At 37.6% G+C, this 69,983-nt stretch overlaps 2 protein-coding genes across 6 annotated transcripts in view; both read left to right on the top strand.

The window, feature by feature from the left end:
• LOC114454298 (thiosulfate:glutathione sulfurtransferase) overlaps positions 1-8,325 on the top strand; it is a 10,847-nt gene extending 2,522 nt beyond the window's left edge. For both annotated transcript variants that reach the window (XM_028434655.1, XM_028434654.1), the window contains exons 2-5: positions 4,191-4,374; positions 7,517-7,639; positions 7,737-7,899; positions 8,030-8,325. In XM_028434655.1, coding sequence (XP_028290456.1) covers positions 4,227-4,374; positions 7,517-7,639; positions 7,737-7,899; positions 8,030-8,084 — 489 coding nt within the window. In that variant the 5' untranslated portion in view covers positions 4,191-4,226 and the 3' untranslated portion in view covers positions 8,085-8,325. The remainder of the gene's footprint in view (positions 1-4,190; positions 4,375-7,516; positions 7,640-7,736; positions 7,900-8,029) is intronic.
• A 2,597-nt stretch (positions 8,326-10,922) lies between these two features.
• Positions 10,923-40,898, top strand: drd3 (dopamine receptor D3). Of its 4 annotated transcripts, none has more exons than XM_028434428.1 (8): positions 10,923-11,152; positions 13,345-13,635; positions 23,701-23,813; positions 27,898-28,034; positions 31,342-31,535; positions 34,821-34,886; positions 37,763-38,138; positions 40,349-40,898. In XM_028434428.1, the coding sequence occupies exons 2-8, from the start codon at positions 13,354-13,356 to the stop codon at positions 40,543-40,545; spliced, it is 1,365 nt and encodes a 454-aa protein (XP_028290229.1). In that variant the 5' UTR covers positions 10,923-11,152; positions 13,345-13,353; the 3' UTR covers positions 40,546-40,898. The 4 variants fall into 4 exon arrangements, with proteins under 4 accessions (XP_028290229.1, XP_028290227.1, XP_028290228.1 ...); XM_028434426.1 differs by having other exon boundaries at positions 40,288-40,484; XM_028434427.1 differs by lacking the exon at positions 10,923-11,152 and having other exon boundaries at positions 13,354-13,635; positions 40,288-40,898.
• Positions 40,899-69,983: the final 29,085 nt, after the last annotated feature.

Raw genomic sequence — 69,983 nt, 5'->3', positions numbered from 1 at the left:
CAATAATAAGCTGTTGTATTCATATAAATTAGCAATCTGATCATGACAGTCATATATATATATATGTATATATATATAATATATTAATCATTGGTTGATTTTTTTAATCGATGGTCGACTAATTTGATGTTTTAAGCATTTTTAAAATCAGTACAGCAGTCTCTGTATGACATTGCATGGTAATTCCAGCATGGGTAAATCTCAGTGTGTAGCAGTCACGTACTGAGATTATAACCTAACCTTAACCCTGAAATTTGTTACGATATTGGGTTATAACCTAACCCTACCCCTAAGACGCTACGTACGTGCACTTCGGTAACCGTACCAACAGCACCGGGGGTTGTTTTTTTAAAAATTTGAATAGTATTATTTTTCAAGTTTTTATAACTTTTGTGTTTTTACTATCTTGTAATTTTAGGTTCTGTTTGAGCCCATTTAGATTCATGAATATAATATCTGCCCACTTTAATAATCAAATTTGGTTTCTTCCAGGACCATTCAAAATGCCATTAATTTTACTGTATTCTTATTAAACATTATTCAGCGCAAATCCAACTTCTACTGCTGTTGTCAAAGGGGCTGATGTTTGTGATAAACCTCATTTCGGACCTGCTAACATGCATAAAATGCCTATAACTTTTCCATTTAGTTAAACAAAACACTTTCGTAGATTTGGAAGTTGGCGTTAGAAAGGAACAATCTGCTTTACCTGAACCTCATTTTTTGTACAGACTGGTTTCAAAACTCATTCGTCAAAAGCTGACGCTGTCATTTAGTGGCAAAATAGTATTTTAGATTTAATACCTGGTACATGCTGAGAATGAGCTGCTTTACTTTTAGAAAATGTTCAATGGCTCAAGATAAATTTACTTTCACTGGGATTTAAGTTAAGCTCCTCTTGAAGATATTGAGTATTAAATATTCTGTGCACAGGTGGATGGATGAACTTAAAGGAAGCACTACTACCTTTATCTACTGCGTTTGAAGAGGATACGTGTAGTGTGTAAGAGAATGAGAAATAAATACATTTACTTACAAGATGGTACTCTGGAATCGATTCATAGACACACGCAAGAAGAAGTTAAAATCAAATGTATAGGAGATTCATTTATTGCTCAATCTGACATGTTTAATGCATCACATGTCTATTTTGAAGAGAAATCTCTATAAAAGCAAGGAACCTCTGTCTGTCTGTCTGGCTTTTCCTCAAATATCTCTGTGAATGAGGCTCAGATTGACCTGAGACTTTCAACATGGCTGCTGCTTGTTTCAAAGGTGTGCATATATAAAACATATAGATGATAAACTTGTTTGCTTTCACTGCATCATAGTTTTTTTTTTTACATTGCTTCTAATTCATTGGAGTGTAAGAAATACCTGCAGCTATTCCCCAAGCCACAACAGAGACAACAAGGCGTTTTAAAAAATCCCTAACATTCCATTTTCCTTCCCTGACTTCCTCTTCCCTGTTCCCTTCCCCTCACTTAGGTGTAACACTGCCCTCTCTTTTTATACTGTCCCTTTAATAAAGTGTTTCTTACCCTTCCCAATTTTCCCATGGCGATGGTCACAATTATGCAATAAAATAAATTCATTCATTAAATTGCATAGCCAAAACATGCATTGCTGTCTTAAAAAGATTGCAGTTCTTTTAATGTTGACCTTGGACAGCATGTGCAAAGCGCGAAAACAAAAAAAACCCCTAAATTTTTATTTTCCCAGATTAGACTTCAATATTTCAAAACACATGTAATAATATTTTGATATTTGTTACACTGCTATAAAATACAAACATGTAGATTTTCATTAAGGTCACATTAAAGCCTTTCTTCTGCAGTCACTGAATTACCCCCAAAATAACCCCATCAGTGCTGTGATGTGGTTCAGCATCAACGCAGAACATTAAAATTAGCATTTCATACGCTGACAAACACAACATATTGATCTATTGAAGAAATGTAAGTACAACGGTTGAGCTAATGCTTCATAAAGTTATATTTGCTCAGGTGTACAACTTGTGCTGAAGGCCATATTAATTCAATTGAAGGCAGCATTTTTGTGGTTGTATATCCTTCTTTTATTTATTCCTGTTTCCAGAATAAAGGTTAGATGCTTTCTTTAACGATTCCTCCTTTAGATAGTAAAGCAGGTGCGCTTGTATTGATTAGTAACCTGAAGGAACTGGAAACAACTGTTTCTAACATCCATCGACAGACAAAACTCATGTTTGAATAATTTCAGCCAAACAAAAAATCTTGAGTATTGATTGTCGCGTTAGTTGGAAGCTGCTTTTAAAGAACTGCTCTCAGGCCTTTTTACGAAGTTTGTTGCTCAGCTGCTAAAAGCGCAATTGCACCGTTTTAATGAAACTGTCAATGCAACACATGAGCTGCCATAAAAAAAAAGAATAAAATTCATTGTTATTGTTGACATTTTAGTACAACAGGCCTTTTTTGAAATTGTAGTTTGATTTTACTCCTTGTCATCTCAGAAAATGGTTATTTTAGTGATAAATAATTAGGATTACATTTTGAAAAGGACACTGAGCGATTTAAAAAAAAAAATGTTTTGTGTCTCTTCAGGAGGTGGTGCATTATTGGATGAAAACACTTTACCAACGCATGATTAATGTAATGTCTATTAATGTGAACTCCAAAAGCCACATAGCTGAAAGTAAAAGCAGATAAGAAAATAATAGAGAGCACTGTATATGTAGTTTCTGTTTATTATTGAACTTTTGTCAAAACCGACGTTTCCCCACATCCCATTAACTGTGGGATGATTTATCGTCTTCTGCTTTCCAGCACTAACATTGCCATTAATTGGCCTATTTAAAAGCACTGTTTGAAGATGAAAAGACTAAAAAGAAAAAGTCCAGTGCATGACGCCCAATAGATTACTCTGCACTTGGGAAAACTGTAACTACAAAGGTTTTTGAAAGACGTAAGAAGTGGAATTCAGAGTCACTTCATAAATTCTTCTTTTTTATGGCTTTTGTCTTTAGGACAGAATGTTTGACTTTAGCAGGTGTTTTATAAAGTTTTATAAAGGACCATCCATCCTTCTTCTTACTCTCTAAGTAAGCCACCTGTTAGTTTATACCAAATCATTTTATTTTTTTAGGTTAACAATAGAAGACAATGGCTTCAATCTATGTTCAAGCAGCTGTTGATGAATAGTTATTGCTGTCACTTGTGTGCATTTGATTCTAGTATTATTTATAATTGAATTTACTGATGTCTAACTCTGGAACTGACTTCATCAAAAAACAGTCATTCTTTACCCCTTTTCAAGACTAAAAAACCTGAACCATCTGAACGCATATACCAGGGGTCTGCAACCTGCAGCTCTGGAGCCTCATGTGGCTCTTTGACTCTTTTGCAATGGCTCCCTGTAGCTTGGAAAAAAAATATTAAAATAATGAATTGTTTTTTCTTACAGAGGGTAATGATGATTATTGACATTAACGTCAAATAAAATTCTTATAAAGCAAGTCTCTGCCACCTTCCTACTTAAATTCCTGCAACCTCTACAGACCATCAACATTCCTGTGTGTTAACCTTAAGTTTTAAATCCTTGGTAAGATAACAAAACTAACAAAAAAGACTATTCTGGAAGAAAAAAGAGACTTTATTTAATTGCCACCATTCAGGTTTAATATGCATGCTTGATATGTTGCAAGAAATTAGAAATTGTCATCACATGATTGTGTGTTATCAAATTCAAGTAATTTTTTGTAGCCCTTCAAATCCATTATTTGATACTATTTTAACTGTATAGAATTTAATACACTGTATTGTCTTCATTGTGAAGGTATTTTTTCCGGCTCTGGAATGACTTTAATCCAGGCGAGATTAGGCAAAAAGGCTCCTTTGAGAGTAAAGGTTACAGACATATATATTAATTAACAGTCTTTTATTTAATTATGTATGTTTTCTCTTCTTTCTTTCCTATGTTTTAGTTTTTCTTCTTTTCGTTTGAAATATTTCTGGAGCATCTGTAGAAAAAAAAAGCAATTTCTCCCTTGTTGTTTATAATAAGTTCACCCAAAATTGACCAAAGACTATTACCAAAACAGTTTGACTCACTCACTCTTATCAGGATTGATGAACATTGCTGCTCTGATCTCCTGCAGTGTTTACAGAAGGACTCAACTTTGTGCGTATTTGTGTTCACACATCTTTTAACAGTCTTGGCAGAGCACTAGGACGCCCGCAGTCTTCACCATGATCTCCTCGCTGCTCTCATACAGTCTGTGTGCGGCGGTCACCGCAGTGACCCAAGGATCTCACTGTGCAGCCCACTCCAGCCTCCGGGCATTCATCACCTCCACCGCCCAGCGTGGCCCCCAGTGTGGGCATTCTGCGGACAGCGGTAAATAACCTGACACCTTATATTTAAGGGTTAAGCATTAAAAGTGCAAAAAGGCAGATAAAAGTGTAAAATACAGGGCCGGCTTTAGGTCATTCTGTGTCCAAGGCAAGAGTGGATATATATACAGTATATTTATATAGAAGAGAACAAGATTAGCAGGTATAGTTACGGATTTTTAATATTAATATTCAATTAAGAGAAAATAAAAGTGATTGTAAAGGGTGTGTTTCACGTTTATTATACCTTTTTAAACTATATTTAAAAAATGTTTAAAAAAAATTGGTAGGGGCGTAATCTGGCACTGGTTAGATAGCAGTGAAAACAAACATATGTGCATTTTTATGTTGGCAAAAATACAATAAATACTCTCAGGCATCATTCTGTGATATGTTTGAACTGAAGATAGCATAACTCACTCAGTGCCACTGACGAAATATCTCGTTATTTCAAATCCAAACGCTCAGTGCCATTGACGAGTGAACTCGTCATTTGCGTTTTTTCAAAGGGATTACTAGAAAACACCCTGGTGGAGGTCCCTCATCAATATCTAAGCTGTGGGGTGTTGTAGTGACCAACTGTGCCCTGAAGATGGCAGCAGTACACTTTTAGATGAGAGATTAGCCACTGATGCTACCCAGCAAAGGAGGAAGCTGGAGGAACTAGTGAGATTATGGCGCTATGAAGTAATATTGTGACGTATCCAGCAGCTCACAGCTCCACATACTAACACAGAACATGTGTGGACATGAGTGGATTATTGATAATGTTGCAATGATGAGATAAAACCATCAACTAACCGGGCCAAACGGGTAATTGATGTGTGTTGGGGGGGGGTTACAAAATACCCCCAGTCTGTGAGCCAGATTGCAAAATAATAGGTGACACGTGGGAGGTAGCTGCGCACCTTTGGATGAGAGATCATCCATGCTCAGCAGAGCTAAGAGGGAGAGGAGGAAAGGCGTTTACAAGACAGAAAATAGTACTACATATAAGAGTTGACGTTCCCAGCAGCGCACACTTGACCAGAGCGTGTGTGGAACTCATGGATAGTGCACCAATGGTGAGATAAAACGATAAAAAAAACAAAAAAAAAACGGGGAACGCAGTGACACTCTGCATGTCCGGGGAGGAAGAGGAAGTTGTGTGTGTGCAGACTGACGGGAGAGACAGTTGGAGGAACGCCATAATACAGTAAGAAATCTATTCAACTCTGACTCAGATAGATAAATAATAATAATTTTGCCATCAAAAGCCCGGTCTCAGTGTTTTTGTTGTTGTTTTATATAAGGAAACCATGTTCAGATGTTAGAGTTGTCACTAAAGCAAAAAAAATAAATAAATAGCTTTAAAGTCACTGAAAAAGGCTTTTTTCTCAGCTTTTTGCTCTGAAACTGAAGATTTGTGTAAAACTTGCTCTATTCAACGGCTGATTACAAAAGAACGAAACGAGCCAGAAACAAATTATTTTTTTTTGATGAAAGTAGAGGTTTCAATCTTTCAGAATCTGGTGTCAGATTTCAGATAGTCATAGAAAATATTCTGTGGGTCTTTAAAATCAGTCAAAATGCTCAAAAATGGCTGGCACTGAGGGGGGTAGAAAATCAGAAAATTGTTGGCACTGAATGAGTTAAGATAATATATGTAATATAATGATTTTTACTACTTCCTCCTAGTATTGGGGTAGGCTACGTAAAGAGGTAGTGAATATATGTATTCCATTTCCCAGTTATTGTACACCTGCTGTGACGTGCACTTCATGATTAATATTAATAGGGTGAAGCACATGAGTCTGACTCAATAATTACAAATTTCACCTTTACAATTTCAAAATGGTATGAAATACAATTTAATTATTTTTTTTTTCAAACTTGCAAGATCAAGTAAATGGTAACTAACTGTGATTCAAGTATCGTTATAAAAAACAAGTGGTATGTTTATCAAACTGTCAAAGTATGTTTTTTCAAAAAGTGAAACATTTGCTACTATAACAGATTCTGATTCTGTTAGGTTCTTACATTCTTTAAATGAAAAAAAAGTAACAACATACATTTATAAAAGTGCCCAGTATGTTTTATAAAAATAAAGTGCTATCATCTTTCAAGCTAAAATGCAGTTTAACAAGGTCTGACGTGCTATGCATATGTTAGCACAATTAAATGTTTTTTTTCAGTTAAAAGACATGATTAAAAAAAATTTTTTTTTGCAATCTTAATTTTTTAACCTATTAATAATATCTTGTGCAATGGCTTCATAAGCAAAAAGTAAAATAACAAGAAAGCTATTCAGACACAGGAGAATTCAGAGTACTTTGATACACAATGACAACAGAAAACAAACAATGGGACACTGATGGTCTGATAAATAGGCTCAGCTAACTAAAACACACTTTCATATTACATATAATAATCAATCATAATAGTAAAGTAGTCTGCTAACAATAATGCTGCATGCATGATGCTATACAAAAGCCTGAACAGAACTTTTGCTCCCTCGACTTTGTCAAAAACAGGAGAAAAAAAAAAGGCTTTGCCCAAAATATGCATATAGAATGTTTTAATAAATGTAAACTGATATATATATATATATATGAATATATTAAAATAATGCAACAGCTGAAACCAAGGTCAGGAAAATGTAAAAAGAAATAGTGTATAGGCCAGTTTTTTTAACCTTGGGGTCATGACCCCATTTGGGGTCGCTTGGAATTTAAATGGCGTCTCCTTAAGTAATAGTAATTGATTAAAAAAGATTACTGAGTAATATTTTTTTTATTAATAAATGTTTCTCCTTATTATATTATTTTAAAAATTAAAACATGACACATAATCTGAAACACTGTATTCTATAAATTTAGTTCAAATAAAACGCTGTATAAAAATATATGACCTGTAGCTTTTTGTCACTAATTCTGTATTTGTAATGTCTGTAATAAGCCTGATCAAAAACAAATTCTAGAAAATTGTGATATCGAAATGGGATCACAATCCAAAAATTGGTTTGGAACCCCTGGTATAGGCTGACTGTATGAGGACTAAGTGACGATAAATAAATTGTGAGAATTGTGCAAATTTGTTTCTCAGGGCCACAAACACCATTTTAAAAGGTTTCGTTTGTGCTTTCTGTTGTTTCTGTGCTGCCCCAGTGTCAGTGGTGACTCACCTTCAGCTAAAGAACATGCTGTCAACTGGTGACATTCAACTGTTTGATGTGCGAAACCCAGAGGAATACGAGGCTGGTCACATCCTGAAGGCCATTAACATCCCATGTAGGTGACAACTTTCCAAGTCATGCCACACAACTTTTATTACTTATTTTTTCATATATATACAGTTTAACCTTTCTTCATTCTGATTGTGTTATAGTGAGCAACCTGGAGGAGTCTCTGAAACTTTCCCCTGAGCACTTTGAGCAGAAGTTTAGGGTGAAAGCTCCTGAAAAAGATGACACCAACATTGTTTTTCAATGCAGAAGTGGCAGAAGGAGCGCCACAGCTTTGGAAATTGCAAATCAGCTTGGATTTACAAGGTTAACAGCAAATGATCAAGTATTTATGCACAACATGGTGATATCACATAATCCAGAGTCATCTGTCCTCAGATTTACCCTGTAACCATTCACTACAAACCCAACTAATGAAGAACTTTCTCTTTCTCAGGGCCCGACATTATAAAGGAGGGTACATCGAGTGGGTCGAGAGAGAAGAAAAATGAAACAAAGCTACACAATGGATTTCAAATCACTACCCTGCTGATCAAACATAACACAATACATAAATCTGCTCATTAATTGATTGTGGTGATACCATAAAACTTGTGAAAAACTGTTAGTACAAAAGACTAATATTTTTTTTTTAATTTAATTGTGAAATGATTGAGTGTGTGTGCGTGTGTGTGTGTGAGTGTCCTATTTTAATTCAAAATTGAATAAACTGATAGATGTACAACCTCTTTGCCTGGGATGTGTTGATTTGCATTTCTAAGTATTTTATTTTCAAACTGTAATGCACTTTGAAATGCAACAATGTGTGTCCAAAAAGTGCTTTATAACTAAAGTTTGATTTGTTGTTTTTTTTTTTTTTTTATTAACAGAGTTTCAATGAGAAATGTGTTTAACCATCGCATTTGGTTAAGACACCCAGAAAAAACTGGAAAACTCCTTTTTATCTGCTTTCCTACCTCCTCATACCTCCTCACTAGCTGAAATATCTTGGAGACAGTCTTTAATAAAAACGTCCTTCTTTAAAGAGCATTAAAATGTATAAAAGCTGCCATTAAGTACCGTATTTTAAAGTGATTTCAGTTTTATTTGTGCTTAAAATAACATTCAAAACTTCTTTAGAGTTTTTTGTTGTTGTAAATGTGGCCTTTTATTAACCTAATTTATTGAGATGTTGCCCTTTAGGCAGCAAGAGCATCCTGCACTAGAATCCCTTTGTGGAAGGAAAACATTTCTATGTGAAGATTTGTTCAAAGTTAAAGAAACATATGTCTGTTTCATATGAGACATTCAATTAGTTGTAGGGGTAGATTTTGTGTGAAACTGAATGTGGTTGTGATGTGTTTTCTCCCCAACCCTTTTTTAATTTTATTTGTTTATTTGACTTTATTTTTCATGTATCTTTTTATTTTATTTTATTATTTCACGGACACAGCTACATAAAAGCAGTTCCCCCTAAGCGCCAGTAGATGGCAGCACAATTTTAACCTTTAACCCTTAATGCCTATTTGCATTTTTCTCACCTCCACTTTGTTTTATCATTGCAGCAATGCCCTTTCTGACCTGACCTGCACATTGTATTAATGTGGACATGTACGGATCCAGTGAGTAACCGTTCTGTGAGTGGCTGTCAAGGGTCCATCTGCACGGTGTGTGCGACCCTCATTGAAAGAGTGAAAGCAGATTCCTCATCACCCCCCGTGTGTGTGTGTGTGCACAGGGTTTATGATCAGTGTATAAATGGAGGGTGTGGGAGGATTGTGATGGCACACTGTCGCTTTACACATGAGGTGATGACTTTGAAGGAACCTCACACCCAAAGACTTTTTCCCTTCCCCACACAGTAAAAATCTGTCATAAATCAGCAAGCCAGTGGAGCGAAAGCCATTGGAGGGAAATATGCACTCTTCCAGCTGCCACTCACATGGAACCATCCAGCAAAGATGGATCTCCTGAAGGTTATGCATAATACACGCACAAAAAAAAGAGCAATAGTTTACAATTTGGTGAATAGGGGGCTTTGGAGGGACCTTTTTGCGTGATGGATAGAGGCCTTATTGTAGAAAAATAGAGAAATCTAAGCCCATATTATAGGTTTTCCTTCAGTTCCTGCACCCTGACACATGCAGAGGATATGAACTAGTGTGCTGCGTTAGAAAACAAGGATGGTTCAAGATTCCATTGGTTCCTAACCCAATACATGTGCATGCAAGGACATTTGGACACTTGTTGAAGCACAAACTGTTGAGTAGTTTTGCCCTTAGGAAAAAAGCATAGATCCATCTTTATGGAGGTATATTTGTGTCTTTCCTACACAATCAAAAAAAAAATTGCTTCAATCAAAAAAAAAAAAAAAAACTTCAATCAAAAAGACCCAAATCCATTTTAATCAAAGAATTTTTTTTAAATAAATACATATTTGATACCCAGAAGAAAAAAAATAGCATATGAAACACTTTTTTCTTTGACTTTTGATTGAAAATCCTTTTATGATTGTAATAACTTTTTTTGATTAATTTAATATTGATAGGGAAAGCTCCATGGTCATCAATGCTCTGTTAAAATGCAAATTACTATGTACTGTTTCATATATTAATACACCTCTTTGATCAGTTTTATTTAGATGTAACATTTCCATTAAGGATTTTCTTGGTTTGAATAGAGGGTTGTGAGTGATTAGGGTAATAGTAATAGGAAAACCTTTTTTTTTTAATTTTCCTGCAACATGCGTTTTATTCAATTACATGGTCTGCAGAATATTTTAATATGTAGCTTATTAATAAAACAGAGGCAGTGGATTGATGTGTGAGATGAAGAAGACCCATGCAAGCAGGAGTTTCTTTTGGCTTTTTGGCGTTGTGTGCATCAAAGGAGATCCAAATGTGCCGAAAATTACAAAAAGTTAAGGGTTTTGATAAACTATAGCTTTATATTGAAGTAATTAAAAGGTTAAATCAAAAGTAAAAATAGAAAACAAAAGAATTTGTAAAAACAAACCACGCCCCCTGCCATCTCAAGGCACGCCCCACAAGTTGGGAGTTACTGGTGTAGTGGATACGCACTGGTCTTCTCTGACCTTTTTGTTTATATATTTTTTATTTTATTTTATGGGATCAATATAAATGTAGTTTAGTTTTGTGTCACTCTCAGCAAATGGTCTCAGTTTTACTACAAAATTAGAAGATCCTGTGTGTCGATAAGAATAATTCCTAAATATACTTTCTAGGCACAGTTTGTGGGTGCGCAAAAGGAACCACCTGACGTCTCCAGCGCGTCGCTGTGCGCGTCGGGCGCACGGTGAGAAAAGCTCCGTGCGTGTTGTCTGCTGTGGCACAGCCACGGAGAACTGAGGAAAGAGGAAATGAGGCTCGTGAGAGCAGGTGGCGAACCACGTGGTGGTTGTGATTCCCACAACCACGTTTGTCCGTGCGCAATGGCACAAAGGAAGCGCTCCGAGCGCGCGGCGCACTGACCGGATGTCAACTTTATTTTGCACGGTTGATGCTTTTTTCTCTCTGTCTTGATGGCATCTGATGAATTCATCTCAAGGAAACAGTGACAGGTATGTAAGTCCACGATTTGTTTTCAGTGGGAAACCATTGGATTAGTATAAAACCTGTAGTTTAGAAGTGTTATTTATTATCTTTATTGTTCTCACCTGCTGCTGATTTCCTTTTCCACGTTGATGGAGGATTGTCCTCTGGGATAATTATTTTGTGCTACCATATTTGACACCAACCATATGTGTTAGTGCATGAAGATTAGGAACCGCAAATAGCTATTTAACTAAATATGGGTATTTGATTAAAAAGATAACAGATCAAAGGTTAAAACAAATGCTTTAGGTCACCCTATACCAGGGGTCTGCAACCTGCGGCTCTGGAGCCTCATGTGGCTCTTTGAGTCCTTTGCCATGGCTCTATATAGCTTTAAAAAAAATACTGAAATAAAGAGTTGTTTTATTACAGAGGCTATGATTAATGGCAAATAAAATCATGATATAACAATTTGTTAACTTAAAAATAAATCACGTTATGCACCTTCCTACTTCATCTCCTGCAACATCTACAGACCATCAACTTTCCTGCACCTGTGGTTAACCTTAAGTTTTCCATCCCTGGTAAGATAACTAAACCAACAGAAACACTATTCTGGAAGTAAACAGATTTTAATTGTGTGGGAACAGATTCATTTAACTACCAATGTGCCGGTTATATATGCATGCTTTATGTGTGGCAAGAAATTAGCAATTAGCATGTGTTGACCACATGATCATGCATTAATACATTAAATACAATAACATAAAAAATATTATTTATGTAAATTGTGTTCATGTAAACTGAAATGCGTAAGAATTTGAAGATGCAAGACACGGTTTTGATGTTATTTTTTTATGTCAATTTATTTTAAACTGTTTTTAATTTGCCATTTACTTGATCAATATAAATCAAATCAAATTAAACTGTATTGAATTTAATACACTGTATTGTATACATTGTTGAGGTATTTTTCCGGCTCCAGGAGGACTTTATTCGGGGTGAGATGAGGTTAAATGTCTCCTTTGAGAGTAAAAGTTGCAGACCCCTGCCCTATACATTTAATAATGTGGTTGATTAGCAGTTAGTTAAGATTCTCTGGGTATTGCATCTCACAGTGAAACAGTCTCCTACTGTACAATTTTTGCATTTGACTCGAGGCAAACTGAGGCAAAAATTGTAGCAGCATCTATGCTTTTTCCCTAGGGGTGGAAGGATCTGGTCCTGGACAATTCACACATTCTGCAAAGGTCAATATCCTGCAGCAAAGTAATGGGAAAATGGTCTTTGCTCAACCTCAGTGGGAGGTTGTATAAGCAAGAGTTGTTGCAAAAAATATTTGTATGTGTAATCAAGCCACTGGCGTAATGTTAGACCATGCACCATGTAGCTCTGTCCACTGGGAGGAAAGGGTTGAAGTAGATATTCATGTAATTTTCTTCACACATTATTGATTTTTTTAATGATATTGGAACTCAACAGGAAATTTCAAAGTTTTTGAGTGGCATGTTATTTTTCTCGCCTAAGCAGGAATCTTTAAACGCCTCCTGGGTTCAAAAATGATCGGCCAAATTTGAATTTCTCAATCTCTTTCCCATGTTTGTCTTTGAAAGAGAGAAGTAAGACAGATCCTTTTATTTACTTCTAAATTTCAGTGTGAGTAACTGGACCTGGGCCAGACATCTACAGTATGAGGAGCAGATCACGGGACCTGAGCCAACTCATCCTCTCCCTCAGTCACACTAGGTCCTGAAGAAACTATCTCGAGTCCATTCTGCTTACATTAGTGGAGCTTTAAGTATTTTACAGGAAGGGAGCCTATTGAAAGGCTGCCTGGAACAAATCATAAATGCACTGCATGGCTGAAGTTTGCTGGTACGTGCATGGATTTGTGTCTTTATGGAGATGATTGGAGCCAGAGAGTTATATCATCAATATCCAGAGACGTAAAACACTTCTATGAGCAAGCAACTGCAGCTACTATATTTAAGGCTAAGCTTCAGTTTTAACCATTAGTCTTTATTAGAGGTAATTATGTTGTTTAAGAGGTTGTGATTTCCACTATTACATGGAATGAAGCAGCCATCATCTCATGATTTATATGCCAAGGGCTGCTAATATAGCTAATGAGATGTCTGTGCAAACGATTAAAGAAAATGATGTGGTGAATTAACCGTAAACTAAGTTTTATCTTCGGTGTTACCTCCCATGTCACCAGGACGTCTCCATGGCAACGTTTAGCAGTGCAGAGCAGCTCTGGAATGACTCGGACCTCCTTGGATGGAATGAGAGCTCTGACGCCTCCGGACAGACGGACTTGGAGCGGAACTACTACGCCATGCTGTACTCCCTGCTCATCCTGGCTATTGTGTTTGGGAATGTGTTGGTATGCCTGGCTGTTCTGAGGGAGCGCTCGCTACAGACGACCACCAACTACCTGGTAGTCAGCCTGGCCGTGGCCGACCTGCTGGTGGCCTCTCTGGTTATGCCCTGGGCCGTGTACCTGGAGGTTAGTCTCTGCATTTACTTTACAAATCGATGTTCAAGAGCATTTGCAGAGGGAGATTTAATTCCAGTATACTGAACATGCACTTCAATGTATTTTCAGGGCTTCTTCCAACCTATTAGAGTTCTATACAGTACCTCTATTATCCATTGAACCTGCTCTTCCTGTTGCGTATACTCATTTGAATATTTTCCTGCTCAACTACTTACACTATTTCAATATAATATCTTTACCCTATCGTACTTTAGTAAGATATAAGTTTAAAACTTTCCGTTTAAGCAAAAAAACTTGTTTTACCCTTGTTTTACCATCAAGTTGGGATGGTTTCCTCAATTTCCCCGCGGAGTTTCATCCAGATCGGATCTGGATTGCACATTTCAGTGCATGCAACAATGAACAAGTTATCAACTGTGTCTGTTGTTCTTCTGTGTTCAGTTTGAATACTTGTGTGGATGAGCTCAAGGCAAGAGTCGTTTACGGTGTTGTTTTCAATAACTGTATTACTGTGGTGATGTTTTTCTTTTAGACTCAGACATGCTGACTCTCTCTACCCTCCGTTGTTGTTGTTCATGTCAAGCTAAATGCAGCAGAGACATGTGTCTGCCCCAACAGGTCAGCACAGGAAGTGTGCACGTGTATGTGTTTGTCCATAAACAGGCTGTGGTGTGGAGCAGACTGTGTGGATTTTTTTACATTTTTTTTCAAGATTGTGATGATGATAACCATATTCTTGTTCCAAAATGGCTTTAATTGTCAGTGGCACTTTAAGTTTTTGCACTTTAAAAAAGAAAAGTATTTATTTCATTGCTTATTTTGTTTTTTCCATTCAGTTTGAAACTTGAAAAGCTCATACAGAGTTCAACGTCAACTACATTTTAGTTGATTAAATATGCAAATAATAAATACATTAAATAATTCATATTACGGTACTTTTTTAAAAATCTTTATTACTTTTTAAAACCATATTGTATTGATCTGGTACACGTAATCTTGTATTGTGTCTATCCACCAAGCTCCAGTTTCACATGGCCTTTTGAATTTTTTACTCCTTTACATATATAAAGATGCTTTTTGGCCCTAATCCTTTTCCATACAGTAAAGTAGAGCTGATGCTACATTTGGAGATATTCTCAACAGTTGTCTGACAGACTGATATTGTGTTTTTGTTAAAGACATATCTTATGAGCTGAGATTGTGTTTACCTTCTGTTATGACAAACAATTTCATGTTTCTTTAAACGCTAACAGTAGGATTTCTTTCTCGCTCCCATACCCCCCCCCAAAAAAAAAAAAATAAAAAATAAAATAAAATCTAAAAGTGAAACATTTAAAAGTTCAGGTTAAGAAGGTGAAAATTACATTTTACTGTTGGCTTAAAAACGAAGCAGACCTCTGTCAATAGGAATTGTCTGTACAAGAAAGAAGACGAGAGAAAGACAATCCTTGGAAAGTAAGAGGATGAAGACCATTAGAAAAAAATAGGAGGATCATTATTTAATGACAACTGTGTGGGTAATCATTAGTAATGATGATAGAGGATATTTCTGACCATGCTTCATTATTCGTAATTGCTGAAATGTTGAAGCACTTACTTCATCTGCTTTGTGTAATTAATTGAGCTGCAAACTCGCTACTGTCAGTAATTCTTCATTCATGCTTCAAGGACTATAAACACGGGTGTAAAGCATCTTGCTGGGTAACTGTTAATTTCCTTTGTCTCTTTACCTGTGACAGACGGCATTTAGCAAATCCATAAACTGAACAGGCACATACCTGATCCTGATCTTGAGGTATATATTAGGGCTAGGCGGTATACCGGTTTTTACCGAATACTAAGGCTGAACGATTAACCTTAATCGCATCGGTATTAAGGTTTTCCCCTCAGATGCTGGAGGGTTTTTTCTTCTCTACTGCTGTCAACCAGTAGAAAACGCTGTGAACACCTGATTATGCATTTTTTTTTAAAAATACCATCATATATCGTGAAACCGCTAAAATTTTGAAAAATACCGTGATATACATTTTCGCCCAGCCCTAATACATATTTAATCTTGGATGAAGAAGTGCATACTGAAAAGACCTCCCAGGATGTTCTTGTTTGTTTAGATGCCTACAGTTGATCCAGGCTGGTGTGCATGAATAATCATCTATCTTTGAGGCTTGTTCGAAATCAGATGTGCTGCTTAAGGGCAGGTGGTTAGCCTCACAAAGAATGAATCTTGTTGGTGTGTTTAACAATCAGCTTTGCGTTATAAAGTTTCCCTCAGGTAAGCGTAAAGTGCTGGATCTCCCAGCAGGAGGGAATGAAGAGCAGGTTGTAAGGTTTTCCTCTACTTTCTTCTCGGATCTTGTAATCGAACAGCTCCAAGGACAGATGACAAGAGTAGTATCATTTCAATGAGGTTTATTCCAGTTACAATCATAATTAAAATACACACAGGTGGCAGAAGGAAGAAACCTATGTCACTTTAAGTCTGTGTGTCTAATGTGGCAGTAATAATTTTAAAGTATAATGCTAAGAAATGTGGCTGTCTTCTCTTCTGTCGACACGTACCGCACCATGTTTTTATCGGAGAGAAGTGGTCATGTGACCAGGTACCTCATGTCATGAGACCATGTATGTAACATTCTGTGACGTGTATTTGGGGAAAAAGTGTTTCTATAGCACTTTTGTGACACATTTCAATATCTAAACGTCTGAAATTCCTCCTCATAAAAGCGTGCAAACCTTTTAGCTATATTTGAGCGTGTTTCCATTACCAGTTTTTATTGCGCATTTCCAAGCGTAACAGAAATGCAGCTTCTGTTCTCTCTGTGTATGTGTCTGTATAAGTACAGTTATATTCTGGCCTCCCTCCTTCGTACCCAGCAGAGTCTGGTACGAACTTGGTCAAGCCATATATCACGGGGCGGTCTAGCTCTCCTCTGCCGCTGACTTTGAGGTCTTGAGAACACTTGTGTGAATGTTCAAACCAAAGCAACAGAGTATCAGGAACTACCAGATGGACATTGAAAAATACAGAAATAACCTTTTAAGGTTAACCAAACCAAAATAAGAAGCTCAGTGACAAATAGAGGATCTTTACATCATATTAAAGCTATTTTGCGTAACTTGGTACTGCAGTACTGAGTTGAACTTTCTGACAAGCAACTATGCTGTGCAGTCAGGGTAGGCAAGGTAGGCAGTGCCTACCCAAGGGCGAATTGATATTTTGATTCTTTGTTTTAATTATAATATTACTATAAATTATTTATTTTTCCTTTTCTGATAGCCTACAGTACCTATAAGTTTGAAAGTGTCAGCATTTTGTGCTTTTCATAGCCCAAATGACTAAACATCGCTATTTCCTGGTACGGCAGAGACGCCGCACAGTCTCACTCCGCTGTAAGGCAGGAGGAGGCCACGCCCTCTCCCAAAAGCACATTGCTGCTCTGCCTCTGGCCCCATAGCGTGTTTTTATGTGTTTACGCATGTGCAGTCAGTTCCCCAATATGAAAACCATTTACCGTGCTATGCTAAATGCTATACGTACGTTCACAGTGCATTAGTGAATTGATACAGCGTGGCCTGCTACGTTCTCTAGCTAGTGGGCGAGATAACACTACAGTCAGGATGACAGCGCTAGAGACGATAAAGAAACTTTCTTCTGAGGAAAAACAACAGCTTTTAAAAGACGGTAGACCAACACCTGAGTTACCAGACCTTCAGCAAAGGAACGGTCAGAAAATGTTTGGTACTTTCCACAGTGAATGGTACAAAAAGATGGATTGGCTTTGTGGATGCGCCTCACTGAGACTGTTCTGAGTACTACTAGTAGTTGTTTTTCTCCGTGTTTCTTTGTTTCCAACAGAAACAATGGATGCGCCGCCGTGTCATGAGATATATCTTGTTACGAGAGTAAGGGGGCTGCTATTGAATAATTGTTTTTTTAATGATGATTTACAATCTTGATTTTGTTTGATTAACACTCGCCAGCAGAAACATATGGAATTGTCATTGGTGTTGACATTGGTGATCTCGATTTGTAACGCCCTGCCTACCCAACCCTAGTGCTCACGGCACGTCACTGATGCTATGTCATTAGGAAAACGACGTGTGAAAGCTATTGTGACAGAAAGGCTCGTATTAGTAGATGGAAATGGCCTCATCAGGGGCTGAGTCTTCCATATTTAAAGAGTAACTAACCCGAACCACTTTTTCTGCTGAATACAAATGTATTTGGGTATGAAGTAGTGCTGTTGATTGATCCTGGTCCAACTCTCAACATTTTAGTCAAAAGTATTTTAATTTGGCATATTTTGTTGTAAAATGTCAGTAACTGCCCTCTAAGGGTTGAAACACAGCTATCGCAATTGATTTTTGCTATTGGCTGAGAACAAGATCATGTGACGTTTCGGGACCCCACCCCTTTCATAAAAACTAGCACCTGTGGGCTCTACAATCTCTAGAGGTATATTGAGTAAAGAGTAGCTAGTTAACACAGCATAGATTGTTCATTGGAGATTTTATAGTATAGACTGGGCATGTCTTAACTGCTCCAGAAGCCCCGCTCATAATCGAGGCATTTTTTTTAAATTTTCATCCTAGTGGCAGTTCAGGAGAAAGCAGTAGTTTAATTACTCTTTAAAGGCTTCTACTTCATGCACAAACACTGTGCAAACTCAAACCTGCATTAGAGGGGATTCGTTTTGATGTAACCAGAACATATTGGCGTCTGCAGGAAGGAAGGGAAAGGGTGTAGTATCAACCTCAGGTTTCTCAGCACGAGCCAAACGTGTGCAGGTTAGCAAGTCACTCAGGGTGGATGTTTGACTTGTACTTTGGATCAAGCAGTTGCTCTGGCAGCATCCAACATTTGCTTTTCAGGAGAGTTCTTCCTTAAGGATGTTTCTTTGCCTTGGCAAATGTAAAGCTGACTAAAGATAAAGCAGTCAAACAATTTCAGATCAGTCAGCAGTAAAAGGAATGATACAGAGAGAGAGAGAGAGAAAAAGTGCTCCATACTTGCAAATACAACTCATTCATCCGTCATACTCACTTTATCTACAGCAGGGTCACACGAGTTGGGATGTTTCCTACTGAAGAAGGATTATAGAGTGAACTAAAGACAAGCCACATGCACACGCACATGTACACGTCCCATAGAAAAATTCCAAATATACAAGAAAAGACAGAATCGATACAGAACTTGCTGAGATATCCTCTCTCCTCACAATCACACCATTAGACTGCAGCATTGCATAGATTTAACGCCTCTGTTAACACAATTTTTTTAAATAAAGAAAAAATCATTATCATTCTAACATCCCCGCTCGAGTGGTTGTGTGTTGTTTGGTAAAAATGAGGTTGGCTGTTATTTTTTTTGTTGAGGTTGGGTGTTTGATTCCTGACTGTCTGAAGGATACTTTTGCAAAATAATAGGCATTGGTTCATCTAAGTGGAAAGCTTAGGTCTGCATTGCAGCTTCATTGATCTGCAAGTGTGTATGTGACCTTTGTTTTTTGACAAATGTGTTTGATGCCCATGTCTCAGTTTGTAAGCACCCTGCAGTGCATTACTGACAATTACTTTGTGACAATACATTTCCACTAGGTAAATAGACATACCGTAGTGTGTGGGTTTTTTTTTATAATCACTGATGATGTAAAGCATCCACAATATTATTTTCCGTGTACTTTAGTATCATTATAAAACAGATTTTTGTCAGATTTTTACCGACCACAGTCCCCCAGCGTACAGAATAATAAGGACACTCCTGCAAAGTTTAAATGAACACTGTGGACTTTTTGACCTAAAGAGTTGACCCATATGACATATTTTAGATGATTCCTCAGGCCAATATACAGCGCTTGACAGTATCAATGCTCCAAGTGGGGCTTCCCTTTTGAAATACCGACTATGTAAGTTTGGAGAGACGGACCGTCTTTGGCCAGGTCATGTGACCTGGAGAATGCTTGGAGAACGTTTCACTTTACGGCAGTCACGTGATCACAGGCTTGGATGTATATAGTTCCCACTTGACGTCACAACATACGGGCATTTCGCGACCCGGCGCAATTGCTATGGGCAGGTGAAACGAGTTAGCCTCTGTTTACAGCCAAAAGAGCACAATATGGTAGTTTTGTGTTGGGTTAATGGTGCACTAATCGCCGCGATAGTTCAGTTAAACGTAGATTCTTTAGTAAGGGAAGTCGGCAAGTCAGATCCGTAACTTCGGGATAAGGATTGGCTCTCAGGGCTGCGCTCGCGCCGCGGCTACAGTCTTTGGGCTGGAGGAGCAGCCGTCACCGCTGCAGTCTTCTCCCCGCCGCCGGAGAAGCGGGCTCGTCTCGTTGCGACGGCCTGCCTTTCCACATTGGTGGCGCTCCCCTCCTATTCCCGGGTCTCGCCATTGTTGTCGGCCCCCTTCGCCAGGGATTGGAGGGGACAGGTGACCTGCCCATCAAAAGATGAAGGGAGACTGGCCCGACTGTTTGTTGATTTTTGCGACAGTGCTGCGGCATTTGTAGCCACTAAGGGCCAAAAGTTACACAGTGTGCCTTTAATGGTTATTGATTAATTATCAAAAATTAAATAAAAAAATTCCTTGTTCAAACCTATTGGAACAGTGATGTCAAAGTACAGTTCCTTTATTTATTTTTTTTAATTCCTGCTGTTAGTCATCATTTATACAGTTTATATCAGCCCCACAGCACCACCTGCTGTTAACCATGATTTATAAAGTTTACTGATGGGTTTACTAACTCAGTGAGGTTATACTGACTCCAAGGGGTTATACTGACTCCAAGGGGTTATACTGACTCCAAGGGGTTATAGTGACTCCGAAGGTATATACTGACTGTGGGGCGTTATACTGACTCGGAAAGCCTCATCACATGCATCCTCAGTCCCATTTTCTTCTGGAAATGCATTTTGTCTTGTTTTTTTTTGGTTTAGGAAGTCGTCTTTAGATGATCCATGTCTTCTTTGGTGAAAACTTATATAACAGGGGTGAATGGCTTTGTATCTCTCTGTCTCTATTGTCACTAATTCAATAGTGGGAGGTTAAAGCACTGAAAAACACAAAAGATCCATGTGACAAGGTTCTGCTATAGGTGGTTGGGCAGTATCCACACTCAGAGACTCAGCTGGTGTTTTGCTCTCTTTTAATGAATGCAGCCACATTTATTGCACACACACATTTGGTGATGGTGAACAGTTCGTCCTGCCTCTCCTCGCTGTCACCACGTCTGTCCTCTGTCCTTTCAGGTTCCCGGGTGCATTCCTCCCCGGTCCCGGCTTTTCACTGCATATAAATGCAGCTAGAATGATAACAAGCCCCGCCACACCTGTGTTCAACCATTCACAAGAGCCATTCCCACACACGATTTCCCCTGCCCCTCTCAGTCTGCACACACATATCCCCACCACCCGACTTAAGCCGAGGCAACATCCGGCCGACCCAACTCTGTGGCCGAGGTTTCGAAAACTTCTATGAAAGCCTTTGGGTCCTGTCCCGGCCCTATCTTCTGGAGGACCAATCCAGCAGTCGCCGTCGTGCCTCCCGCCAATCCCCGAGCCAGCAGCTGCTGCATGATCTGCATTTGTCTTTCGGCCTGCGCCCGGATCATCTGGGTGAGTGCTGCTTGTTCTGCCATGCAGTGTTCCCCCTGGGTGCCACTGTGACAGTGTTCTGCTCTAGGCGGTTGGGCACTAATCACACTTAAAGACTCAGCTAGACCGGCTCCGGCTGGCCCTCTGGACGCCGCTCGGTGCTCTTACCGCGCCCATGGGCCGCCAAGAAGTTCTCAGCGAGGGTGACGGCTGTGTCCAGATCGTCTGGTCAGTGACACCGGACCCAATGCCCCATTTCTGCCGGGAGGCCCGCAATGAATTGCTCGAGGATGACCAGCTTTTAATGAAGGCACCCACATTTATTGCACACACATATTTGATGATGGTAAGCAGCTTGTCCTGCTCCTCCTTGCTGTCACCACATCTGTCCTCTGTGCTCTTTGGTTTCCGGGTGCATAGCTCCCCGGTCCCGACTGCTCACTGCATATAATTACAGCTAGAATGATTACAAGGCCCCCCCACACCTGCGTTCAACCATCCACAAGAGCCATTCCCACACACCACTTATCCTGCGCCTCCCAGTCTGCACACACTCCCCACAATCCAGATTCCCTCTCTTATGAGGTGTCGCTCTGGCTCAGATGTACTTTAATTCTTCCCCAAAGTGAACAGCTGGATCTAACTGCCTCATTAGCTATGGCCATGTTTTGGGTGAATTTGATGTAACATGCACTAAACCAACCACCTGATTTTTCCTTTGATTGTGTCCTGACTTCACAACAAAGCTGAGATTTTGCAATATAGCACTAAATATAGAGTAACCATAATAAACATCTATAATAACTAATATCAATCTTATTAGATTATGTTTAACATGTGGGCATGCCTTTGTATATGAACCTGTAAGCTGGCATTCAGTTCACCTTGTACCCTGTGCATCTTCTAAATAATGAAATCATCTAACCACCTCCCGGTCATTGCTTTTATTGCTGTTTACCTTTGACTAATAAGTGAAATATCAATGAATATAGTTGTGTACACCTCTTTTTTTTTTATAGCACCACATTGGTCTGTGGGTACATGTGTGAGTTTTAATGTCATTTGAGAATGCCAAAGTAGCAAAGGTCGCCTGTCTTTCTCAAACATCTAATTAGATCTGGGTGCTCACCCTCTCATGGATGGTGTCAATCTGTTCAGGGTCAACTTGTCCCATTCATGCTCAGAGAAAATTGTGCTGTGCAGAACTCGACTGAATAAACGGCTATAAAGTTAATGGATTGTATTTATACCTAATTAAGCTATTTTTTTTTATTGCTGGCCATCACTCCTCCTCAGTTATTCAAATGTGTCAGACAAAATAAGCGGGGAATTCTCTGTATATTGGAATAAAGAAAACATTTCATTGGACTGTTAGTTCAAACAAAATAAATCTTACCCCCGCAAATGCATTTTTAACACATAGCTGATCCATACACACTCTTCTGTGTATTCCCACGTGTCGATGCTGCTGCTCGCTGTAGGCATGGAGTGCATCTTTACCCTGAATTTGAAACTGTGATTCTGTTGCACATGGATTCTATTTATCTATGTCAGACAGTTGTTACTAGGGCAGTCATAGCTGGACCCTACAGGGGGGGGATAGCAGAATGTTTGTGTCCTATGTTTTAGTGTTTAGCACAAAAATAGGTTTGTTATTCTTTACAACAGTGGTTCTCAAACTTTTTTGGCTCAAGTACCCATTTCTCTTACATTTGAATGCAAGTACCCTCTTATGTTTGACTACAACATTTTCCTCAGACTTCTGTGAAAAAACAACTATAGAGCATGATTATGGAATAATGATGGAATGGTGTGGGACCAAGACTGACCCTTGTATTTTCAGTTCATGTTCTAATCAAGATAATTTCTATGATTAGTTTGTATGTTTTTTGTGTAATTTGGTGTTTTTTTGTGTGTAATTTTGTGTGTTTTTCGTGTCATTTTGTTCATGTTTGTCGTCTTCTTCTTTTTATTATTCAGTATATTTTTCCCTTATTTTGTGTTTTTGTTGTTGTGTTTGTGTGTTGTTAGCATTACTTTAATTATTGTGTCTTAGTGTGTGTGTTTCGTATGACATTTTGTATGTTTCTCTGTTGTTTTTGCATATTTTGTTGTTTTTTTATTATTCATTTGAATTGCTGGTAATTGTAATTTTTAACAAAAAATTATCATTATAAAAACCCCTATTTTTAATGCTTTAATTTGTTAATTTTTCTCTCTCTCTCTCTTAAGTACCCCCTGTAGTGCCATCGCTTACCCCTAGGGGTACATGTACCCCTATTTGAGAAACACCATTTTACCGCACCTCACAGTTCAACATGTGAAAATAATTCAAATTTTTGAGTGTTGTTTTGGATAACGTGCATTTTCTCCTTTCTCCCTTAACTTGTCGTCAACGTCTGCGTTTCACATTTCACGGTGAGGTTGTAGAAGTGAAGCCAGCCTGTCGTTAATCTGCCTGTCTATCCTGTGCAGGTGGTCGGCGGCTCCTGGCTTTTCAGCCGGCTCTACTGTAACATCTTCGTCACGCTGGATGTTATGATGTGCACCGCCAGTATTCTCAACCTGTGTGCCATCAGCATAGACAGGTGAGTGCATGCATTGTGTATATAGGCTTCAGATGTTGCCATGGCAGCTTTTTTTATAAATGTCACCAATGTCAAATCTGGTTGTGTGTGAGTGACAGAAGTGTATGAGAATCATGTGTGGTTTAATTCACATCTACCGGCTCTGGACCAGTTTGCGATCGTCCAGGAGAAACTGTCATGTTGGATTTCATTTGATTTCTTAAAGCTTACATTATTCATTCGTTTGCTTGCTTTTCTTTTTGTATTATGCTAAATATTTTATTTGTCTCTATGGTCTTTGAACTATTACCCGGAGGCATGAAGGGTTCATGTAAATGTCAAGTAAAAAGACGTATAGTGCCAGGGAAATACATACTGTATGTACAGAAGTAGTTCTCTGCACTTTGGCAAATTTCAAAAGAACATTAGTGCTTTGCAAGGATTTCCATGTAGTTATTGTTCTTTAAGTTACAGATTGCTAAGATTGCCTTCAATTGTCCATTTAAAAGAAACTTGTTTAAAGATTCTTACAAACAGGCTGTTTCATAGCTATGGATTTTGTTTGTTTGATTTTGCTCAACCTATTAAAGCTGGGGTACTCGATTTATATTCTAATTAGCATCATATGGTATATCGTAAAAGTAATCATTTCTGAAAAATTGTATATCTCCGTGCTGTCTGTGCCTTATAATAAGTATTTTAGTTAATAAAACCCCAGAAGACAAAGTGTTGGTGGTCACCCCCTCCAGCTCCAATCATAGGATTTAGAGAAAGGAGGGGTCACCAGAGCCCACCAAGGAGCCTCCTCATTGGCTGCCGAGGTATATAGTGAAGCGCGTGCATGGTACGAACTTCAGTCTTAGACTAACTTTGGATGCGTAAGTGGCTGTCAGGTAATCCAATGTTCCATTTTCTTATATTTTGTGTGCATCCTTTTGCCTGGCAAAAGCACTTCCGTGAGAGGAGGAGACTGGGAGGGATTATCAGAGTGGGGGTCGGGATATACGGTCTGAATTCAACCACGCCCCTCTGTCATAGTTCAAGAATCAGGTAGTGCAGCTTTGATAGTAATTAATACTAGCATATGGTAGTAGCATTGGTAGAAGTCGCATTAGTCCCAGGAAAGGGCTGACTTTCAAGTTTGGAAATTCCGTATCATTTCTGTGTTAGATTCTTTTTTCAAAATTATTTGGTTGCATTGAAGTTGTGGTCAAATTTATTGTTAAAATATATATAATTTAAACTTTCATAATGAAGTCTTCTTCTAGTTTCTAACAACTGCTGGCTTCACACTAGTTAAACACAAGATGGAGAAGTAAAAACAAACCTGTAAATAACACATTCCTTGCTTGAAGCAACCATTTGCAAAGCATTTACTTACTGAGTTTTGACTAATTTCACACCAATCATTTCTTAGCTTTTGAACTTCATTAACATGAACCAGAAAAGTGTCAATGCGCATGGGTTAGACTTTAGAAATTGCATAATTTTCTCTGTTAATCGACTGAAAACACAGTGTGGCAATTCCAGAATAGGCGAGCAGCTGACTTTAGCAGCTGTCTAATTTATCTTTATTTATTTTACAGAAAATGTAAACATAGTAGAATACACAAATCCACTGTGTGTCAACAATAAAAACTCTTTTTGCAAAATGATTAAGAAGCTTTTTAGAAAACTTATCAAAAATGTACTTCTGGGATCATCTTTTTATGTAAATCTGAGGAAATAGAAAGCATTTATCACATTATCTTCCATTAATAAGGAAAAAAATCTTCATCAACTATACCTTTGAGCAAATGAAGGACTTATCGGGTTAATTAAATCAATGTCATGTGATGTAAAAAAAAACTCCGGACTTTGATTGGTTTTTAATTAGTTTTGCTTTAGGTTTTGATCCTTGGGTGTGTTAAGAGAAATCTGCAAACCTTGCCGTTATCTGTCCTAGACAGACTCTCCTGCTCAAAAATGCATGAAATTCTCAACTGAACAATCTCATTTCAAAAGCCTGCATATGTTAAATTCTTGTTTTTTTTTGAACACATGAAAACATTTGTAGCTTCCTATAATTGATTTCTATTATACAAGTGAACAAAACCGCTGCAAGAGATTGTTTAATTACCGTTTACACCATACCAGCATTGTCTTTTGCATTATTTTTAAGTTTGAAGCTGTCACAGCTTTGACATCAGGTGTCTTTGTGCCTTTGTCTTTGTACATTATGATTTTCTATTAGAAATATACCCAAACGCATAATGTGCTGTCAGACTTCAAGGTGAATTGCTTCTGGTGAAATGACTTAGAATGCAGCTAATGCTTTGAGCTGTGACTCAGGATTTGTGAGCTGTTTTTTTTGTCCTGAACTAAAAGTGTAACGTGAAGCAGCACTTAATCAATACATCAATACATACTGCATCCTATTTCTGAAGACTCCACTTTTCCTCTCTGTTCTTCTTCTTCTGCCAGAAGGCACCATGTCCTGGTGAGCATAGCCCAGGAAAGGGTATTTTTAGTGCGCCTGCCTTGCTTCGGGTTTCACCCTCACCGTGCATTTTGCCCTCAGTCAGATTAATTAGTCTGATGAAGATAAACACTCATGGCCGTTATTTGGCTCTAAACAACGTAACATTACATCCGTCTGACATGATTACTGCCTCTTCGGGGTCAGATTGTAATTTCCGCTCATTGACATATACCGGTAGTGTGTAGAATAACACCCAAATTGAAGTAATTTGAAAGCTGTTGCTGACTATCTGTAATATTGCTATCAGAGGTGAGCAACTTTTATCAGGGCGGGGGCCAAAAAAATGTGTTTGTTTGAAGGGCCACATTATCATTTATGTCAGCATTCAGAATAATGATCTAAGCATTAATACAGGAAAGAACAAAGGGATTTTAGGAGTCATTTTGGGTGTTTTTTGTCCATTACTCTGTGTATGTTTTTTATCATGTGCATTTATTTTGTCTTGTTGTGTATTTTGGAGTAGGGTTTGGATGATATTGCCTTTTTTTGATTTTTCAAAGAAAAATTCAAGTTTCGATTCAATTTTCGTTTTTTTTTTAATGCAGTTAAAAATGACTGCAGACATCAGATGTATTGTCAAAAGTGCAACTTTATTTCTGTGATTGTCCTCAAGAGTTAAAATGCATAAAACAATCCCAAAATAAAAAGTAAATAAGGCTCTGTCATTCAACAATTTCAAGCTTTAACCCAGATTTAAGCAAAAGTGTAACAGCAACTTCACAGTAGCTTAATTTTCTTATTAAGAAATCAGATATACTACATATTTTATAACATATTACATTACAATTAAAATAATAAGCTCTTCCGTTAGCATCTCAGCATAGTGCGAATAAAAAATGTAACATGCTTGTGGCACATATAGCCTACTCAAAGGCTAAACAAATGTAAACAAAGAGCGGGCGGGCTCACATCAGAACACAAAAAAAAATTCCAAAAAAAAAATTTGATTAATCGATTAAATCAATTTTTTGCCCAGCCCTTTTTTGGAGTTATATTGTGATTTTGAGGGGGTTTTTTGGAGTCATTTTTGTGCATTTGTGTTGTCGTTTTGTTGTTTGTAGCACTGTGTGTTTGCTGAGTCCTTTTTTGTGTTTTTCTTCTTTTTTAGTGTACTTTTGTTGTTAATTTGTGTATTTCTGTTCGTTTTGTGTTATTAGGGGTCTTTTTTTTTTTTGTATTTTTGTTGTCTGGAGTATTTTCTGTCTTTTACTGTATTTTTCTGTAATGTTGTATTTTTTTCTTGTATATTTTATTGTATTCTTGCTGTTGTTTTGTATATTTTTCCGTCGTTTTGTTCGTTTACTTCATTAGCCGCACAAAGTTAGACCGAGGGCCTCATGTGGCCCCCGTGCCGCCATTTGCCCATGCCTGTGCTAGATGATTCTTAATGTGGTTTTCTATTGTTGGTCTTTAAATTCCCCACTGTCTCAGTAATGTGTTTCCAAAGCTCATTGGTTTCTAAGAACAGTCTTGTGCAAAATACTTAATCAGCATGTTGTTCTTCATTCAGATGTCTTTCCTCTCCACTGTGCACGTTTGATGTCAAAGCTAAGCACGCACTCTGTTGTGCTTGAATTCCTACAGGTACACAGCGGTAGTGATGCCTGTCTTGTACAACACCACGCATCGCTCCAAGAAGAGAGTGTTTGCAATGATTGCCACCGTGTGGGTCCTCGCCTTCACCGTCTCCTGTCCCCTGCTGTTTGGCTTCAACACAACAGGTCAGGTCGACATTTTCACATCCTCTCCTGCTCTTAATGGCTTTAGAGAGGAGCGACATTAACTTGCAGAGCGTAAAGGTGCTTTTTCTGTCAGGAAAAAAGTGTTTTGTTAGGCATTGAGGTCAGCAGGAGGACACAAAAACAAAGCTTGCGTGAAATGCAAAGGTGCGCTCAGTCAAACAGCTGATTGTGTGGCTCTTTAAACCTTCGTTAGCTCGTCAAGAGCCAGTAAGGTTTATGATAGTGAAGGAAATGTTACAAGCTGGGGCATCTTGAGATTTAAATTTTTTTTTTTGGTTTATAAACTTAGGCATGTTCTGTAACATACATTTTTAACACCAGATTAACCAAAAAAAAAATCTACAGACCTGCAAAACAATCACAATCAAAATAATGTCAGGATATATAAGCATACAAAAGACTTGTTTTACTCCCCCTCAAGCATTGTGAAACTAAACACACAATCTTTCTTGTGATTGCTTGTACATAATGTATTTTTGTATTTTATTCATATGTTTAGATAAGGGCTTAACAGGGGACTCGGGTACATAATTTAGTTTAGTTACAATAACAGTGACAGTAGCAGCAATTTGAAAGTTTTAGTCACAGTTTGATAACATTTTACTTTCATTGAGACACTCACAACTATCTTTAGTTCAAGAAAGTGTCTATTCGTACAGTTGCAATGCGGACAACCCCTGGTGCTATTAGTACATTTATCAAAGTACACATACGTAGCATCTTAGGGTTAGGTTTTAACCCTATATCGCAACGATTTTTAGGGTTAGGGTTAAGGTTAGGTTTATAGTTAGCTTTAGTCTTAGTCACGTGACCTAAACTGGCCAATGAGGGGCGCTGCATACGGATAGAATGTCGGTGTATTAATACGGCAACCGTACGGATAGCCACTGCCTTAGTTAAAATACATTATTGTGGTAATATTTGACATTTTCAAATGAGGAGAAAAGTGCTATTAGGTTCAAACATGCCTCGCTTTGCAAAAACAGTGGATGCAAAACCCTCAGTTCCATTTCTGGGCAGGACCTGATGGCAAAAAAAAAAAAAAAACAGTAAAAGTCGATTTTTTTTTAATATAATATACCCCTTTAACAAAATGCATATAACAATTGAAAATTCCACAGACACTATCACAGTAAATTGGTTAGTTTATGATTGATATGTAGTCATATTTGTGTAAATTACATGAGAGGCTGTTTGAGGTACAAACATTGACAAGTGAAAGATCTCTTTGGTTTTTGATGATCACAAACCCAATATTACCCAGTCATAATGAATATGAGCTAAACTGTCTTTTTGAGCAGACTACAGACACATCACATTAAGCCCTCGTCAAACTTGCCCGAGTTGTTACAAAGCGTTTCTTCAACGACACTAAATTATTTTAAAAACAAATATTCACTGGCAGCCAAACATAAATCACTTACTGACTGGAATTAGGAAGATTTTCACATCTTAACTTCATCTAACAGTGGTTATAATGATGCGTTTAAAGTTCATATTTTCAGTTTGTATCAACAGGGCATCATTTTTATTTTTTAGTGAAAAATTTAAATAATTTTACGGTTTATCGTCTGACTCCAGCCTTCAATAGATAGGAAATGTTCCTGATGAAACGAAGGGAAAACAGCGTCTTTTTCAGTTTGAGATGTATCCACAGGTCACATGGCATTTCAACATCTGTCCACAAACATACAGGGATGAGATTAATTGAGGAGTAAACCTAAAAGCTTGATGGTACTTTAATATCAGAATCAGAAATCCTGAAACGTTTAACAAAGACAAAAGAAAGAATAAACATTACATAAGTGTATAATTAAGTAAAAGACTGTTAGAAATAAAAAATAAGGATCAGATACAACATATAATTTATCAACAAGGCACAGTTTACAATGGTTGAAGTGACTATTACTTAGTTAGCAACAACATTATCAGTCTGTTTATAGCAGGCACAGGTAACTGGTGGCCCCGTGGGGCCTCTAATTTTGTGTGGCCAGCAAAGTAAACACACAGAATTACTTCAAAAAATACATGAAACAAAAAAGCACACAAAGCGACAAAAGACAAGACACATAATGACTCCAAAAACACACAAAATGAGTATAAAAGACAACAGAAATACAAAAAAAGACACAAAATGAATAATAATAACATCAAAAACCCAGGAAACCCCAACAAAAGCCTTTGTATGTTCCTCTATTAATGCTCAGATTGTTCATTATTCTAAATTCTGACATGAATGTCTGGTTCATAGAAATGGGAGCTCGTTTTATGAGTAATTTGGAGTAATTCAGTGTCACAAATGAACCCAAAAACACAATGATAAGTTTACTGGATCTGACAAAGCAACAGGAACAGGAAGAGCTCAAAGAATCAAGGCTAAATCTTCCCACGGCTTCAACCTCTGGTTCTGAGCTGCTGTAGCGTTAGGATCCACCATCACTCCTCAAAAGCAACCTGCTACCCAAATTATGTTCAATTTCTCTCCTTTTTCCAACAGTGGCCCTCTTTGGTTGTTTGGAGACTCCAAACAAACATTGTCTAAAACAGTAAATATTTTTCTTTGTCTCTAACCTGCCAAGCTTTTGTTTCTACAGCTTTATTTTGTTTCTTAATCTATAACTTTACCTTATTTTTTACAGGTTCAAAAAGTAACAAAGATGAAAATGTAGATGAGGGAAAAAGACCCTCATATTTCTGTGCTTCTATAACTCTGTAACAAAGTTACAAATTATTATTCAGTGTTACTTTTAGTGACATGTGGGCTTTGCATGTTCAGCAAAAAAGTTTAAATTGATTTTAATTTTTAGGGGTTTTTTTTTTGGAAGGACGATACAAGGGTTGAAATAATTAAATTTGAAGTTAAGATTAAACATGTTTCTCTTTTATTTAGTTATTTGTTTCATTGAGAGCAAAAATTGTAAATCTAAGTCGACACAAAAAAAAAAAAGAAATGCAAAAAGAAAGGACATACCTAGAAAACTGTCTTCTGGTTAAAGTAGATCACACTCTGAATAGATGAAATACAAAGTTTTTTCTCCCTTCTGCTCAAAACAAAGCGAGATCCCATTAATTTATTATTTACATTTTAAATTTTTTATTTAATTTTGTTTATTTTTGGAGAAAATGCTTGCAACCCACCAGAAACTGATTTATGACGCGCTTGTAGACGCACTGAGGCTGTTTGCAGGAGGATTCTGTAGATCGAGCTGTGATAAAAAACCATCTGTTTTACTGTTCTGTGAGTTTTTAGTGAGTTTTGCTTCACATCACTTTGCTCTTCTTGTAGATGACCCTCTGGTGTGCTCCATCTCCAACCCTGACTTTGTCATCTATTCCTCTGTGGTGTCCTTCTACTTGCCGTTCATCGTCACGCTGCTGGTCTACATCCGTATCTACATTTTTCTCAGGCTGCGGCGGAAACGGATCACCTTCGGTCAGGCCAGTGGAAAGGTGCAGCCGGGCACTGTCCCTCCGTTCGTGGTAAAGTGCATCAAAATTTAATACTTAATGTTTTTTCATTCGTTTTTATCGAAACTCAGAATAGAAAATATATGTTAATTTATTCAGAATTTTTTGATTTTTAAGGAGGAAAAAAGAAACTTTTGTGAGTTGAAATTCACCATCATAGTCGTCCATTCTGGGAACATTTCAGTAAATGCGAAGAACTAAACCAGAGATGGGCAACATCCATTACAGCTGGGGCCACAAAAATGTGATTGTCTGATCCAAGGGCCACATAAACAAAATTCATGTTAGCATTTGGAAGAACGACCAATCTGAGCCTTAATACAGGAAAGAACAAAGGGTTTTGTCTTTGTCGTCCTTAAATTTTGTGTGGTGTCCTTGTTGTTTTTAGACATTTTGTGTGTATTTGAATCCATTTAGTCTATTTTCTTGTCAATATGGCACATTTTTTGTTGTGTTTTTGTGTGTTTTTCAAGTCATAATGTGTTTTTGTTGTATTTTTTTTGTGTATTTTTCTGTCTTTGAAGTCCTTTTGTATATGTTGTTGTTTTGTAGTCATTTTGTGTGTTTAACTGGTTTAGTGTATATTTTGTATTATTTATCTTTTTTTGTTGTTTTTTATCTTTTTGTTGTTACTTTGTGTACTTTAGTTGACATTTTGTGCATTTTGCTGTCGTCTGGTGTAATTTGTTGGGTTTCATTTAACTTCCAACTTCTTCACATTCACAATCTGGGTTTATGTGGTAGACTTTGTGGTTTCCTGTGCTAATACAGTAAGTCAAAAAGAAGGCATTTATAATATATATATTAAGTGTCAATTTTTTAAAAAGTATTTACTTTCTCTTTCTATCAAATAAATAATTTTTAAAAGTTTTTTACTAATACTTATTCATAGATAAATTGTCAAGTACACTTTCTAAACTGATGCTGAACAATCTGATTTATTCATGTATTCATAATGATCCTGTGGCCTGCATAATTTTCACATTTCTACAATAAAACGCTTCATGTCTGAGCTCGAACATTAAAAATGAATGTTTTTGGTACTTTTTTCGCTTCTTGATCCTTTGCGGTCACGGGCTTCCAGCCAACAGCAACTTTGCACTTTTTCCAAACAGCCTAATTTCCATGCACCCACATGCGCACAGATAATGAGTTGCAAATTACATTCCACCGTTCTATTAGAGTTTTTCTGTTACCTACAATAAGTAGTGGCCGCGCAATCACACCCCCCCGCCCGTACTGTTTATGGCAGGGGTTATTTAAACAGAAAATGCCAGGTGTAGAGAAAACATTGCCTTTTTATACATTTGCTATAAATTAGTTCCCAGTGAAACATCTCAGAGGCAGTGTCAGGGGATTCACTGGGTTATTAAAGTTATTATGCTGTTATTATGGGAAAAGCACAATGAATGTAGTTCAAAAGGACATTGAGGAAAAGTCAGATCAAAGACAACATGTAAATGTGTTCATAGAGGTGGATATTGCTGTTAGTGCAAAAACAGAAGCTGTAATTACCTGAAAGGCTTGTTGAGGTAAAAATAAATAAATTAAAAAAATCAGGGGCTTTATTTAAAGGTACACACGTTGGAGCCAGCCTTTGAATTCCTTTACAGACCAACGGAACTAGTGCAAGAATGTCAATGAAGACGTTTCCGGAGGATGATTATGTGCTATCATGTGTGAAAATAGAGACATCCCATCTTTTCCGTCCTCAACAATTCACCCTAAAAACTTCTCGATTGCTTCTCATTTTTTTTTTTATCATCAGAAAGTCATATTACTGTACAATTGCAGTACGTTCTCAATTATTACAGTTACAATTATTCAAAATTAATGAGCATGAAATAAATCACCTGATAAAAGTTAAGCTTCCTCTTGTGTTAGCTTTCTGTTAGCGTCTCATATGATAACAGGTCCTAATTAGCTGTAAAATACACTAAAAACAAATATCTATCATATAATTTCTTTCCTATCTATTGGTTACCTTATTAGACTTCCTAATCAATGAAAATATGGGTTTTAATACTCTTGATGTGGATATCTGAGCCTTTTTTTTTGTTAGAATACCCCACGATTTAATTTTTTTTAAATGGTAAAAAGTGGGAAAGCTTAATATGAAATTTTAATAGTTATTAACTACTACTGTAGAACTATAAATAATATTCCCTAGTTTTGCTTTAAATTGTAATTGTATTTTTTTTAATACATTTTCATGGCAACTACATTTACAAAGTAAATTATCTAAACTCAATTACAAATTAATCATGATTACGACAGCAACAAATTTTTAAAATTACAATTATAATTGACCCCTACCCTGCTGTCAAGGTTGACATTGTACTACAAAAGGTGGTTTGTCATTAAAGCACTAATCAAATTTTAGTTTTCAGTGTCTCACCTCTTGGATTAGATCCATGACTTTAACATTTGGCCCAGAAACATTGATCACATTAACTTTTTTAAATGTGAGGAATTGCAGGTCATGTTCTGTGTGCATATGTTTCAGCGCTATTTTTAAAAGTCAAGGCTCGTCCAAGAGCCTCCTGTGATGTGCAGCTGGGTTGCTCTTTATCCTTCACTGCGCACACAGCTTTAGTTTCAGCTCCTCTGTGTAAACCGCAGGCTACCGATAATTGATTGAAGGTGAGCCTCAGATCTAAGATCCAAACCCTGCAGACCCTCTCTGCAGAAAAGTTGCTTTAAAGAGGAGCAATAGAACTGCGGCTCCGACCACTGACAGATTGACAGTTACAAAGAATTTCTTTTTTTATTTGCTGTTTTTCTTTATGTTTCAAATGCATATATTTATTTTTGCTGGAAGCTGTAAGCGAATTGCAGAGTCTGGAATAGAAAGGAGACATAATGGCCACAAGCTTATTTCCTTTATTTATTTTTTATTTGCTTGTGTCAGAGACGGCGAAAATAGTTTGAATAGAAATAAAAATGTAACCAGCATTTTATAGCGATGAGTCACTGTAGTTCGTGAACTGTTTTGTAATGTGTTTCTGTTCAGATTTAATGTCCTATTCTTTGTATTATTGCTGTTTCTGTAACCTAAGGGTCTGTGGATGCAAATTTGCATTGTTGCTATGATTCAGCATATTTACTTCTATTGCTGGTTAAATAGATGTAAATTATTATTGTACACTGTCCCTATCAAATAACCCCATACATGAATACAATAGTTTAATGTGAATAGTACAGACGCATGTTGTCCATCTTATTGGCAGTAACTGGAAATGTCGAAGAGTTATCTTCAAAGTATTTTTTATTAAAATGAACTTTTTTTTTCATTAGGAAACTTGTCTTCAGGAAGAAACTCAAAAAGCCAAACAAGACCTGTCCCCGATAAGGATTAAAGTGGTAAGTTTTATTTTCCTCATTTCCCATTACAATGGATCTCACAGCATGCTATTTTCTTTTTCAAACATGTCTCTGTCTGTCATTTTGATAAATCCATAGTGCGGGCCTCATAAATGAATAAATCGAAGATCATTTGCTTAAAAAAAAACATGCCATGGATGTGGAGTCCAGTAAACAGTTGAATAGGATTGTTTTTCCTTCATTCTTACCAGTATTTCTTGTGTGTCTTCTTCGCCGGAACAGGAGGACAGTTATTCTCTTGACAGCATTTGTGTTGTAGTTTGTTCCCGTGATAACACCTCACTCCTCGAAGCATTGAATTTTCTGCCGGATTCTGATCTCTTGAAATCTCTTTTAGAAGAGAGAACATTAGATGCCTCTATACTGGCTAACTATAGACCAATCAGCAACCTTCCATTCATGGCCAAGATCATTGAGAAGGTGGTCTTCAACCAACTGAGTCTATTCTCAACATTCAACAAAATATTTGATAAATTTCAGTGAGGCTTTCATTCTCATCACAGCACAGAAATGGCTCTTAACAAAGTGATCAATGACATCAGGTTAAACACTGATTCAGGAAAAGTATCTGTTCTCATTCTATTGGATCTAAGTGCTGCATTTGACACTGTAGAATATACAATTCTATTGCACAGATTGCAAACATGGGTTGGACTAAATGGAAAAGTAATGCAATGATTTAAGTCCGACTTGGAAAGTTATTTTGTAAGCATTGGAAACTTTGAATCTGATAGATTATCAATGTCCTGTGGGGTTCCACAAGGCTCTGTTTTCGGACCCCTTCTGTTTAGCCTTTAAATGCTTACAAATTCTACAGAAGAAGGTTGATTATTAGAGCTACGCAGATGACACACAACTATATGTATCACTGACTATGGGCCCATAGAGGTGTTGTGTGAACTTCTGGATGAGTGAAAACTTTCTTCAACTAAATCATTAAAAGATGGAGGTGATTGTCTTTGGTAACAAAGAAAAGAGGACTGCTGTCAGCAAGTATCACGAGTCTCAATCTTTAAAAGCTAAAGACCAAGTCAAAAACCTTGGTGTTCTGATTGACTCAGATCTTACATTCAGCAGTCAGATCAAATCTATCAGAAAAACAGCTTTCTACCACCTAAAGAACATCTCCAGGGTTCAGAAAGATCAGGAGAAACTGGTCCATGCTTTTATCTCCAGCAGACTGGACTATTGTAATGGTCTTCTGACAGGAATCCCCCAAAAGAGCATCAAACAGCTACAGCTGGTTCAGAACGCTGCAGCTCGGGTCTTAACCAGAACAAAGAGGTCAGAACACATTCCTCCAGTTTTAAAGTATTTACACTGGCTCCCAGTCAGCCTCAGAATAGACTTTAAAGTTCTGCTGCTAGTGTATAAATCTGTGAATGGGTTTGGTCGAGAATACATCAGTGACATGATAGTCAGGTATGAACCCAGCAGGTCTCTCAGATCTATGGACACAGGTCAGATAGTGGAGCCTAGAGCTCACAGTAAACATGGTGATGCTGCTTTTAGTTGTTATGCTGCAAAGAAGTGGAACAAACGTCCTGCAGAGCTGAAGTCAGCATCCAATGTGAACATTTTTAAATCAAAGTTAAAGGCACTTTTTTTTCTCTGCTGCGTATGATTGAGAAGGAGATTTTTGGTCATGTTGTTGATGTAATGTGTTTGTTGATGATTTTAATTGATTTTACTGATGATTTTAAATGTTCTTATTGATTTTAAACAATTGAATGTTTTATCATGTAAAGCACATTGAGTTGCCTTGTGTATGAAATGCGCTATACAAATAAATTTGCCTTGCCTTACAACTTTTAGACCTTGAAAACACCAGAAATGTGTTGGGAAGTCACTTTGGCAGAGTTTTTATGGGTAAACCCATTAAAAAACTATGAGAAGAATCATGTAAAAAACATTTTCATGCAGCATTCAATGGACTCCACATTTCACAATGAATACCAATACATGTGCTTTTTATTCAGTTTAATTGACCGGTCCACCTTTAAACAAACTGACAGCCAATCAGGAAGCAGCTGAAAACATCAAGCTGGGCTGAGACGTGTGCACACTAGGAGAGAAAATGATTCCAAGAGTGATATTCTTTGGATTTAAAGATTATACTGTGATTAGTAATTGATTTGGAAAAATTGTACCTGGTTCTACTTCCCACTATGATTATTGTTTGTTTGGTTAACAGGGGAACTATGAGAATTTTAAAATTTAAAAAGATACTTTATTGATTTGTTTCTAAAAGCATTATGTCAGATTATATCCTTATTATTTGACAAATATGTTTATGGGCTGGGATTTATGCCACTAGACACTGAATTTGAATAGTTGGTATTGAATTTGAAAGTAACAACTTGAAATTGAAATGACTGCTTTGAAACCGAATTAGAAAAGTTCAGGTGAATTGTGTGCAGTGAATTTACAGCCTTATTTGAGGAGCAGAAATTTATTGAAATTTTGGAATGTACTAAGATGATTTTTTTTCCAACGGGAAAAAATACAAATTTTAGTTACTGGAGTTGTTACTTTCAAATTCAATGCCAACTATTTAAATTCAGTTTCTAGTAGCCCATATATGTTCTCTGTTTAAGTAATTCGTTATTTATATCAGTTGAATAAACTTGCTCTATAAAATGGCACTAGCTGTGATACATTATGTACTCATGACTTGTTAAGACGTACATTGAAGTTGAGGACTTTTGACTTGACTTGGATTTGAATGGCCTTTACCCGAGACTTCTCTTGACTTGGGACTGGACTCTGGACTTTAGTGACAAGACTTGAGACTTACATGAGACTTGAGAAGCAATGACTTGTTCCCACCTCTGATCATTTGTTCCTTCTTTTAGCAGAGTGTGGAGCCTTCGGTTTCCCCCAAGCAAAGCCTGATCTCAGGATGCTTGTGGCGCAAACGGCCAAAAACGAGACCAGCGGAAAACTCTGTCCTGCCTCCGGTGGACATACAGAACTACTGCAGCATCAGCCATGCTTCCTGCGGTCGCACAGAAATGGACCTGGACCAGGATCGGGGGAAGCAAGATGCGGAGGAGAGCAACCAAACTGAGTTTGCCCCAGTGAGGATGAGCTGTGAAGTGAAGAACCTCTCCAACGGACGGACACACACGTCACTGAGGTCGATTTCACAACTGAACACCAACAGCACCCGTTTCAGGACCATGCATTCCAGGGAGAAGAAGGCCACTCAGATGCTGGCCATTGTACTTGGTGAGTGCAAGCTTTTATATGTTTGATAGGCCAGGGAGCTACAAATCTAAATGTCACGTATCAAATATTTGTTTCCCCTCAGAGACCCTCTCATGTTTTCAAATGAACTTTTCCTCACAACCACTTCTCCGTTCTGCTGTTTGGCCATGAGATGCTTGCTTACTCAGTGTGTCTATGCTGCATATTTGGCACAGCTATAATAAATCAAGTAGGGTTGTCAAAGAAAAAAAGACCAGACGGCTATGGGTTCACAGTGTGTGTTTGAAAACACTGACACAGCATCAGTGTGCTCCAGTTATCAGCCAAGATGCTCTGGTCCAGCACACATTCTGCTGTCTGAGGTGTCCCGTACATTATGGTGCAGTCGGAAACTTTTAACATTGCTAGAATAATCAGAATAGTTTGGCTGTAATGCAGCTTCGACACACTGATTAACTTATTTAAAATACTTCCTGCTGCAAGCAGAGGAGAACTTAGTTATTTCAATCTTTGTGATGCAGGTATGACAAAGGTGTGGAATTTTAAAATATTTGTGTTTGCATGTTCTCCCCGTGTATTTATGCGTTTTCTGCTCTTACTCTGGTTTTTGCCGTCAATCCAAAAACATGTATGTTAACTGTTGAGTCAGATTGGCTAGTGGGAGTAAATGTGTGAATGTGTTGACCCCGCAACAGACTGCCATTCTCAATGTCATGTCATAAATGCACCAACAAAAACAAATCTATCACTGAATTAATGAAAATAGATTTAAAGTTTTCTAGAAAACATTTTATTTAACGGCAAAAACCTGTAAAACTGCCAGAAGTCAAAAAGCTGCATTGGAGCTGATTAATCTTGTTGTGTTTGTGGTTGGAACATACTGTATGTTAAACAGATGTACAAAAAAAAAATGCAATGTATTACTGTAATTGAAATGCAGAAAAGCCCTCTAAGTAAGAGATAAGATATTTGTCCTGTGTTTATCACACCGCACTGTGTATATGTATAATCTAGTATAAAACAGGGATATTGAATGATGTTCATTGACACAAAACAGCTTGGTGTAACCACCATATTTCCTAATTAGATCATTTACCTATATTAAATAACTTGCCAACCAAATCAAGACATTCCCTAGACATAGGGCACAAACAGCCAAGCAGTGTGATGAGAAAAGTTGAGGAAAAAGGCATGACTTTATATCTGCTGAGCCAACAAACAATTATAATGGTGAAGTGCAAACTGAGCAGAAAATGGAGCGCGATATGAGTTGCAAAATGTTATTTCTTTCTGCTTTTTCGACCGCTTTCAAATGGATTTCATGCGGCCTCAGTCGAGACATTCTTAGAGGAAAAGAAAACAAAGTTAAAAAGCTGCTTTGGTCAATTTCTTCCAGTTTTTTTTTAATCAAAGTCACTCTTTCACCTGCAAAACAAACATAACAAAAAACACCATCTGTACAAATCAGATGTATTGTTTGAGTGTTTTAGCACATATGAAAATGCATAACATTTGTCCACTGGAGGCTTTTAAAATAATAACTACATTTAAAAATGTCTAGTGTCCATTGTGGCTCACAGTCGGTAGAAACTTGCCTCAGAGGGGAATCCTTGACACATTGCTTCATGCAGTCTTCTGCTGGAAATGTTTGGGTTTTATTTTTTTGATACAAAGCATTACACTAAGCGTTGTGTATTCAGTGTACAGCTTTCTGTAGTAGTTGTGTGTTTGTGCAGGTGAAATGCTTCAGAAATGGTTTAAAGTTCACAGCCGTATCTAGACCTTCAAAGTCTTTTGATCTCCATCCACAAAAATATGATTCCATTGAGGTTCCACCTGACAATGTACAGTTATTACCTGAGACCAATGCTTAGGTCGCACATACCACATCAGAGGTCATTTGATGACACCATAGAGGCTAAATATATTGTACATGTTACAAAAAGATGTTACGGTTTTTGAATATGAACAGAACTAACTTCAGATCTCTTTTTATCTCTTTTCATCATCATTCATGCACATTCCTCCTCTTTCTTCCACTTTTGCTCCTCATTTTAATGTCCTCTCCATGCTGTCCCTGTCTTTGCCCTACTTACTTTTGCGAACATACTGGCCCACTTCTACATTCATCTCTCTCTTGTCCCTCCCTGTGCTGTCTGCCCTGCTCCAGGGGTGTTTCTCATCTGCTGGCTGCCTTTCTTTGTTACTCACATCCTGAACACCCACTGCAGGACATGTTACATACCACCCGAGCTGTACAGTGCTTTCACGTGGCTGGGCTACGTCAACAGCGCCCTTAACCCAGTCATCTACACCACCTTCAACATTGAGTTCAGGCGAGCCTTCATCAAGATCCTCAGCTGCTGAGGTTGAAAGTGCATCGGGGAATTGGACTACGAAATACATGGACACTTTGTCAAGAAAGTAAAAGAAAAGCTTCATTTTTAATAACTCTTTGAACAACTCAGCAAGACTAATGTGAACAATATTAGAGTTAATATTGTATTACACTTTCACACATTTCAAAGTCTTCTGAATCCCTGTACCGTTGGTTCTTTGGTTATTCTGTTTTAAAGCCAAATCAAAATAACAAATAAACGGTGTGGTTATTTGTTTTACTGACCAAAACCAGATAAGCAGCGTTTTTCTGTTTGAGAGAAAAATCTTATTTCGTTTGTGTGATATTTGGATATTTACAGGGAAATTGGAGGGAGAACTGAAGTCCGCTACACCTGGTTTCCCTCCACAGGTCCTGGACTAGGTCTCCGCAAACAATAGGGCTGTTAAGAATTTATGTCAGCAGTTTTCTGATCAGATCAATCTGCTCACGTTTTAAAGGTAGGGTAGGTGATTTTCGAACGCTCACATGATTTTGAATGTAGCTTATCCGACAGCTCTGCCTTTACCCCCCTCCTCCCCCCTCCACTCTGTGCTCCGTCTCACTCACATGCATGCGCACAGCTGCTGCAGAAGAGGAGCTCAGCTCATCGCTTGTATTGTGTACAAACTTTGTGGTCTCATGTCTCATTCAGCAGTAAGTAAACAATACATTTTACCATTATATATGTTAAAAAAAGTGACCAAAAACTGTGTTATTGCTCTGTCAGCGGTGACACGCTTTCAGTGTGAGCTCATGCATGTGAGGGATCGAGAACGAGCAGGGAGACAGGGTGACGTGATTGGTTAAAAAAACGATTTGTTTTTTTTTCCATTGGTCGAAGTTATTACAGATTTTCAGCTGCTACAGTTGAGAAAATCACCTACCCTAGCTTTAAGTTTTGTTTTATGTTATGGTTCAAATAGTATCCAAATAAACAGGTGACGAACTATCCACTGTGAGGCTGGTGCGAGGACCAATAGATGTTAGAACTTCTACAAAAACAATTACACAGCCTTTTTGAGGGCAGTAAAACTATTTATTTTGCACATTTGCATACTACCTCTATCCACTAACGCCAGCCAGAAAAACATATGGAAGTTGATCACAAGAAACGAGGAGCACCAGTAGATATAACAACCACACTGTTTATTTGTTAATGTGATTTGGTTTTAAAACAGAATAACCAAAAAAACAAACTGTACACGGATTCTTCTGAATGTGTCTGGTGCTCATTGGATTTGGTGCGAGCCCCTCGGTTAAAGACCCATCCATCCTTGTACATTTGAAAGCTCTGGATCACATACCGCGCCTGATAAATGGATATTAGAGCTGCAGGTTTACACTGTGTGGAATATCTCATACATTTTCACCTTGAATACAATCACCACTGCATGTACAAGGCTAGAATTGCCTTCGGAGGCCTTAAATCGTGCTGGAATTGGTGCCAGAGGACTAACATCAATCTGGCAATATCCACGAACGATGATGAAAAGGCACCGAGCTCATTGTGGACTAAATCAAATTAAAAATGTTATCATTTGATGTGTTGCAAAGTGGAAACCTTCTCAGTGTTCTTCTAAGGGGTTTTCTGTTCACTGGGAAAAGCTCTCTATGATTTAAAGCTTCCTGTGGGATGCTTTGATGGTGGAGGAATTGTTCTGTGAAGAAATCAGGCGGGATTGTAAACCCTTCAAGGGACAGGACTGTCATGGACAGACTATTTACTGTATTGTGTTGTAAATAAAAAGGGACAAGGTGTCTCATGGGCATATCTGTGCATGTGAATGTTTTTTTATGATAAGAGCTTTCATTGTGTGTCTTAAAGGGGTTAGTTTTCAATAAAATGAAATAAAGAAAGCAGGACTCGGCTTGGACAAAGACTTCGTAACATACGGATGAATGTTTTTATCGGAGTGCAATGGCTGTGACGTAAGAAAACTAAAAAGCATCTTACAGATCAAAGATGACTGTAAGATGACATAGAAGAGACAGATGGGTAATGCAGACAGCGAGGCAGCAGGAGGACGAGCAGAGGCTGAAACACCTGCTCCACTGACACCGTGCATGTCATCACACTGATGATGCACCAGGTGTTCACATATACTGTATATATAAATGGACACATACATGTGTACGTTTTATTCATGGACATTGCCCTTTTTAGCCTTCTTTTATTAGAATGATTAGATTTCAAACGCTGTTCGTGCGTTTTTAATTTATTTTTAATTCACATCCTCGGTGCTGGACATTGAGTAGATTTTTCACCATAGCTCTTCACACATGTATTATTTTCACACCGTTCCACCTTTTACTCAGAATTAACTGCAAATAAGCCTGAACTCGTCTAGAGAATGGGGGATGCTGGTAAGGCCCCCCAGGGGCTGCCAGGTTCATTATGTCCACAAATGTAAAGCTGCCAGGAGGATGACATCTATTAGGAGTATACGCGCATGCATCTGTAATATGCAAAAAAAGATTAATTAGTGTATAACATTGCTAACAGGAAGGTGAAAAGGTCACTGGAAACAAAAACATTTACTCCTTTGGGATTGACGTGCTCATTTCATTTCATGGCTCTTTGTTTTTGCATGGTGACTTGTGTAGTGTGCTGGAATGTTCTCCTGTAGGCAGTGAAAGCTTACAGAGGGGGTGGGAATTGTATCTTCTGTTAAATTGAAAAAGGTTTATTTGTGTCTTTCTTTATAGATACATATACATATCTGTTCTTCTCCTCCTGTGCTGCCTGTTCTGCTTTTCTCTCAGATGTTCACTCAGAGTTCTCTGTGGTTGCCTCGCTTTGGCACAGAGAATAAGGTTGGGACCTATTTCGGTCACAGTTACCAGGTCGCATGTTTTAGTGACTCTGTCAATATCGAATGAGGTTTTTCTTCCTATTTTGTTTAAAGCCAGCGTGAAAACAAAGCTGATAGGCTGAAAGGTCAAGAACAAGTCAAACTAAAAGTACAGAAAGTAATTCAAAGTAATCGCCAATAGTATAATATAATCAATAGTCATTTACAATGAAATAATGACCGTTTATTATTGAGCTCAAGGTCAAATACAATGAGAAAAATAAAGGAGAAAAAAAAACTGAGCTTAGAAATTAAAATTAAGATGACATTGATTTTCATAATTGAAGGTAACGTTGAAATATTGAAGAAGTTAATAAAAGTTGGGAACACTTCACTTGAAGTTTTATACATAAATGCTGATATTAAGCTGTCATTATTATGACATGACACCTGTCATTAGCATGAATAAGGTGTGATGAAGGCTGTCATTAAGTGTCGTTTGTTGCCCTAACCAGTGCTTAATTTGTAAATCATCAGGTCCCGGAAGACCGGCCGCGTGTTGTTCCGGCAGTACGAGAGAGACGAAAATGTAACGGAATAAAAAAATGTTTAAAACGCCTTTTGCTAACTAAATTGTCCAATAATATCACGTGAGCATAAACAGTTTTTTTTAATAAAATAATGATGAATCAGCATTAAAGAAACACACACACCCGTTACGGAGCACATCCGTCTCTCACTCTGAGTGACAGCTGTCAAATCTGCCATGTTTCAGCACCAAGGACAGCGCAAACAATCACAGCTAAGTTAGCCATTCTCATCACCAAGGTTACTAAACTTTCAAAACACAAAAACCCACAAATACAAAATATTTACCACAAACTATTACACCCATAAGGCCAGAACTCATCTAATGAATCAGCAGCACAGCAGAAAAATAAAATAAAATGTGTGCTTAGCTTTATTTGTCCAAAACAGCCAAAAAAAAAAAAAAACAGCCATAGAGCCCTTTGTATCCTCGCAATTTTTTTTTTCTTTTCTTTTTTACACATTTCACAGCCGTGGCCTGCCTTGTCTTTCATAAGCCTAGAGTAGCAGCTCATCTTGGCTTTAAACTGAGCCTCTGTCCTAACTTCCTTGGTCTCAATGTCCATAGCAGAACTTTGACCGCCATCCTCCTTATGTCCCCTGGATAGTTCTCCTTCATGTGTCCTGTGTTAGAGCAGGTTCTCCTGCATTAGCATCTTCGCTACAGGTGCTGCTACTCGCTACGCTAACGGCTCCTGTGCTGTTCCACAGAAACAACCTCAGACTTCTTTAATAGGCTTAGCTTCACATATTGTCTTAAACTCTTTAAATCCAACTGCCTTTTTTTTAAGTCATTTTCTACCTTCTTCCAAGCTGACAAGACACAATTTTTGCGAAAAATCAGACTTTAGATGTAGCGTGGGTGTGGCCTGACTTAGTTTTTACATTCAGTTTTGTGTGTACAGTGACATTTCTAGTGATTTCAACTCATTAAAAGACGCAGCTGTCCAAATATGATACTTAAAATTTTTATCAAAAAGCAAATGAGGTCCTGGGAAAAAAATGTAAAAAAAAAAACGAGGTGCTGAATCCAATAATAAGTGCCGGTCGAAATCTGGGATCTTCCGGATCTTACTCCGACAGGATCCGGTCCAAATTAAGTTCTGACCCTAACCCTTTGGTATACCCTAACCCCTAACCTTAACCCTAACCCCACTAGATCCCTCTACCTAACCCATAAAATACCAATATAACTCCAAAGGTGTCATAATTTAGTGAATGACACTTAATGACAGCCTTCATGAAACCTTATTCATGCTAATGACAGATAATGACAGTATAATGTTAGCCTTATGTATTAAACTTCAAGTGTCACCTAAAAGTTTAAAGTTAAAAAAGTCCAATATAGACAATAAAAAAACTCAAGATTTATTGAAAATCAAAAGAATAGGTACAAATAGTGAATATAAATTCGTACATAATTCAAGCATTAGGGATAACTAAGTTGTATCTTATATATACATATATGTGTTGTATTTGATGTTTGAAATAATAACTGAAATTGTATTTCTGACTTTACTGCGACGTCTGTATTTGTAGTTTTTCTATGTTTTAACCAATGTCTCTTATGTATATGATGTCACAAGTGGGATTTAGTGCTGTTACTGGATTACTCAGAGAAAGAGAAAAGACTTAGAGCGGATCGACTCACACAAACCAGGAGAATGTGTGTTTCTAACATGCACACAATCATGAGAGCCCAGGGAGGTATTTCTCCTCACTCTGTCTAATAGAATGACATTACCTAATGCCACATTTCATTAAACCTCTTTAAATGAAACTGCCAGGACTCTACAGGTGATTAAAATGCTGATTAATCCACCAGGTGCAGCGTGAAGGCACTCACCTACTATTATAGAGTGTTTTGTTTAGTCTCATGCTTCAAAGCAGGCGCCGCTTTGCTGCTGCTTCATGGATCCCTCTGTGTTGGTGATCTAGGCTTATGTGTGTGTGTTCTGATCCTCCTAAGCAGAATCAAGCCCCATGATATCCATCCTTCACTCTTCGTATCCTTCCTCTAAGATTAATTTACAAAGGGGCTTATGGTGGGGGGGTGGGATCGTACATTTAGTGTTAAAAGCGAGGCAGGAAAAATCCCTTAAGTCTAACTGAAAATGTGTCAGTCAGGACGATGGATGACAAAGAATCACCAGTGTGTTTTCAATCAGTCAGAGAGACGCTATAAAGTCAAAGACACAGCGTAGAGTCATCTAGCGGGTGACGACGCTATTATAGCTGTACACATAGATCTAGAACTAATGGAATTTGAATGTAAATTACATTCACAAACCATTGATCTGTAAATGAAAATAATCATAGAAGTAGATTTACTTGACATTTTGAAGATCGTGCACTTCACATATTAACATGACATTTTACTGTATATGATGCCTCTGATGCACAGCATTCATCAAAAATCCCACGAACCAGGCAGATTGTATTTACTCAATAACATAGGCATAATAATAAAATCAAATAGGGGATCTTCAAAATAAATGCAAAAGTAAAATTTATAATTTAACAAGTTAGATAACCAATAACCAATTGAATGTGGCTAATATTCATAAAACTACCTTATACAATTACAATACATGTAGCATTCATTCAGTTATCTAATAAATCATCTTTGTCGCTCTCTCACACACACATATACAGAGAAATACATATAATTCCTCCTTTGACTATTTAAAGACTACCGTAATTAACCTATACCAACAGCGTCAGCATTTAAGCATCAATGTATTAATCACCCTCAAACATTTAGAATGATGCTAAATGTAATGTATAGGGTTAAACAGTATTAAACACATTAAAAATCCCACCATCGCATCCAGTAACACTCTGCAAGGAAAGGAAGGGTAAATAAAATAAAAATGAAAAATGCAACAGAAAAATTGTTTAAAAAACATGTTATACTTCTTTGCAGCATAACAACTAAACGCAGCATCACCATGTTTACTGTGAACTCTGGGCTCCACTACCTGACCTGTGTCCATAGATCTGAGAGACCTGCTGGGTTCATACCTGACTAACATCTCACTGATGTATTCTGGATCCAAACCCATTCACAGATTTATACACCAGCAGCAGAACTTTAAAGTCTATTCTGAGGCTGGCAGGGAGCCAGTGTAAAGACTTTCAAACTGGACTAAATTTGCTTTGACCTCTTTGATCTGAGCTGCAGCGTTCTGAACCAGCTGTAGCGGACATTACAAGAGTCCAGTCTGCTGGAGATAAAAGCATGGAGCAGCTTCTCCAGATCTTTCAGTTTCATGAAACCAAGATGATGAATGAATGAAATGAAAAGGTAGTAGATTACTTGTTTTAGTGAATGATTTAATCTGACTACCAAATGTCAGATCTGAGTCATTCAGAACACCAAGGTTTTGGACTTGGTCTTTAGCTTTTAGAGCTCGAGACTCAAGGTACTTACTGAAAGCAGTTGAAAATAATTTTTGGTTCCCTTTCTGAATGCCGTACACAATTTACTCAATCCTGCAACAGACCGAGTAAAATGTGAACTAAAATTATTAAAACAGTCTACCCAAATGAACGTGTTCATTTGCTGTGCCGCTGCCACCACCGGTTGACACGAATTGCAACGTCGCAGACTTGGAGCATGAGGAGCAGCCTCAACAGGACCAGGACTCACGCTGTGGTGAAAATGAGGCTAATCCCGAGTCCAACGGTGAGGACAACCGAGCAGCGTTAGCGGTGGAGCTACCAATGACCAATGATGATGATGATGAAGACAGGGATGTCCCTCCATCTTTTGACAACGCTAGTGGTGATGTTGACCTACTGCTTGTAATATGCAGCCGAAACAAACTGGATTCACTCATGCTTTTACTTCTTTACGTTGATTTATTTGAGGATTGAGTCAATTCTCTTTTCCTCTTGTCAGCAACAGTAAAAGTCTCATTAATATGGAAACTACTACAGTAGTTGAGCCTACAATATGTAATATTTTGTAATACACTGCACAGTAATAGTAGTTATTTATGGCAATTTCATAATTGCAATCTCATTCACTCTTTTTTTGTCACGCTCTGACACACACAGACACACATTCGCATGTCTGGTGAGATTTTTTTAGAAGAAATAATTATTTGCAGTTACGTGCCATGAGCACTAGTGTAGGGCAGGCAGGGCGTTGCAAATCGAGACCACCAATGTTGACACCAATGACAGTTCCATATGTTTCTGCTGACAAATGTTAATTCAATTGAATTCAACTTTATTTGTATATAGCGCAATTTACAAAGTTATCTCAATGCGCTTATAAAAAATATGAAATTCATAATAATAAAGAAAAAACCCAACAAGATCCACATGAACAAGCATTTAGCCATCTAACAAAATCAACATTGTAAAACACCATTAAAGAAACATAAACAATTATTTGATATAACCTCCATACTCTCCCAACAAGAAATTTCTCATGACACGGCAGCACATCCGTTTGTGTTGGAAACACAGAAACACGGAGAAAATGACAACAACAACTACTCAGAACAGCCTCAGTGAGCCGCATCCACGAAGCCAATCTTTCCATTCACTGTAGAAAGTACCAACAATTTTCTGACCTTACCTTTGCTGAAGGTCTGGTAGCTCAGGTGTTGGTCTACCATCTTTTAAAAGCTGTCGTTGTTCCTCAAAATAAAGTTTCTTTATCATCTCTAGCGCTGTAATCCTGCCTGTAGTGTTATCCCGCCCACTAGCTAGAGAACGTAGCAATAGCCACGCTCTATCATTTCACTAATGCACTCTGAACATACGTATAGCATTTAGCATAGCACGGTTACGTCCAAAGGCAGCGTAGAGAGCTGCCTTTGTACGTAAAGGGTTTTCATCTTGGAGAACTGACTGCGCATGCGCAAACAGAGGCAGAGCAGCAATGTGCTTTCGGGAGGGGGTGTGGCCTCCTGCCTTACAGCGGACTGAGACTGTGCAGTGTCTCTGCCGTACCAGGAAATAGCAACGTTTAGTCATTTAGGCTTTGAAAAGCACAAAATGCTGACACTTTGAAACTTATAGGTACTGTAGGCTATTGGAAATGGAAAAATAAATCATTTATAATTATATTATAATTAAAACAAATAATCAAAATATCAATTCACCCTTGGGTAGGCACTGCATACCTTGCCTACACTGACTGCGCGTCACTGGTTATTTGACATTTTGACATACACTGGTGTTATATCTGAAACTTAATTCTTGCATTTCATTCACTCTTTATTTAGAGCAGTTTGGTTTTTGCCTTTTTTACCTCTTCTTCTTACCCATTATTTCATACATCTCATCTATGACACGGAGCGCTGCTCTTGTGGCTGTTCCCCATGTGACATGTTTTTGTCTTTCATGTTTCTTGGTCGGGATGTTACTGAAACTGACTTGCCCCTCTGGGACAAATAAAGTTTTCTGAATCTCAATCTGACAGCATGCCTTCCTACTTTTTTGTGCTGTAAGAATGGATGTGGAGGGCCCCCTAGCTAAGTTTGCCTTGGGCCCCCAAATTGCTACATCCGTCATTTGGCGTGGGTGGAAGTCTGTTGAAACTCACTGGAAAAATAAGGTTTTAAAAAGTTTACGGGGCAGAAGAACAGCCAGTAGAACTTCCTAATCTCAATTGGCGAAACGTAGAACGGACACAAGGCTCTGAGCGCTATTCTTCTCTCTTGTTAAATTTCATATCCATATTATACGATTTTACAAGGCACCATAAAGAGAAAAAGTGGATCACTTTAGTCATAGTATTAGTCATTTTCTCTTTGTTTGCATTTTGTCCTAATACAGCTTTAATCTGGTAAAAATGTGGAACTGATCTAAATAATGACAGAAAAAGAAACCAATGGATCCCATCAAGGTTGGAGTCGATTCTATTTTTCAGTTACAATTACGTTTTTAATTACCCATGTTCAATTACAATTAAATTACATTTACAGTGACCAGCATTTTTTTCCAATTACAATTAAATTACAATTTTTTTTTTATCCTCAGAAAGTCAATTACAGTGACGTTCTCAATTACTAAAGTTCAATTACAATTAATCACAATTACTGAGCCTAAAATAAATAACCTAATAAAAGTTTTAGCTTTCTGTTAGCATCTCTGATGATAACAGGTCCTAAATCAGCTGTAAAATACACTACAAACAAATATCTAATTGCTTTCCTATCTATTGGTTACCTTGTTAGGCTTCCTAATCAATGGAAATATAGATTTTATAGTTTTTTGTTGTGGGTTCCTTAGCATTTTTTGTCATATACCCCTAGATTTCATTTTTTTTTTAAATGGTAAAATGTGGGACAGTTTGATATGAATTTATTTTTAATAATTGTTAACTACACATGTGTAGAACTGTAACATGGTTCCCCAGTTTTGCGTAAAACTATAAGTGACAAGTTTTTATAAAATTTTCATGGTAATTACAATTCCAAACTTTCAACTATCCTCATAAAACTTCATCTAAACTGCCATTAAGTCTCTCCGTCATCTGTTTAATTCTTATGTAGTGGAGTCTGACTGTGTGCATAATAGCAATGTGTGCATGTCTCTCCATGTGACTGTGTATTGTGTATTTATGAGGGCTGACTGACAGATTGTACTGAGGTTCACAGATGAAGGCGGTCCAGTTGCATAGATGATGTTCACTCTCCTGCTAATAGAGGACAACACAAGGAAGGAAAGAGAGAAATGTGGTTAAGTGGCTGCTTGTTTATTAGTGAGTCTCAGAGGAAGGAGGACCGGTGAGCGTGAGTGATCGTTGCATAGAGACTAATTATTCCAATGCCGTCAAACTCTGGCCTGTTGAGGAAATTAAGAGTGCTGCTCCCTCCGTGCCTCCCGCTCTCTGGTTTCAGAACAGGAAGTCTCTTCCCAGTTCTTCCACTTGAGCAGCTTTGTGCGGTTAATGGGCCGAGAGTCCATGTGACGTACAGTGGCAGGTTTTGGCAGAGGCAATTTACGTTCATCATAGGTGTGGGCATCATTAGGAGTGAGGAGTGACTGCACGTCTAAAGTTGGAACTCTTCTTTTCTTCCATCTCCAGCAGCAAGTCAAAGCAACACCATAATCACCCGCTCGGCTTTTATCATTCATTTGCTGCTTTCATTCTTCCTATGATGCCATTTTGAGGTAAAGAGGTCACACGTGTGAAACTAACAACTACTCATGCATTGAGAAGTGACAGTTTTACCAGAGTAATAACATACCAGCAACCCGATGTCACAGGTTTATTAATAAACCAGTGACAGCAGGTCGTGAAAGGCTCTAATGCATTAAAAAGAAGTATTGTATGTCGGTATGAATATATAAGTACATTTGTCTTTAAGCTGACAATGAATACTTCAAAAAAACATCCAACTTGGTACCTGCACTCTTATTTTTACTGTACTTGTGTGTATTGTGTGTACTTTCTTTATTATTTATTTATTTCTGTTGTGTTATATTTATATTGCACTATATTCTGGTTAGTATTTATTTTCTTCTTCCTTTCTTGTATGCTGCTGGTCCCAAGAAACAAATTTAGTAATTTTATGTATATTTATTCCTTTTATCTGTGCAGCAGATCCCTCTGTCCAACACAAAATCATCCCTAGGGAGACTAATAGACACTTTGACTTTATGGTAACATGAAAGTGACAAAACCTTCAAGGGAGGGCTGCACATTTAATCAAATTTTAATCGTGACTTTTTGAATTTGACCTCCACAATTAAATTTACCTGATCGTCTGCGATTTTTTACATTTAAAATGCAGGCTCTGCTGCATGTCTATCCAGGCACTTTTGCAACCCCAGTAGTCAGCCAACCACCAGGGGGTGAACACATGACTGAGGCGTCATTAAAAAGTAACTACATCCCTGCTTTCTGCTGAGCTGTCACTAGGAGGGAAATTCAAAAAATGCCTTGATTATTTGCGTTATTGCTGTAGCAGTAAGACACGCCTACTCTGGCTGTACACACACACACACACACACACAGCGAGTTCATATGCTGGAATTTGTCACGACAGCCACAGGAACACACAAACACGACGTGAAGCTCTCACACAGCCTTACAGACACCACTCGGGGGCAAACAGCCCTGCTCTCCCACCACCTCGCACACATAGCGATTAGACGTATGCACACGTCCGCGTACACACAGAGACAGACGGGAATACACTCATAGCATAGATGTGTCTGTAAATACACACACAGCATGATGAACCCTCTGATTAGCTCAGAATCTGCTCTTTATAGAAGCACAGAGTCAAAAACATCACTGTTACAGCGGCTGTTTCACACAAAACAGTGTACGTCCTCAGTTTCCTCCAATCATTGAGGGCTGTGATTGGAGGAAATCCAGCTTTTATAGGAGGGGCGGGGCCAACAGTGAAAGTTGATTGTGCAGGGCAATCTAAAGCAGGGGTTCTCAACTGGTCTCACCCTTGGACCCACGTTTAGCCACAGTCATTAAATTTAACCATTTAAATTTAGTTTTTCAAAAATAGCTGTTGAAAACACACATAAATCTATATACAGTATGTTCCTGTGCAACATGTATTTCACAGCATGCCTGTCAAAAGAAAGGTTTCTTTCAAAATAAAAGACAAGTCCAACATGAGTACTTATTTCTGACCAGCTGTCCGCGACCTACCTAGTGCAGGTCCGCGACCCAATCTTGGGCCCTGACCCACCAGTTGAGAATTGCTGATCTAAAGAATCCGTTTCAGCCAATCGCAAAATTTAATTGTAATAGCCGGCGTTCAACCCTTAGAGGCCAGTAACTAACATTTTACAACTAAATACGCAAAATTAAAATACTTTTACTAAACTGTGAAGAGTGGGACCAGGATTAATAAACAGCACTACCTAATACCCAAATACATAAGTATTCAGCAGAAAAAAGTGGGTTTGGGGTTTAGTTACTCTTTAAGCTGCCTTTATAACAAGCTGATGTGATAATACTCCATTAACCGAACGTGGAAATGCATGGAAGTTGAGAAAACTGGAGAGTTTTAGTGGGGTTTTTCTCTGTACAGAGAAAACTAATTTTGGCTGCTTGTACCCGCTTTCTTGTTTTTTCAGTCATAACTTGTCTTTATACGCTGTAATTGTTTTTGCACTCTGTAACAGTGTATTTATATAGTTAACCCAAGGTAAGTTTTAAATGATCATTATCATTATTCTTGTTTAAAGCTTTTCTTTTGGATTCTAAACTGTTCACATATTGATTGTTAAAAAGTAGTTAAATAACAATACAGACGTTTTCCCTGACATGATTAATATTTGTGATTACAATATTGATCCAAATAATCGTGACTATCATTTTGGCCATAATCGTGCAGCCCTACTTCAAGGGTACTCGGGAGAAAACAACAGCTTAGGTCGGTTTAATAAAGAGCCTAAATTATTTGACTTAAATGTCAAGAGTTGGACAAAAACCAGTCAGCAAATACATTAAATGTGTCATACCCAAATGTATTGTTTTCAGCAATTTAAATACATTTATTCAAATAATTGCCTAATGTAGAAGAAGTGACTGATGGACATTTATAGACAGACATATTACAAAGTTTCAAAGCAAGTGATTGAATGAAGGGGATTGATTTAGCCCATTTGTTATGAAGGATTTCAAAGCCTAAACTCTACCATCCACTCTCTGCTGGGTATGACTGCTCTTTGCACAAAGACACCTAAGCTTAGCACAAAAAGCTCAGGTGTCCAGTGCTTTTAGCGGAGCAGCAGAAGATGGAGTAAAAGGCTCAGTGTGATACTCATTGTGGTGCAGACTAAACCTTGTGTAAAATTTATACCTTGGTCAACATCAGAGGAGAGTTATTATACAGTATAACCATCACACAGGCTTCTCCAAGTGTCAATTTTAATATGTTGTCATTAAAGTTTCCGGGTACATTTTATATCATAGTAGCTAAAAAACCATCAAAAATGGCTTTATTAACATTTGAAAAGTCACAATAAGCAAAATTCCTGTTTAATTTGTTCTACTTCTACTTTATTTAACACTTTTGTTCTTTAAACACATTAGAAATGAGAATATGTGCATTAATTAGATGTGTGTAATTATGCTAACAGCTAATTCTTGGTGTAACCCTGTGTTTCCACCTTAGGGTCGTTACCCTATGTGGGGTCGCCTGGAATTTAAATGGGGTCGCTTGAAATGTCTAGTAATTGGTAAAAAAAAAAAAAAAAAATATATATATATATATATATATGTAACACCACACAGACAATGAACATCAAACAACTGTATTCTATACTTAAAATTTCTAAAATATAAATGTAGTTCAAATAAAATGCAGCGTAAAAATATCTGAAGTGGTGCATTTTGTGACACACTTTAATAGAAAAAAAATATATATCTCTAGGGTCGCCAGACATTTGTGATATCAAAACTGGGTCACGACCCGAAAAAGTTTAATCCACTTGTTTGCACCTACCTTCATTTTTATACAATTCAATCATGTTTGGCAAAATCCAGTTTTAAAATAATTATGTATTAATTAATAAATCTAGGTGAAACAAGCAAGACTAACAAGTTGTTCCAAATCACTGACAGCAGTAGTGTAGCATGCTTACTAAACACTGCTTTTAAGGCTTTAACTAAGAATTCCTTCAGTTCATTAACCCTACGTGCTCTGGATTGATTTGTCTGTTAAGTGAATTAAAGCCATGCGTGACTGGGATACTTATCTTACTGGTAAACTGGGAACTCACTGATTGCATTTAATTTATCAAGTGTGTTCAAGTTCCAGGACATCTTATCACATTTCCTTGATGCTAACAACAGGTTTGGGGTCAATTATAATTGCAACTGCGTGATTGATAATTAATTGCAATTATGGCATAGTTATAATTGTAATTTTTTAATATGTTGCTGTTGTAATTATAATTAAATTGTGATTGAGTGTAGAAGACTTTGTAATTGTAATTACCATGACAATTTTATCAAGATTGTCAATTATAATTTCACGCAAAACTAAGGAACCATGTCACAGTTCTATGTACATTTCTACAAATATGTAGTTAACAATTATTAAAATGTGTTTCATATCAAGCTTTTCCACATTTTACCATTTAAAAAATAATAATAATAATCTAGGGCTATACTGACACAAAAAAGGCTCAGATGTCTACACCAAAAATATTAATGCCTGTATTTTCGTTGATTAGGAAGCCTAACAAGGTAACCAATAGATTGGAAAGATATTAGATGATAGATATTTGTTATTAGTGTATTTTATAGCTGATTTAGGACCTGTTATCATAAGAGATGCTATCACAAGAGGAAGGTTAACTTTCATTAGGTTATTTATTTCAGGCTCAGTAGTTATGATTAATTGTAATGGAACTTTAGTAATTGAGAACGTATATGTAATTGACTTCCTGAGGATAAAAAACAACTGGAATTTAATTGTAGTTGGAAAAAATGCTGGTAACTGCAATCATAATTGAATTTTAATTGAACATGGGTAATTGAAAACGTAATTGTAACTGAAATATTTAATTGACACCGACCCTGGTTAACAAGCCGATAAAAGTTCTAGCCTTTACTAACTTCTACCTCGTGTTCTCACTCTGATGATAAGGAGTTAACAAAATGAGGACTAAAGGCCTCCAGAGGGTCATTTTCTTCATGTTTCATGACTTATAGTCGTGAGCTGCATTAAGGAGTTCAGGTATCTATTTAGCGTGATTAAAGGTGATTAGCTACGGTTGGCTGGTGAAGCAGAATGACAAAGAGTAAACGAAAAGGCTAAATTGGACATCTCCACGGACTCCTTTGAGTAAATAAGAATCTGAAAATAAGAATGCATGAAGTGATCTTGCTCTTCGCTTAGAGGTAATTAAACCTGTGGCAAGTGTTTTGACATACGTGGGCAGAAATAATGGTGTGTCAGCTCCAAGTACAGAACGGTATGTGCTGCACAGCATCATTGGATTGCCAGATTAGCCTTTGAGTACTTTTTAAATACATTAAAATATGCTACAAACATGCACATACTCGCACTTCAAAAATCAGCCTATGAAATCATGGGTTGAGTGCAGCTTTGGATGTGCCTTTAATCTTCTCCCATGGTGATGAAGGCTGCTGCCGGGTGGGAATTACCATCACAATGTAGTGAGTTTTGCTGATAATGAGCTGATAGTAGCTGGAAGATGAAGCTACAGGCTGAAAAGTACTTTCCTCACCAATCAGGATTCAATGGAGGAGCACTCACTACCAGAGCAAGAGCTTATTAAGTGTTTTTATTGAGATTCAAATACATTCCTGACCATGAAGCTCATTCTAACACTGGCCACGGTTACATCATGTTTTTCAGTTCGGAATTAGTCATTCCAAATGAAATTATTCTGAATTAAAGTGTTCTGCTTTATGTTTACATGGAAATACTAAGTCCGAATTGAGGTTTACATGGAAAGCAGGTTTATTCGGCTTTGTTGAATTCCACTTTAGGTCTGGGGGTTGGGAAAGCTCTGATTGGACAGGGGGCGGACGTGACGTATCATGTTTATCGGGAAAAAAAAACACACAAAAAAACTTTTATTGTCTGCTCCAACATAGAAGCCCACATAATGAAAACTGTTTGGACTTTAATTTGAATTGTAGTTTTGAAGCAGCAGCTTGACAATAACGTACTGTTTCACTTTGGTCCGCGGAGCAGGAGAAGGAAATAGGAAAACTAACTGTCGGTAAAAAGCCCAGTAAAACTCTGAAAACACAATAACCAGGGATAAATATTAGCTCCCTGAGAAAGATAGTAGCTCTAACTACCAGTACAAGAATAACATTGGTGATATTACAGCCTGTGAATGCAGTACGAAAGCCACATTTACTCCATCTCCAAGTTTTAGTATCACCAGTCCGATGAAGCCTGTTTCCTTTGCCAATGTCCATGTGTGTGCGTAATAAGTCCGTGTGAATGTCTGCATGTTAATGCTCTCGTCCATTGCTTTTCATTGTTTATATTTTGGATTATGTCGTCACCGCGCATCATCGTGACTGGCTGAGAATGCTCATAATGACCGGAATTGACTTAAAGTGGAATTAAACGTTTACAAGATAGAGGAATTATTTCATTAAGAAATAAAATTGGAATAAACCAGCCACCTAATTCAGATTTAAGTTTAAAATAGAATTGCATTTGAATTCGAGAATTAAGTGTTTACAAGGTCAGTTTAAAGCGATTTAACTTTTATTCTGAATTAAAGAGGAATTAAAGCTCCCATGTGAATGTGGCCATTATGATATGATACAGTATATTCTATTTTCCTGAGAAGCTGTGGCACCCCTAAAGAGACACATATTCAATAATGGAGATTGCATGCATGGGTAATTCGTTCTGTGCCTGTTTACCCCCATCCTCGATCTGGACCCTCAGCACCTGGGCTCCCCCGAATCTGTCAATCTGCTGAGCAATTAGGGTGAGACCTCCCCAGCACCTCTGCAGCAGTGACAGATGCAGAGAGGCTTCATGTGTGTGTTTGCATGAGAGTCCCAGAAAGCTATTACCACTGGTTTGTGTGGTGAAGAACATTTATCGCATCAAATTAAGACCCAAACCGCCGTAGGGACGCACTGATTACGCTCTCTGTGCCATTTCAACAGCACTGTGAGTACCTTGATTCAGTAATGCTTCTTCAAACATCTCCCTGCACTTTTATGAGTATATTTCATCACATCCCTTTGTAAACTGCTCCCCCCCCCAATCACTCCACACCACAGACACCCACTCCATCACTGGTACCTGGTGGACATCTATAGCTAACTTGTTCTCAGCCTCAATTATCGAGCCTTCACCTTTCCTCTCCCGGCTCAATGAGATTCCCGACACGTGACTGTGATGTTGAGCTGCAGAGGCTGCTTGCTCTGCTGTGCAATCACATCTGTCAGGCTCGGGTTTATCGATTCTTTAGTGATGACGTACACTCGGCCAAACGAACCACTCGCTACATGCCTCTCCTGCGTTTTGCAATCAAGGAAAATCATCACTTTTAGTTGCAAACAATGATTTTGCACCATGGTTGAAATCAACAACGTTAGTGGATGGATACACTTTAATATGCAACAAAAATATTGTTTTTTGCATGTCTGCGATGAACACTAGTCCTCGTTCTAAAGTCAGGTAGAATCATCACCAAATCCAATAAATAACCAGAGTTTATTTAATGATCCCACCAAATATGAAACTAAAACATCTGTGATACATTATTGTAGTGTTTTATTACTTGAGACCGGACTTTGAAGGTCTTGGTCTTGCCTCGGACTAAAGAGCATTTGGGACTTGGAATTTTCCGTGGAGACCAGCATTGATCTGCTGTTTTCACCTCTTCTTGTTGACAACTGAAGCTGCATTTCCATTATCCTTGGAAATTTGCAAAATCTAAATGGCGCAATAAAAACTGGTAATGGAAATACCCGAAGGAGGAATTTCAGACATTTCGAAATTGAAATGTGTCGCAAAAGCGCTACAAAAACACTTTTTCTACATGTCACAGAACGTGACATACCTGGTCACATGTTGTGATGTACATGAGCACATGACCACTTCTCTCAGAGAAAACATGGCGCGGTACGTGTAAATAGAAGAGAAGACCGGGACATTTCTTCTTCATTATTACTGACACATTAGACGTGAAACAACAAAAGAATGCAGAGTTTTATACGGAGGTTTGGAGCGTCCATCTTCCTGCTGCAAAGTCTCGCACGATGAGATTTCACAGGATTTACGAGGCTCCTACCCGAAACAGATTTCAAAGCGCAATTATACTTTGTCAACATCTAGAAATATCGCTTCAAGTTTGCGAAAATCTGTAATGGAAGCCCAGCTTTAGTCTTATTGAGTCCCCACTCTTCTATGTAATTAGTATTGGCTTCATCCACGGAATTCTTCCCCCTCAAAAAAGAATCTGATTTGTAAAACTAACAGATGTCTGCTGATAGAAGTGGTAATAAAAGCTGTGTAAAGATAACTCCTTTAAAGTAAAAGCACAATGTTTTTCATTACATGTTTGCTTTAACATGCAGATGCTGTCATCTGTTCAATTATTATTTTTTTTTTATTCAACATTCACAGTGGTTTAGCTCTCTATTTACATTTAGATGACAGTATGATCTCTGTCAGTGTGTGATTGGTCGCCTGTATGATATTAGTGTAGATAGTGACTATACATGACTTATCAGATTGAAACAACAGGTTTACATCACTATAAGAAATTTGAATATGAATAGAAAGGTTTTATCCCCACATACTGTAAATAACTGTATAGTACAATCATCTTTTCTGGCTTTCTTCCCCTTTTTCTTCTCTATTTCTTTAGCAAAAAAAAATGACTGATGTTCTAACCTTAAAACCTTCTACTGTCAGTGGTCACAATGTTATAGCTCAGAGATTCTCAACTGGTGGGTCGGGACCCAAAAGTGGGTCGCGGACCTGTACTGGGTGGGTCGCGTCCAGCTGGTCAACAATAAATAAATAAATAGTTAATGTATGTTGAACTTGCCTTTTATTTTGAAAGAAACTTTTCTTTTGACAGGCATGCTGTGAAATACATGTTGCACAGGAAAATATATAAATTCATGTTTAAAAAAATAAATAAATAAATAAAGGTTATATATGTGTGTTTCCAACAGCTATTTTTGAAGAACTAAATTTGGTTGGTTGAATTTAAAAAAAAAAAAAAAAAAAAAAAAAAAAGTGGGTCACGATTTAATGACTGTGGCAAAATGTGGGTCCCAGGTTGAGACCAGTTGAGAACCCCTCTTATAGCTAATCAGTGTGTATATGTCTGCATGTGTGTTCTGTGAAAAATGAGTTAAAATTAAAGGTCGTTTTTCTTTTTGACAAGGTGAGACTCAATGGCGTATTCTTAAGTGTCACACTTCACATTGACTTGAGATAACAATTTTTCCAAAACCTAATTTGCTATTTTCTCCTTAAAGAGACCTTGCTTAGCCTCACGTTGTCCAAATATTCCCTAATTTGCCATGGAAATGTTCTTTTTTTTTTTTTTGTTCCTGACACCTTCTATTTCTTCTATATTCAGCTTTTCCTGGGCACAGTGAGACTGTCCCAGCTGCAGGCCCCTGCTGCCTGTTAGCCCTGTGAAACTTGTTAATTAAATCTGTGGATTGAAAGACCCCGGGGAACAATGTTTAATCGATGAGCACAAACAGATGACTTTCATTCCACACAATTCCTGCCATAACACTTAGCCAATCCTTGGTCTCATTTAGAGGACTGCACACATGTGTGCGTGGCTTTGTACAATTACAACGAGGCCATCTGAGCAGCAGCACAAGAGCAATCTCAGTCAATCACTTAATGCTATAACAATCTCCCTCTCCCAGAAGCCACAGTCACAGCAGGCTAAATTGTTTCTCTGCTGCTCTGCTTTTTTTTTATTTTGTTCTGCTTACATTGGTCATTTATCTAACTTTGAGCTTTTTTTACATTTCCCTCAGGACCTTCTCACCCTTACTTCCCTTGTTTATTATTTGAACCCAGTCTCACTCCAAAGTCTACCGTGTAATACATCAAGTGACGAGACCACTTCATCTTCCCGTTTCAGAAAGGAAAAACATGGTGGACATTTGTTCAATTTTCACTTGAAATTGCAATATATTAAAAGGCCCATGTTATGCTAAATTGACTTTTCTGTGCTTTAAACATGATAAAAGTGCTATTTGGGCTTCATGCACATGTCCAAAGTGTTTTTTTCATTGATTCCCTCAATCGTTAGTTAGAGGGTGATTTGCTCCTTTCTTACTGCAGGGTGAGCCCAAACACCTCGCTCCAATTTGATGACGCGTTCCCACTTTGATGACAAACTTGACGCGGTACTGAGCTGGAGAAGCCACGCCTCCAGGAAGCTCTCTGCCATGATTGACATGTAAACAGACACGCCTACAAAGGTGAGCATTTCAGCGTCCTTTGCACAGTGCTATGTATGTATTTTCTACAGTCTATGTATGTACCGGTGAACGCCCCACCCCCACGCTCTGTCTCGTCTTTATAAAGCAGCATGAGCTCAGCTACGGAGTGGGTGGGAGGAGGGCGGGCCGTCCTCTGGTCCTATGTCATCGTGCGGGGAGGATATATATATTTTTTAGTGCCAGTGTATTTTTTTTTCCTTACATTTTTAATCTAAAAATAATTGTTTAGATGAAGACATGTTAAGTTAATATTTTTGGTTTAAAAAAAAACAAAAACAAAAAAACATTATTTACACCTTTACTTCATTACAAGTTTTTTAAACAGTCTTAAACTACACTTTAGCCTAGAGGTGTGGAAATATATTCAAATGTAAATGAATATAATTACTGACAATAATAAATCAATAATTCACATAACTAGTATGGTTTTAAATACTCAACAGGTTTGTAATTCAACATCACTTCCGGTAAGTGCAAAACGTCCATAGCAACACCATAGTAACAGGATAAAGCAGGATGAATGTGCGTTGAAATGAACAAACTTCGTATCGTATATATAAACTGAATGGATACTATGAAAGTTAAGGGGATATTTCTCACTAGAAATGTCACCAAAACTAAGCTAAAGCCACAAACTCTCTTAATATACTGTATAGCAATTTCCAGTGAAAATTTAACAAATGTCCGTAGTCAGTTTACGCTTTGAAGTGACACTGGGTTGTTATTTGATGTTACGTCCAAAACGTGAATTAGAAAAGAAAAGTATGCAGCCATATTCTTGGATTCCTGTGATTATATTCAAACAGCCAGGTGGACGTAATGGAAGCTAAATTAATTTAGTTTACTTTCTTAACCATGTAAAGGCGGAGGTGAACACTCATGCATTAGCATGGCATGAACACGTGTCTTCACATATGAAGTGCACTCCCTAGCGAGGCGGAGTGCTTGCTCCAGGCGGTATCTGTTTCTGCCCAGCTGTTCTTTTGTCCCTGCAGCAAACTGTGATTCTGACCCCCACATCTCCTGCAACAATGGCCCCGACACAGCTGTCTCAGACAGAAGCTGCAGCACACAACATCAGCAAAACGCTGAAAGTCACAGAACAAACAAAAGCAGCAAGAGAGACGCCATCAATCAATGTGAAAAGTTATTATGATACGTCAAAAGTTGTGTTTCCACAGTAACAAGCCATAACTTTGGATAACAGAAGACAAAAATATGCACCTTTTTTTTGACGTGTTAACGCTTTGCAAGGGAACATTCAAAGAAATAATGTTGCTATATGTTCGTATCTGTCGACTGTGTCACTTGCAGTGTTGCCATTGAGTTTAGCTGAAGGTCACATTTATGTGAACATGAGAAAATTGTTTTATATATAATCTGCTTATTAGGTTCACCATGCTCTTCTTCCTGGAACTTAAAACATAAGAATTTAAAACCTATGATTAACAGTAGACATTTTTCCAACTGGTAAAGAACCCAATAGAGGATAAAGGATCATGGAACAGGGGTTGGAGTGAAAGCTTCCTCCCTCTAATTTAGCTCACTGCTATGAATGATGATAAAACATATGAAGCTGGAAAGAAAATAAGCTCATCTTTGAAGGTCATGAGTTCTAACAGCTTTAAGCTTGAGGTCTTTCTGGACGACGTGAAAGCTAATGGAGTTTTCTGTCAATTTTGTTTGTGGGTTTTCCATCCCTGCACATTTGTCGTGCAGACTGCGTATGGGAATTCAAACAGTGATCTATGAATTTATCTTTCACCCATACACACACAAGGCAAGCATGTGTGTTATGGAACCCAATGGTAAGCATGTAGCATTAGTGCTATATAGACCAGTGTTCCTTTGACAGAAAATGTTCTTTTAGTCCTAGTTTTTTGTCTTTTGATACAATTTTTATTTAATCTTATTCTAGTTTCAGGCAACTAAATAATAATAATAGCCAACTGAAGCATTAGAGGATTTACACAACATTTTAAAACAGGATTTCTATTGCAGCAACAAACCATTAGTATTGTAAACCTAACCTGTCTCACGACGCTCTAATCCCAGTTTACGGTTTCTTTTAGTGGGTAAACATTGCAACGCTTGGTGAATTCTTTTTTACAATGATAGGAAGAGCCGACGTGTACGGATTAAATAGCCTCGCTTTGAACGCTTGGCTGCCAGTGTTCATTTGATAAAAAAAAAAAACTCAAAATCCAAGAAGCATTCCAACAAAGTACAAACCTCAAATTACCAACAAGAGAGAAATCTATCCACGTGCTCTATACTTACACAACACACTGAAAAGAACTAACCCACAGACATAGACCAAGAGTAAAAATAACAGCGTGATGACAAAGTAAAGCAGGGATTATAAAACAGGACCAGAACTAAACTTAACCCTGAAAAATGAAGAAAAAAACCATCAGTCAGGCTTTGTGTAAGAAATGTATTTTTTGCTTTGTTGACAAAAGCCTGAGTTATCTTTTCTTTTGATTAAGTTGCTTTGTGAGGAGTAGGAAGCATATCAGAGGTGTAGAGCACTCATATATTCTACTCAAGTAGAAGTACTCAAGATGGCTGACTTCCTGTTTGGTTTTGGGCAGGGTCATAATGTATCTTTTTGCTCATTTTGGGGTTAATAATATATGTGGCGATTTTCGTATGAATCTGACAAACCTGCCGGTCGTGTTGTTCCATCGATTTTTCTTTATTATTTTTTCTTTGTTTTTATTTAATTTAACAGAGAATAGGGCCGGATTTGAGAAAAAATTAACGTTAATTTCAAGTTTTTGTTAATGTTAATGGGTGATGAAGCGCTCTAAACCATGACGCTGGTGCGCGTTCTGGACGACTTGGAGAGATGTCCCAATATCTCGGGAAGAAGAATGAGAAGAAGAAGACAAGCACAGTGGACTAAACTACTGTTTGGTTCCACAGATGTACGCAGAGGCATGTGCACAGGTCTTGCAGTAAACAGTCACATGAACGGTGAGTAAATAAATTACCGTGTCACAGTTAGTGTGGATTGGACCGCATTTTCTCGTCCGAGTCCGACCCAATAGTGAAACCCTCATTTTTTTTCTCAAAGAAATGACATATTTCATGTTCATGTCTACATCAGATCAGTGCACGGGTAACAAAAGAAAGTGGAACACAAACAAGAGACCCATCGGATCTGTTTACATAATCCATGTATCAAAGATAAAGATAGTCCATGGTATTGTGCATTAAAAGAAATGTTTCAATGGTGTACAGTATTCCTTTATAATTGTCCTCTGCTCCATTCTCCTTTCCACAGCTGTGCATTCTTCAGGGCTACATCAGCTGTAGCTGCTACTGCACTCAATTCAGACAGCGTGCAAGCTACACTATGTCACTGAACTCGAACACCAGTTATAGATATCTGTCCGAACCCGACCCATCCGGTGTCGTCGGGTCCCGTCAGGGTACGGTATGGTGTCCATCCTCTATCCACGGTATCAGCTGCGTTGATCAGCAAAGGCAGTGACTATCCGTACGGTTATTGTATCAAAATACCGACATTCTATCCGTATGCAGCGCCCCTCTTTGGCCAGTTTATGTCACGTAATCAGTCAGTCATTGGCCAGTTTAGGTCACGTGACTAAGACTAACCCTAACCCTAAAAATTGTTGCAATATAGGGTTATAACCTAACTCAAACACTAACCCTAACCTTAAGACGCTACGTACGTGTACTTCGGTAAACGGTAAAAATGCTTTACTGAAAATGCTTTACTGAAGCACAACATAACTAAACACAAACGGGCTGATTTTGAAGTGTTAAGGGAAAACTTAAAAGATAAGGAAAACTGGAGTTCAACTACAAGTTAAGTTTGTGGAGTTTTTTTGATGGCAATTCAACAACTATAGTTTCTGTATCAATCTAGTTCAACTTTTGTGGAAATATTCTTCCCCCCCATCCACCTCCTTTGTTCCTATTCATCACCTTCACCTCCATGCTCTACTGTGACATGAGCTGAAATATGAAATAATATTCTTGCAAATAAAATGAGTTCTGAAACAGTCTATTGAAAATGCAGTCATGCTCAGAGAGAAGGCTCACACAAACACACTCAGCAATGGTCACATCTTGATTAGTTTTGTGTCAAAGTGAGCATGGTCACATCATCTCAGGATGACTTTTCGATGAAGAATATTGCTCTGCAGTTGTGTGATGGCATAAAGGGGAAAAAAACACACAAAACCGATTCAGTCATTTTGTGTTATCTTGACTTTTTTTATCAGTCATGCATTTTATTTTTTCATAAAACATGCATTTGATTCTGTTCTGTGTGGTTTTTTTTTTTAACAACCTGTTATACATTAAACTCCTTTAAGTTGGAGGAATATATGTTATATGTTTGTTGTAGCAGTAGTTTGTTGTCATATTGTTTATGATTTCTGCTATGCATCATATACAATTGGGTCATAATCATTCTACAGTGCATTATTTATTTAGTGAAATGGAAAGCAAACATGTTTACATTTTTCTTACATCATACACGAATAAAGCCAGTAAATTATACATTGTCACCAACATTTCCACAGTGGTGTAATAAAGGAAACAGAAGGAAATGATTGGACAGAGCTTCAGTGCATTTTAATGTTTTACATGTTAAATGAATTTGGTTTTCTTTATAGCCAGTGTTCATTTTATTATGGTTTTCGTCAACTATATTTTGTGACAATAACGAGAATACGACTATTTAAAAATAAATTAATACATGTAAGAACATTTTTTTTTAAATCCATTTATATTTTCTTTGACTAATAAAGATTGAACTGTAATTCTGTCATAAGGGGCAAAATCCAATCAGAACTCTTGTCATCGTGTGGTCTTACACATTGAGTGCTTCAAATCACATCGAACATTTATACCATCCCATATAAAGCTGATAAATGGTAATTTTTTTATATTTTAGTCGACAATATTGGTAACAGATTTTGTCGACTTAAATCTTAATGTCATTTAGTTGACTAAAACTAGACTTTGACTGAATTAACTAACAACATTTTGACTAAAACTAGGTTGCATTCAAAAACTGTGACTGAAAGTAAATCAAATGTTTTAATACAGATACAAATATGAAAATTCCAATTCAGTCTCACTTCTCTGCACCCATTTAACATTCTCACACACACTCTTCTGCTGTGACGACGATGCGATGGAAAAGTCATTTATCAGTTTTGTACAGAAATGGAGGATGTGGGGGGGGGGGACCAAGTCATGCTTTAGATTTGTGAGATGACGATGTGGACAACAGATGAGATTTGTGTGCACTTGTAGCTGCCTGACAGCCTTTTCATCAACAGTGTAGGAACAACTGGGCTCAAGCCGGAGTTCAAATAAGTTTTCTAAGTGTTTAGGCTTTATCATTCATTGACACACACACTCTTCATCGCAGAGCGTGCCCTCTGCTTGCACTCACAGCATGCCGCGAGGAAGTCTGAGTGAAAAAAGGAGCCACATCTCCCTGAGATCATGAACACATCAAATCTAAGGCTGAGCTCAGGACTTCTGTTCCCTAATTCAATCAAGATACAAGGAAATTGCCTCCAAACTCAATTCATGTCAGTGCATCTATCACAGCAGTAGCATCATTTACACAGCCGGATCCAACGCCAATACTACAAAGCATTGAGTAATTCCTTGTACATTAGATTTTATGGGAGCTCCTCTATCTAGTTGTTCAACCTAATACAAGCTGACTGTGCTGGGTGCGTTTTTTAAGCTTTTAATCAAGAGAGGAGGGTTTTTTTATGCTCGTGTGTCCCATTCACTATACCACAGCAACAAATGCTTATTTCAAAGTCTCGTTATGTTATTGTAACTTGTTCTGCTTGGTGGATGATTTGAAATAAGACTTAAATTTGTCATTGCTTTAAACTATCAGCCAATTTCTATTTATCATCCAACAGAAGAAACAAGTATTTATCAATCTACCTAATCCCAAAGTAGAAATCTTAAATATTAGTTTGTACTTCCACATATAACTATTTACAGAAGGGCTGGGCAACTTCTATTAGAGCGTGGCCCACAGAAATGTGAATGTCTGATCCAAGGGCCACATTCATTCAGAATAATGACCAATCTGAGCATTAATGAAGGCAATAACGCAGAGTTCTGTCTTTGAAGTCCTTTTGTGTGAGTTTTTGTGGTGTTTTTTTTTTTAGTTTTTAGACATTTTGTGTGTTTTTGAATTCATTTTATCTATTTTCCTGTCAATATTGTGAATTTTTGTTGCCTTTGTGTGTGTTTTTAAAGTCATTGTGTGTTTTTGTTATATTTTTTGTGTTATTGGTGTGTTTTTGTGTATTTTTCTGCCATGTTGTGCAATTTTGTCGGCATTTTGTGAATCTTTAACATCTTATTATATATATGTTGTTGTTTTTGTGGTCATTTTGGGACTATACTATGAAGCGAGCTAGATTTTCTCTTATTGCGCTAATTTCCGGGATTTAATCAATGTGTGCTGGACTACGAAGCTGGCTAACATCTTACAGAGCTAAATAACCATTTTGGCTAAACACCTAACCTGGTCGGGACCAGGTTTTGTTCCGGAAAAGATCTGAGCGAGTACTAAAGTCCCGCCTCCTCAATCAGTTCTCTTGGATAACGACCTCACTAATAAAAGGTGGATCATTGCGTGGAGACGTTGGTGTTGATGTGATCTGACAGCTGACAGGAGGGAGAATATTTAGTCATCAAAAACAATCCTTTCATTTACAGATGATATCCTATCGACTGAAATCAACTCGCGTAACTTAGTGAGTTGTAATCGAGATTCGTAGGACAGCTTTTGTCTGACTGAGAATGTTTGGTTAGGTTAAGCCCACTAACAGTGATAAATCCAGGATAAAATTATCTAGCTTTGTAGTATAGGCCCTTTGTGTTCAAGTACCGTATTTGTTTAATGTGTTTTTGTTATCATTTTTTGTACTTTCGTTGATATTTTGGGCATTTTGCTGTCATTTTCTGTGTTTCTGGAATTTTGTGTGTCATGTTGGGTTTCATATAACTTCCAACTTTATGAATTATAATTATGTTTTGCGGGCCGCACAAAATTAGAATGAGGGCCGCATGTGGCCCCTGGGTTGCCTATGTCTGATATACAGTGTGTAAGGCACCAACAAAATCCAAGCAATAAGTGACAGATATCAGTGCTGGTTCTTTGCATGCATCAAAAGTCTGTATTATTTTATATTATTAGTAATAAATTATATCATTTTTTTTTGTGTATTTTAAGACGTTTTATTAGTATTGTTTGTAGAAATTGCAGGATTTTTGCAAACTGGAGAGTTCTTTGACCAACTGTCATTAGATTGCAATTAAAACTGATTTCAGTCATGTGATTAAGGCACAAAAATTGTGAGTCGATGCAAATATTCCGGAGTTTTATTGAATTTGTGAATTTGCAGGGACCGGGATAACTACATCAGAAAAAAAAGTGGGAGGAAACTGCATTTGTTTGCACAGTTTTTACATCATGTAGATGATGTATAATTTTTTTTCCAATATATACCCCATTTAGTTTTGCATGAATCTGCTTTAAAAGTTGATGGCTTCTAATTTCCTTAAACTGGTTACATTCACAGTTTAAGAAAAATAGTGAAGTCGCTTTTAGTTAAAAAATAAAAGTAATATTTGTTTATTAATTTATTGATATGTTTAATTGTCTAATTCATTATGTGGTCCTGACATATTTACATAAATATATAGTTTTAGAAAATAATACAACGCAGCTTTACAGTGATGCACAACAATTAGAAAATCATGAAGCCACTAAAGTGGTGCAAATTCTTTAGTCCCAGAGAGACCTACTCATCACTCAGTGTTAATGACAATACAATCAGTAACTAACTAAGCATTGTGTGAAGGTTCTCTAAAGGCATGAGAGGGAAACTCAGCGTGTGTGTGCTCTTTCAATCAAACTCCATTGATCTGTGCTTGATTGTGTGTGGCTGAAACTTTTGTAATATTGGCATTGTAACTACAGCTATTATTATGGTCAGGGATGCAGGATTTAATCATATTTGTTATTTCTTTTCTGAACCTTAATCAAAACTAAATAGAAAATTTTATTCAAATTGAAATACATCAGTTTGACACTTGTTCCAAGTAGCACAGAAAAAAAAAATATGAGGAAATTGTGTTTATCATGCATTAGATCGATTCATTACGTGACAGCTTTACAATTATACAGAACAAGTTATGCAAGTTGTGTTTTTATCATATTGCCATTTGTTCTTTTCACAGCTAACTCTGTCCGTGTGTTAAAGTTTCCTTTAGAACCTCGGTTCCCAAAGCGGGGTATGGGTACCCCCAGGTGAACGCGAATTGTCATAGGGGGTAAATTAATAAAAAAAATCTAAATTTTAAACTAGAACATAAATGAATCAGCAGTCAGGAGCCTCCATGCATTACCACAAATTACACATGAGCCGATGTAAGACTCCCCATGGTGACAGAGAAACAATCTCAACAAAAAAGCACAAATGTGACAAGAGCTACATTGCTTTACTTATTTACATTCCTTACAGATTATTCTTCTTCTTCTTTTTAAATTATGAATCATTATTCCTCAACAGAATAGGTCACATTCAGAGACTAATTTTACTGTAGGGCTACAATGTATGTGACATTACATCAGTGGTACCCAACATTTTTTAGGTCTTGACACCATTTTCACACATTTTTGGCGTTTCCAGTCTTTTTCTGTCTTTCAAGAATTAGCTTTTGATAATGTCTGTTGTTGCCAGGATTAGTGCACAAAGTAACAAGATGCATTTTATTTGAACTAGATTTATGTTTAAGAATGTTAAAGCATAGAATACAGTTATTTAAGATTATTTTGTGTGTGGTGTTATAAGTTGAAAAACAATAATAATTAAAACATTTTAAGAACACATTTTTATTCAGTCTTTTTTATTATTATTATAAGTAACTAGACATTTCAGGGGACCTCATTTGAGTTCCAGGCAACTTCACATGGGGTCACGACCCCAAAGTTGAAAAACACCGCATGTGCAGCGGTAGGTGGTACATGGCTTTAGATTAAATGTCTGAAGGGGTACGGAACTGCTTTAGAAGAAACTGAACTACTCAATCTAGTACTTTTCCTATTTTTGTATCTGAAAAACTAAATTTTACTT

The sequence above is a fragment of the Gouania willdenowi genome, chromosome 20 (assembly GCF_900634775.1).
Source record: "Gouania willdenowi chromosome 20, fGouWil2.1, whole genome shotgun sequence".
Lineage (NCBI taxonomy): Eukaryota > Metazoa > Chordata > Actinopteri > Blenniiformes > Gobiesocidae > Gouania > Gouania willdenowi.
This window is presented reverse-complemented; position numbering and strand designations above follow the sequence as displayed.

Bases quoted from the DNA above. Each gene is read 5' to 3' on its own strand.
- drd3 (XM_028434428.1), top strand. From the start codon at position 13,354: ATGGCAACGTTTAGCAGTGCAGAGCAGCTCTGGAATGACTCGGACCTC. The intron at 13,636-23,700 runs GTTAGTCTCTGC...TATCCTGTGCAG, and splicing joins CCTGGGCCGTGTACCTGGAG to GTGGTCGGCGGCTCCTGGCT. The intron at 28,035-31,341 runs GTCAGGTCGACA...CTCTTCTTGTAG, and splicing joins GTTTGGCTTCAACACAACAG to ATGACCCTCTGGTGTGCTCC.